Source organism: Spermophilus citellus, assembly GCF_964194105.1.
Source record: "Spermophilus citellus genome assembly, chromosome: 19".
In the NCBI taxonomy this organism is placed as follows: Eukaryota; Metazoa; Chordata; class Mammalia; order Rodentia; family Sciuridae; genus Spermophilus; species Spermophilus citellus.
The window spans coordinates 19,156,723-19,226,542 of record NC_138201.1 but is presented as its reverse complement, the minus strand read 5'-3'; the positions used below and the strand labels follow the sequence as shown (position 1 = coordinate 19,226,542).

General features: G+C 59.4%; 1 protein-coding gene across 1 annotated transcript; it reads right to left on the bottom strand.

Annotated features, from left to right (window-relative positions):
• Positions 1–20,463: 20,463 nt before the first annotated feature.
• On the bottom strand, positions 20,464–52,260 carry WNT7A (Wnt family member 7A). Its single transcript, XM_081276270.1, has 4 exons — positions 51,197–52,260; positions 48,616–48,842; positions 41,220–41,491; positions 20,464–23,038 (listed from the first exon to the last, which is right to left on the bottom strand). Exons 1-4 carry the CDS (start codon positions 51,265–51,267, stop codon positions 22,559–22,561), a joined length of 1,050 nt encoding a protein of 349 aa, XP_081132396.1. The 5' UTR covers positions 51,268–52,260; the 3' UTR covers positions 20,464–22,558.
• Between the last annotated feature and the right edge of the window lie 17,560 nt (positions 52,261–69,820).

The window sequence follows — 69,820 nt, the reverse complement described above, 5'->3', positions numbered from 1 at the left end:
ACCCAGGGGACTCAGATGGACTCACTGATTTTTCCCCAAGTGACTGGTTCCTGGGACGTGCCCAGGAGCTGACCTGGGTCGGGAGGCGGGGACCGCCGTGGTCTGCAGCCGTCCTGGGCAGGCCGCGCAGGGGCTGGGCGTTATTTATGGAGATGTCCAAGTGACAGGGGGACTCGTGGGCAGGAACTGCTGGTGGCTCCGCGTCCTTAACCCGGCTGACATCGGAACACCCCAGGGGCGTCTCTGGGAGGGCTGGGGCCGGAGCCCTGTGTCTTTTCAAAGCCATAATAAAGACATCAGGGCCACCTGTCAGGCCGGCCTGCTGGGCCAGGGGCGGGCAGGGGCGGGGAGCCTCTGGGACCAGGTGTGCTGTTTCCTGGGAAAACACACGACGCCCGGGGCTGAGGGCCATTAGGCCATCCGCTGACGTCTCACTCCCCAGCCGTCCAGCCCGGGATGGGCAGTGGCCAGGCCGTGCCCCTGCGGATGGGGAAACCCAGGCACAGAGGGGAAGGGCCGCCCTGCGGGATGGTGGGGACTCAGTTTCAGCATCCCAGGGTGTGTGTAGGGTCCCACCTGGGACAGCTGGGGGCGTCTGGTCCTTCCCATCACTCATGAGTTGGCAGAGGCTGCCCTGACCCTTCCCATTTTTCGCCCACAGAACTCGTGGTGGACCGGACTTTCTTGAAACATGTTCCATTTTTTCTTTTTTGGTCCCAGGGACTGAACTCGGGGGGCCCTCGACCCCTGAGCCCTGTCTAGTATTTTATTTAGAGACAGGGTCTCCCTGAGTTGCTCAGAGCCTCGCCGTTGCTGAGACTGGCCTCCAACTCGTGATCCTCCGCTCTCAGCCTCCCAGGCTGGGCTGACCAGCGTGGCCACCCACCTGGCGAAGCATGTTCGCTTTTTGCCACTTACACAAATGGAACTTGATCAACGATCCTAAAACAAGATAGAGCCAAACCCCCAACTCAGCCTCCCATGTCTTTGGTGAAAAGGGACAGTGAAACCGAGCTCAGCTACATCTGGTGACCACATCCATCTCATGATGCCAGGCCCGAGGTCTGTCCCCTGGGCTAGTGAGGTGGGGGCACCGGAGACAGCGGAGCCCTGACAGGGACTCTCTGTGCAGCAGTCAGGACACAGGACAAGTGGCCTGGCACTGCAGTGCTGGTGAGCGTGCGGGTCCTGTCCCTTGTCACCTGTGGGAGCTCAGGTTGGTGGGGAGCCCCGGCCTGAAGCCCAGGGAGGGACCCTGTGCAGACCCGATGCAGCAGGTTGCAGTGAGCAGGTGCCTGCGCTCTGGGCCTCGGCCTCCCTTCTTCTAGGGCGGCTGTGGGACCAGCTCAGGGAAGGTCACAGAGACACAGTGACCACAGGGCACTGGGGCCTCCTTCATGTCCAAGGAACCCAGGGGACACCAGGGGGACTGGGTCTCAGCGCCTGCTGGGTGCCAGCTCCTAGCTGAGGCTCACCTGCCGGGTCGTGTCCCCAGCACCCCGCACCTGGTCTCCCTAGGTGCTGGGGACAGCAGTAGCTGGTGGCTCCCGGCTGTTACCCGGCAGTGCTGAGGCTTGGCCTCCATTCGAGGGCCCAAGAAACAGAGGCCCAGCGAGGACAGCCTTGCCGGGGCCCAAGTGGCCTGCGGGAGGGTCCCCTGGCCGGGAGCCATGTTTCCTGGGAGGCGGGATGTGACTGTCACTGTCGGGGCGCTGGATGCTCCCGACGGAGAGGAGAGGGAGGAGGAGGCTGAGCCGTCTCAGGCTGCGGTCCTCCTCCTGCACGGAGGCCGGGCGAGCTGTAATTAGGTAATGACAGGCCCCTGCGCCTCCGCCTCCCCGGGGACGTGGATCCTCCCTCCAGTGGGTAATTGCAGGGTCGGGTCCTGCGGGGCTCCTTCCGTGCCCGGCCTCTACCCAGAGCCAGCAGGGCCTCTGAGGGAGGCCAGGGTGCCCAAGCCCGGTCTTTCCAGGAGGTGGGATGGGGCTCCCGGGCCTGCAGTTTCGGCCTGGATGGTGGCACTCGATGGCCCTGCTGGGCTCCTCGTCCTTCTTCAGCAAGAGACATTCAGGGGCACCAGGAGCCCGTCCCCCCTCTGCCCTGCACCCTCCGTGGCTCCCACCTTCCCCAGAGCCTGTCCCCCACGGCCGCCCTGCCCACTCCGCCCCAGGCTCACGCTGACTGCGGCCACCAGAGCACTTGGTGGCCTTGGCGCGGGTGCTGCACCCATGTCCTGCTTGTCCTCCTGGACTCCGTGCCTGCTGCTGTGTCACCCTTGTGATTTCCTCCGGGGTCCCCCCTTCCCCACCTGGTCACGCCCTCGCCCTCCCCTAAGGCTGTCACCTCGCCACAGCCCCGCTGGTGACAACCGTGCCTGGAACCCAGTCAGGCTCATGAGGTGACACATCTGGCTTAATTCGCAGCCCTGGTGTCCCCTGGGTCACCTCAACTTCTAGTCCTCAGCCGAAAACCCCCAGGCTCCCTCCCCAGGAGGCTGGCCTGGTCCCTTGAGGGACACTCCAGCCTGCCCAGGCCTGCTGGGGACGCTGCCCTGTCCCCACTCAGCCACAGTCTGCTCCCGACTGTCACCATGGACGCCTCGGGGCTTGTGGCCCACGAGCGGAGGGTCCTCTGGGCTGGTAGGGAAGGGGCTGTGGCCCCAGGTCCCAGGAGCAGGGAGGTGCGTGGGGCCTCAGTGACAACAGGGCGGGCAGTGAGACTATTCCAGAATGTTCCGTGGCCAGGTCTGTGATGCACACACTGCAGCACTTGAGCATGTGGTCTGCAGATGTCCCCACGGGAGGGACCGTCACAGAGGTCCTCGTAATCAGTGGACTCCAAATTCCGGTCACATGCTGCGCGTGAACGCGTTCCTGTCCCTGAGGGTTGGTCACCAGGCGGTGGGCTCCAGGAGACCAGGAGTTCGTGGGTGGGTCCTCAGAGTGGGATTGCCCTTCTGTCCCGCATCTGTGGTGGCCTTCGGGCCCTTGTGCCTCCCTCCCCACGGCCCCGTCCTCCTGGGTGCGTCTGCCAGTCTTGGTCTCCTGCCCTCCAGACCCGTGAGCTCCATGAACCTCTTGTCTTTGTAACTGACCCGGCGTCGGGTGTTCCATCACAGCAACAGCAAACAGCCCAGGACCTGGCACCTGCTCATCAGCAAACACGTTGGCAAAGGTCCCGTTTTCTGTAACCTGTTCGTGACGAACCCTGTTCACGGCACCCATTTCTAGAAATGTCTGGAAAGATGACGGGCTGGGCTCCTTTCTGCAGCAGATCCCTGCAGCATCTGTGTCTGTGGGTCCCCTTAGGAGGCCTGAATACTGGGACGAGTGAACAGGGAGAGGGACACAGGCTCTGGGGCCCGGGTGGCCTGGTGGCCTGCTTCACTTATTGGCTGTGTGTCTCTGGGCAAGCTGCTTGACCTCTCTGAGCCTCAGCTTTCTCCTTTGTAGAGCAGGGATGGTCAGGTTAGTGAACCGGGCCCTTGTCCTGGTGCCATGCGGTGTGGCCGGTCACTGGAATGACGGGTTTTGCGGAAGAGAGCTTATTTACCAGGTGGAAGCAGGGTCCCAGGAGAGCGGGGCGCAGACTGCTCCCCAAAGACAGGGTGTGGGGTATTCATGGGCTCAGGTGTGGGGATGAGGTTGGAGGCTGGGAAGTAACGGGGGAGTGTGGGGGGTCATCAAGCCGTCCCCGGGGTCACCATCTGGCCCCTCCTGAGGCATTCTGGCCTCCAGAGCTGGTGGGTCCCGTTGGTTTGGGTTTTACTGGGCAGTGGGCGGGGCTCCACAAACCTCTTGTCTTTGTAACTGATCCAGCGTCGGGTGTTCCGTCACAGCAAGAGCAGACGGGCCAGGATCCAGCCAGAGACAGGTGACAGGCGGCTTGTCCTGGGCCCCTTGGACCCCTGGGAGCTGATGTGTGTCCGAAGCTGAAGCTGCTGTCTGTCGTCATCTTGAGACAAGAGCCAGGGGACCGAGTCCTGCACCCGCCCAGGTCTCCCGGGATGGTGGGGGCAGGCGGAGTCCCTAATCGGGCCTGAGGGGGGACAGAGGACAGCAGCTTAGGACTCGGCCACCAGGAAGCAGAGAGAGCCCCCCTCCAGGGCCCAGCCACACCCACTGCCCAGTTACCACCCTGGTGATCCCCGTCAGGGGACCATGACTGAATAGGTCCCCCTCTCATGATGGGATCATGTCTCTCTGAACCTTCTTGCGAGGTCTCAGACACGAGCTTTGGGGACACCTCACACCTGAGCCATGGCAGGGAGCTGCTGATCGGGGTGCACGTGATCGGCCAGCAGGAGGGGAGGCCAGGCCTCCAGGAGCCCGGGCTCTGTCCAGGGAAGTCCCCCACAGGTCTGACCTCGTCCACCCTCTGTCCACACTGCTGTCCTCCGTTCCTGCACCCACCGGGATCCTTTCCCCTCAACGAATCTGATCAGGACTTGCCAGGACATGGAGGAAGAGTCGAACAAAACCAAAGGGGACCAAGTTCCTGCCCCAGCCTGGGCCCCCGCGGAGTCGCAGTCGCTGCGACGGATAAAAGAAAACCCAGGATCAAGACTCCAACTTGATTAAGGCATCCACTGCCTCGATAAGGTCCCTGAAGCTCACGAAATAAAGAAGAAATAAACCCAAACAAGCCGATCGATTAGTGGGCCCAAGAACCAACAGACGCACATCAAACGAAGAGACTCAAATTGTCAACAAATACACGAAAAAGTGTCTAACAGCCCCAGCCATCAGGGAAAAGCAGATCAAAACTACTCCAGTTAGAATGAGCCTTGCATCGTGATTACACACACACACACACCTGTTTTTCAGCAGCACAATTCCCAATAGCTGAGTTGTGGACCCTGTCTAGGGGTCTATCAACAGGTGAACTGAGAAAGAAAATGTGGTGTCTATTCCCAATGGAATATTACTCAGCCATAAAGAAGGATGAAGTATGTCACTTGCAGGTACCTGGATGGAGCTGGAGAGAGTGTGGTGCTAAGTACAATGAGCCAGGCCCAGAAAGCCAAGGGTTGAGGGTTTTCTGTCATGTGAACATTAGAAGGGGGATGGGAGGGAGTGTGAGAGAGAATTTTAAAAAATGGATCTTCTGAAAATAGAAGGAACACTGAGGGAGGAGAGGAATCGAGAGTAGGGCGGGAGGTGAGGGCATCAGGGAGTGCCAGGCAACAAAGTCACCAAATCGTGCTACGTCCAGTATGTCACAGTGAATCCTGCTGTTACCTAGAGTTATCATGCACTAGTTAAAAAATCATAGAAAGGCCAGTCATCCCAGCAGCTCGGGAGGCTGAGGCAGGAGGATCCCAAGTTGGAAGCCAGCCTCAGCCACTTAGCAAGGCCCTAATTAACTCGGCCAGACCCTGTCTCTAAATAAAATGCAAAATAGGGTTCAGCGGCCGAGGGCCCCTCTGCTCACACTTGGAGACAGGCTGCTCTCTGCACCCTTGGCCCATTCCAGACCTGGGGGAGGGGCCGTGCTGGGGCCCTGACAGCGTGATTGATTGCTCTGTGGGTCCCGGGATGGGACGCGCTGAAACATCCGTGGAATGTCATCGATGGCATCTTCGCGGAGGCCCAGCACGAAATGAAACTATGCTCAGCAGCCGGCTGAGAGCAGCACCCGGTGGTAACAGAAGCCTGGTGACAGAGCCTGATAGCTGATGGGCGAGCAGGGACCCTCCCCTCCAGGCACGACCTGGCTCTTCTTGACGTCCACGTGTGTGTGCATGTACACACGCACATGCACACCCATGTGCACACACACACATGCACGCACACAAGCACACACATGCAGCGCACACATGCACACATGTACATGCACACACACATGCATACCCACGAGCACATGCACACACACACATGCACACATGTACATGCACACACACATGCACACTTATGCACACACGTAGATGCCCACACATATGCACACACATGCATACCCACGTGCACACACACATGCACAATCATGCATATACAGTCATACACACACATGCACACTCATGAACACATATGCATGCACACACACATGCATACCCACGAGCACATGCACACACACACATGCACACATGTACATGCACACACACATGCACACTTATGCACACACATGGATGCCCACACATATGCACACACATGCATACCCACGTGTACACACATGTATGCACACACATGCACACTCATGCACACACATGCATACCCACGTGCACACACACATGCACAATCATGCATATACAGTCATACACACACATGCACACTCATGAACACACATGCATGCACACACACATGCATAACCACGAGCACATGCACACACACACATGCACACATGTACATGCACACACACATGCACACTTATGCACACACATGGATGCCCACACATATGCACACACATGCATACCCACGTGTACACACATCTATGCACACACATGCACACTCATGCACACACATGCATACCCACGTGCACACACACATGCACAATCATGCATATACAGTCATACACACATGCACACTCATGAACACATGCATGCACACACACATGCATACCCACGAGCACATGCACACACACACATGCACACTCATGCACACACATGCATGCACACACATGCATTCACACCCACATGCACACACATGCATGCACAGGTTACTGACTCCTTTTTCATTTTTAACAAATAAGATAGAGTGTACATGCCCTGAACCCCCCCCTCTGACTCACACAGCGTGGTCCTGGGGTTGGGTAGGCATTGAAGAAACCGGAACTTGGTCATCCCTAAGGGAAATGCTGCCATGAACAGGGCCACTCCTTGTTCCTAGCCACCATGAATCCATTTTCTGTCTTCGTGGCCTTGCCTGCCCTGAGCATTTCCTACAAATGGGAATCATACAACAGGTGGCCTCTGTGTCAGGCATTTATTAGGTTAGTGTTTACAAGGTCCCTGTCTGATAGCACGCATCCGACTTCATTCCTTCATCCATTTTCACATCTGCATAATATTCCCTTGTGCAGAGAATGGTCCATGATGCAGATAGACCTCTTTTTTTGGCCTGTGAATCGTTGATAGGCACTGGACTTGTTTCCCCGGTGGCTTTTGTGACCAGTGCTGTCACGAGCTTTTGTGTGAATGTGGGTGTTCTGTTGAATTGTTGAACAACTCGAGTGTTTGACTTTTTTTTCTTCTTTCTTTAGTACCAGGGATTGAACCCCGGGGGTGCTTAACCCCTGAGCCCCGTCCTCAGCCCTTTTTAGATTTTATTTAGAGACAGGGTCTCCTTGAGTTGCTCAGGGCCTGGCTAAGTGGCTGAGGCTGGCCTCCAACTTTCAGTCCTCCTGCCTTGGCCTCCCAAGACCCTGGGATGACAGGCGAGGGAGGGGGAGGGGGAGAGAGAGACAAAGGGAGTGGGAGAGGGAGGGGGAGGGGGAGATCCAAATCAAGAAAATTAGAGCGAGAAAGGAGCTGTCCCTGCAGACATTTCTGCAGCCAGAGGACCCTCTAACCCTGGGCCTTTCTGACACGTCACTATGAGGTTCCATGTCTGCATGGGCTCTTGGGTTCTCTTGGGCTCTTGGGCACTTGGGCTCTCCTGGGCTCTCCTGGGCTCTCCTGGGCTCTCTTGGGCTCTCCTGGGCTCTCTTGGGCTCTCCTGGGCTCTCCTGGGCTCTCTTGGGCTCTTGGGCTCTCTTGGGCTCTTGGGCTCTCTGGGGCTCTCTGGGGCTCTCTTGGGCTCTCCTGGGCTCTCCTGGGCTCTCTTGGGCTCTTGGGCTCTCTGGGGCTCTCTTGGGCTCTCTTGGGCTCTCTTGGGCACTTGGGCTCTCCTGGGCTCTCTTGGGCTCTCCTGGGCTCTCTTGGGCTCTCCTGGGCTCTCTTGGGCTCTCCTGGGCTCTCTTGGGCTCTCCTGGGCTCTCTTGGGCTCTTGGGCTCTCTTGGGCTCTCTTGGGCTCTCTTGGGCTCTCCTGGGCTCTCCTGGGCTCTCTTGGGCTCTCTTGGGCTCTCCTGGGCTCTCTTGGGCTCTCCTGGGCTCTCTTGGGCTCTCTTGGGCTCTCTTGGGCTCTCTTGGGCTCTCCTGGGCTCTCCTGGGCTCTCTTGGGCTCTCTTGGGCTCTCCTGGGCTCTCTTGGGCTCTCCTGGGCTCTCTTGGGCTCTCTTGGGCTCTCTTGGGCTCTCTTGGGCTCTCTTGGGCTCTTGGGCTCTCCTGGGCTCTCTTGGGCTCTTGGGCTCTCCTGGGCTCTCTTGGGCTCTCCTGGGCTCTCTTGGGCTCTCTTGGGTTCTCTTGGGCTCTTGGGCTCTCCTGGGCTCTCTTGGGCTCTCTTGGGCTCTCCTGGGCTCTCTTGGGCTCTTGGGCTCTCCTGGGCTCTCTTGGGCTCTCCTGGGCTCTCCTGGGCTCTCCTGGGCTCTCCTGGGCTCTCCTGGGCTCTCCTGGGCTCTCTTCAATGAGCTGTTGACACCTGACAGAGACGTGGTGCAGGAGGGTCCAGGGCAGGGTCCTCTGCGTCTCCAGACCCCAGTGCAGGGGGCTCGCGGCTGAGGCTGAGGCTGAGGCTGGGGACGGGGACGGGGCGGCCGGATCACCGAGGTGAGCCTGCTCCTGCCCACGGCTCTGCGCTGGTGTCTGAAACCCCACAGGCCCTCAGTCCTGCCAGGACCTGGTCAGCTGGTGGCTGTGATCTCCTCCCTACAGACAAGGAGCCGAGTTGAGGACTCAGTGCTGCTGAGGTCATGGCCCTCAGCGGGTGGCCTGCAGAGTGAGACACCTGGCTCCAAGGCCTGCCCTCTGGCCCTGCTCTGGGCGCCCGCCGTGCGGTGGACTGTCCCCTGCTCCTCCTCCTCACTGCAGTCCCACCCCATCCACCCCTGCCCCAAGACGAGGAGTGCAGGTTTGGTGGTGGTGGCGCTTGGGTGCCCAGTTCCCGGGGGCATTCTGAATTGACCTCGTCTTCCTGGCCTCCCGCTCCTTCGCCAGGGGCAGGTTCAGGGAGGTGACTCCATTTTGACCCATTGGATCAGAAGAAGAGGCTGCCAGGGACCCCAGGAAATGATGGTCCCAGTTTGGGGACACGCAGACAGAAAGCGCTCTGGGCTTTCCTGACTTTTTTGCCCCAAAGGAGGTTGTCTGAGGGAGTGACAGCAGCCATCTTGTGACCAGGAGGGAGATGGCGTCACGCCCACAGTGGGGGTTTAGAAAAAGTCCTCGGTGACATCCCGGAGCCCGAGCCCAGGGACCCTGCCTGGGAACTTCTTCTTCAGTCAGCACAAATGTCGTGGAGACAGCGTCCTAATCAGCTGGTGACAGACAGCTTTGTGCACTGAGTTAGGATTTCCCTCAGGCCAGGTGGAGGGGGCTGGTGGCACGGTCCCCCTCTGCCCTCGGGTCCCTTCTGGGCTTCTGCCACTTGTTCCCAGGGGCCGAGGCTCTCTCCTGCTGTGGCCCTGGCCCTTCCCAAAGCCAGATCTGGGGACCTGTTCCTAGCGCAGGGACAGAGCTCTCCGCCGGGCTGGCCGTTTGGGTTGCTGAGCCCAAGAGCGGACTGAGCTCGTGAAAGACGGAGTCAGCGGGCCTCTCAACTGGCAGATGGAGTAGAGGCCAGGAGGCCCAGGAGGCCACGTCGCCCTGCGGGGCCCCACCAGGGATGGTGCTGGGCACTCTGTGGAGGCGAGGAGGCCACTCTCCCTGCAGAGGAGGGCCCTGCGGCCTGCCGGCCTGCCGTCTCCCAGGCAGGTAGAGGCCTGCCCGCGCCCAGCCCCTCCTGCAGCTTAATCTCCGCCTGCCTCCTGGGCCGGCCCAGCCTCCTTCTCCCCCGGGCCTCTGCCAGCTGACTTATCCCTCTGCCATCTCCTTCCCTGGGGCTGAGGCGGGATGTGGGGAGGGTGGCAGGTGAGGGCCCTCGCTGCTCAGGGGAAAAATTAATTAGCCTGGGCTCCCCAAGTCCCTTTGAAGATAAAAAAAAGAGAATACACACACTTGGGGGGCGGCGGCTCCCGGGGGGCCTGGCGTGGTCCCCTCTGCTGGGCAGGGTGTGCGCCTTCTCCGCCCCACACCTGTCTTTGCAGAGAGTCTCACTTGGAAACCCAGGTGCTCTGGCACGGGGGACGGTGGGTGGGTGACTTCTCCAAAGGGCTGCTGCAGTCCCCTGGCAGCCAGGCTGGGCCTGGCCTCTCTGATCCTCAGTATCTCAGCAAAATGAGGGAGGGCAGAGCATGCTTCAGGCCGGCATGTAGTAGGTGCTCAGTAAACACGCCTCCCTCTCCCACCTTGGACCCAGCGGGTGGCACAGCCCGGGCTGGTGTCTGAGGCTGGGTTTCCAGCTGCGTCCCCAGGCGGGGACCACCCAGCCAGCCCGCTCTGGCTACAGGGCCCCAGAGACAGCTGACAGCCGTGGGCGGCGGGGCCGGCCCTCTCCACCCTTGGCAAGCCCTGCGAGAGCCAGGCCGGGCAGGCCCCGGTGCACCCAGGGCGCTCCCCGGAGAGACTGGAACCCGCCTGGCACCCCTGCCGTTCTCGAAGAAGAAACAGAGGCTCAGAGTGGTCCACACCCCCCTACACGGAGTTAGCGGATGCCCCGCCGGGCAACAGGTGAGGTTTGGCCGCCAGAAGGTCTGGAAGCTTCCAGGGGCCTTCAGACGCACTTGGCACGGTCCTTCTTGGGGACCCCGCCCCGCCCAGGCCCGGCTTACCTGCCAGGCAACAGGTGGCCTGGAACCAGCTCGTTTAGGGCTCCAGGTGAGCCATGGGCCCCCCACGGAGGGGTGGGGACAGCGCTGGGCCCGGGCTCCAGATGAAAGGGCAGCCCCCAGCCTCCCGCGCTCCCTCCCTGGCCTCTTCCTGACCCGAGCCTCGGAGGAGGGACTCCTTGCACCCAGCAGGCACCAGGCCTGTGCCCACTGCCCCCCCCCCCAGCAGGATAGGGCTGGTGGCTCGGCTGGGACAGGCCACTGTGCTGGGCCTCAGTTTTTCTCTCTGTGAAATGGGAACATGGCGGTGACCGTGGAGGGGTGGCCCTGCCTTTAGGGCCCCCTGGCATGTTGACAGTGGCCGCAGGAGGTCAAAGGAGGGCATTTGGGCAGTCGCCGAGGGCCTCGGGGTCCCTGTCCAGAGGGGACCCAGGACGGTTCGTTTCCCTCCTCCGTACCTGCCCAGAGCTGCTGGCCTCCCCCCTGGTGGCATGGCCTGAGCCACTGTGTGCCCTTCAGGAACCTGCAAAGCGACAGGGAGGATTCACTCCTGGTGGTGGCCAGCATTTATTAAGCCCTTCCTGTTTGCCGGTCCCTGTGTTAACAGGGAGGTGTGTCTCAGAGCCTGGCTTCTTGTGACCGTCCGCGGAAGGTGGGTCACAGCCGGAGACCCCAACACAGCCGGGCACCCAGACGGGGACCTGCAGCCAGGCTGGGCCTTGAGACTTGTCCACCTCTTCCTTTCCCATCTCAGGGTTTATTCTGCTCTGGGAAGTCAGGAAGTCCTACCTGAATCTAGCCTAAATCCCTCTTTGGCGGGGAGGCCCTCGCAGAGAGTGAGGTCGGTACTGGCTTCTGGTCACAGAGGCCAGGGGATCTGGAAGGGGGTCCCCGGGCAGGCGCGTCTGTCTGCCTGTCCGTTCCTGTCTGCCGGCTGCCTGGGCAGCGCTGGCCCTGGGGCAGCGGCTGGTGCATATTTGTTGAGTGACTACAAGATGCTGCGTGGAGGGAGCGGCCGGGGCCTGCGCTGCAGGATCAGAGGCCGAGGTGCCCTGGTGAAGGCCCCAGAGACCGGGATGGGCTGGGGAGCGGGCGCTTCCTGAGGGGGTCACAGGCCCCAGCCACCTGCAGGGGCAGAGGAAGTGGAGGCTACGGGAGGCGGAGGCCCGCGGGCGGCCTTCCTCAGAGCCATTCATCACTGTAGCAATTTGAGGAATGTGGAAACTCGGCCTGGAGTCGGAGCGAGGGAGGGGAGGCTGGGGCCCGGCCCCCTGTCCCAGAGCCGGGGGGACCAGCCCTTGGCACCTGGGGTGTGAGAGTCCCCCCAAGCTCAGAGCCTCCAAGCACAGCCCGGGCTGAGGCTCTGAGGAGATGAGTCCCCTGTGGTCAGTGCCTGATCCTCCAGAGGCGTGGCTGCGGCTGTCACCCACAGCAGGGTGATGGAAAAGTCGGGGTCCACACCCCAGGACCCTGTGACGTGCCTGCCGTCCTCAGAGCCAAGCCAGCCGGGGCCTGCGTCTGCCTAACACCCTGCATGGCTCCCACCTTCCCAGAGGAAGAGTCCTTGCCACAGCCTCAGGCCCGATGAGCCAGGCCGGCTGTCCCCTACCCCTGCCCAAACATGGCCACCTCGGAGGGGCCTCTCTGGTTCCTTGCTCCGGCCCACGGGGGATTGCGGCTGCTCAGAGCCCAGACCTGCTCCCAGAGTCGCCCAGGACCGAGTAGAGCCAAGCACAGCACCTCGGTGCTGCCCGGACCCTGTCACCAGGACCCCATTTGGACCCGGTTTCTCTTTGCTTCTGTCACCGTGGCTGCGAGCACCTTCCCAGGGACTGGTCCCCGTCCTCTGCTCTGCTCTGCTTTGCAGCGGCCATGTTGGCCTGGTCACCTGCTGTCCCCGCTCCGCCAGGGCAGGGGCTCCCTTCCCCCACACCCCAACCTAAGAGCCCCACTGCCCGCTGCTCCCACTTAGGGTCCCCCGTGGCGTGGGGTGAGGCCACTTGGCCTTTGGGGTCTGCGTCCTGTCTTGGGCCAGCGCCACGTGGGGACTCCTCCCCGATGCTGGTCAGCAGCAGGTGGGCCCTGGGACGCTGCGGGTGACCGGCCCCCGCACCATGTGGCCAGGCCAGGGCCACAGATGCGTTGAAGGACGTCTCCTAGTTGTCGGTGGCCTCTGTTAGTTCATTTGCCTGCGGTGCCGGGGATGGGACCAGAGCCTCAGTGCTCCCCCACAGAGTCACTGCTCCGGCCCTCGAGCGCATCGTCCACACCAGGCCCTTCCCGTTCCCAGCCCATGGGGATCTGGGGAGAAGCGTCCTTCAGGGCGGTGGTTCTGGGCCTAGCAGCTTCAGAGCACTTGAACTTGGCGTGGGTGTGGGGTCCCCAGAGCGGTGGCCGGGCCTCCCCACAGTGACCCCTGCCCCTCTGCCCTGGTGCTGAGAAGAACAGAGGGGACACAGGCCTGCCCTGAGGACAGAGGGGGCCTGTCCCCAGAATAGGCTGTGGCTGTGGGGCGTGGGCTCAGCGTCCTCCTCTGGGAAGGCCAGTGGAGGGGGCTGTCACCATGACAAGTCACAGGGTTGTCAAAGGCCGCCTCCTGGGTTGGCCTGGGGCAGGGAGCCCCGTGACAGGGACATGGCTGGGCCCCGGGTGCTTTTTTTTTGAGAGACAAGGTCTCCCTGGGTTGCATGGGATCTTGCTAAATGGCTGAGGCTGGCCTCCAACTTGCGATCCTCCTGCCTCAGCCTCCTGAGCCGCTGAGATGACAGGCCTGGGCCACCGTGCCCAGCTGGGGACACTGTCCTCCTGCGGCCACTGGTCCCCATTAACATCGGGGCTCCCTGGAGACCTGGAGCCTCGGCTGCACACCAGGCCTGTGGGCACCCGTGCCCTGCCCGACCCTGGAGCTGGGGAAACGGAGGCCCGAAGTGGGGGCTCATGGGGGCGAGGCTGCAGGGTGAGGCCGGCCAGGCCGGGCAGGGCAGGGCAGGCAGGGGCTGAGGCCACTTCCCGGGCCCCCCCACCGGGCCTCCGCCTAATCCCGTTTTCTGCCCAGCTGAGCAGCCAGGGGGAGGCCCGGTTTTCATCCCATTTTAATGCAAAGGAGGCTGCTGGGGCCTGGCTTGTTCTGAGCCTGGTGACAGTGGCCGTGAATGGGGACCCCAGTAACGGGGACAAAAATGTGACAGGGCCCTCCATCATGGTGTCGCACGACAATCGGGACATTATGGTTGGTCCTGGAACCCACTCTGGGAAGGGCTGGGCCTCCGCCCGCTATGCTAAGCAGACAAGAGGCCAGGCCTGCTGGGCCGCCCGGGGCCTGGTCAGGGGCTCCATTGTGTGGGGCGCTTGGACCTGAGGACTCAAAGGGTCCCCAGCTGCTGGTCCCTCCACCTCCTGCCACCGCGAGGGGGGGGACCCATGGGGCAGTGGGGGAGGGGCTGCAGACTCCCCTCCGACCTGCTGTGTGTGCCTGGGGCAGGTGCCTCCCTCTCTGGGCCTGGGCTGGTATTATCTCAGCGGCCTCACTTTGAAGGCCAGGGCTTCTCTTTGGGCTTCCTCAGAGGGAGCAGCTTTTCCACGCTGTCCCCTGGGATGGAGTCGGGGGCAGTGGGGTCCCAAAGAAGGTTTCCCCGTGACAAATCTTCCCACAGGGAGCCCAGTTTACAAAAGCTGTAGAAACAAAGGTCACCCTGTCCAGAGGCGCACAGGGAGGGAGTGGCTGCCGAGCAGAGGTCACCTGCGTCCTGTAGGGGTCTATCTGGGCTAGTCTCACCCACACCCTGTTTGCTCTGGGGGCTCTGGTGAAAATTCAGGGACTGGATCTCCCTTCAGGTCAGGCTGGCTCTATCCGCTGAGCCACTCAGGTAAGTCCCTTGCCCTCTCTGTGCGGTTTCCCCAGGGGCAGGTCTAAGGTCCTTGCTTCAGGGGGAGGGGGAGGTCAGAGTTGGGCAGTTCCCAGGCCAGGGCTGAAGGGTGCAGCCCCCCCCCCCCGGGTCACGGCTCCCTCCTCCCGCCTCCTTCCTCTGCCCTCCCTCCCAGACCCCATTGATCAGCGGAGGCTCCTGTCCCTGACCGCAGACTGGCCTCCCTGGCCAGGCCCGATCCTTTCCATTTGCGACTGGACAGGTTCCAGGCCGGAGCTGGGAGCGGCGGTAATGGGCCACCGGGTGAATTATGGAGCCGGGAGAGGCGACCTCAGAGGGAGGTGGCCGGGGCCTGGCCGCGGGCCCAGCCACCTCCCGGGGCTCCTCCCGCCCAGCGTCTCCCCTGCCCGTCCTGAGTGCCCTACTGCCCACCCTGGCAAATGGGACTGAGGCCAGAGGAGGAAAGGGCCAGTCGAAGGTCACAGGAGAAGCCAACTCTGTCCCCTGGTCCCTCTGCCCCCCTCCACCCACCCGCTCTGGTGCTAAAGGACTCTCACCTGGATGGAGTCCGCGTCCTTCATGCCTTCCCCCCCTTGGTGCTGTGCACAAGGGTGGCCAGGCCCCTTGTCAGATGCCCATGATTGGACAGGATAATGGAAAGAACAGAGAGGGCAGCCCATAGCCGGGGCCAACTTGACCTCGGGCCTCATTAATCAAGGTCTATGCCTTGAGATGAGGGAGTTGAATTTGGGGCTTTATGCTGCTCAGAGTTTTTTTCTGGGTCTGGTCCCCACCTTCCCGGAGGGTGGCTGAGAGGACCCAGCCAGGGCTGGGTGCAGACCACGGGTGGCCCTGTGGGACACGGGGTTGGGGTGCTGTGGACATTTAGGGAATCTAGATGACAGAAGAGTCCCCAGGGGTGGGACAGCACCCAGTGAGGAGGGGACTGGGGCAGGGCTTGCCACCGCGTCCTCGAGTGTCGGGAGGGGCTGGACTCGGGGACCCACCCAGGGACCCTCCTGCTCCGAGCTGCGCGCTCAGCCGGGGAACAATGTTCCCAGGAGCCTGGGGACGACGGCTGCTGATTACAAATTGCTCCACGATTTTCTCGGGTTGCCATGGCGACCGCAGGCGGCATCTCAAGCAGCTCAGGAGGCAGCTGGACCCTTTCAGGCCTCAGCTCTGCGGCCTCCCTGCCCTGCCCCCCTCAGCCCTCCGCCGCCTCCCGGCTCTCGAGGCTCAGCCCTGCATCCTGCTGGCCCTGAGACCCTTGCCTTCCCCCTGGGGACGTCCCCAGGCCTTGGTCTCCGGCTGGGCACAGACCCTCATTCATCCACTCACTTTTTTCGGGTGCTGAGGACGACGGAGCCCAGGGGCCAAGCCCTGTCCCCAAGCCCCTTTGGTGTGTTTTGTTTAGACACAGGGTCTCACCAGGTGGCTGAGGCTGGCCTCCAACTTGTGATCCTCCTGCCTCAGCCTCCCGAGCTGCTGGGAGGCCAGGCGTGGGCCGCTGTTCCCGGCTGTCCTTCATTCACACTTGCATGCGTCCGTCGACCTGCGATGTCACAGTCGGTCCCCACCAGCCACGTGTGGCTACTGAGCACTTGGAACGTGGCTGTGCCGCAATATGTGGAAGAAATCTCTGGGCCGTGTTGAGTCACCTGCCTCTTTTTTTTTTTTTTTTCTTTACCTTTTAGGACAATTGAAGTCACCCACGAGGCTCATATGTCACTCCTCTGGCAAACAACCCTCAGCTCACATTGGGGATGCGTGCTGGGTGGCAGGGGTGATGGCAGCCTCCTTGTCAGGGCGTGGTGCCTCATTCACCTGGACAGAAGACCCCATGGGTGTTCCTGTTGGACAGGGAGGACGTAGAGGCCCAGAGAGGCGGGTGGCCTGCCTGTGGCACACCGTCCCAGGTGGCAGCAGGTACCCTCGTCCCCCTTGGTCATATGCCCGCGGCCATGGTGTTAACAGGCCGGGACGCAGCTGTCGCCGGGCAAGCAGTGGGGTCGGTAGTGACGGCCAGTTGCTGTCCAGGTGTCAGATCGTGGTCACCCTCAAGGGTCACAGCGTGTCACCCTGAAGCTCCTGCTCAGGTACCCCAGGTGTGTGACGTCCTGGTCATTGGGCACCGTTGGTCCAAAGTCTCTGAGACCATAGTCCCTGGGAGGAAGCGGCTGGTCCCCAGGCCAGAGATGCCACCAGGCTGGCCTGGGTGGCTCCAGGGGGCTCGCTGCTGGGCGGCCGCCCGGGTCTTCTCCACACAGCCCCAGGGAGCCCGGACCCTGCGTCCACTGCCCGGACCCCCGTGCGTCTCTGTGCCCCACTCCTTCTTCGGTGCCCACTGGACGGTGCCGTCCCTTGTCACAGTCCTCCTGGTCTCCGGGCACTTTGCCCCCGGAGTTGACTTTGGTTTGGGACACGGGACAGCGAACACGACCACCTTACGGGGTGTCATGCAGGGTGTGGCAGGGTGGCTGGCTTGTCACCAGTGCTAGGCGAACAGCAGGGTCAACAGGGGGTCAGAAACACCAACCCGGGAGCCACTTGGTCCGGGCTCCGGTCGCGGCTCCTGGGCCCATTTCTGCCGGCTGTGTGACCTTGGGCAGGTTGCTTGGCCTCTCTGTGCCTGGTTTGTGTGATTGTTTGACCTCCTGTGGGGGTCCCCGTGAGGACCTGTCCCTTTGACACCCTGGACGCGCCCACAGCCAGCACTCACGGGTGGCAGACGTCATCCCTTGTCATTTCCTTGAGCCCCCACATCCCCTTGTCCTCAGGGAGGGGGTCAGAGTCCCAAGCACCATGGCCTTGGCCATCAGCTGACCTTGACCAGCGGCTGACCGGCCTCACGAAGGAGAAAGCTGGTTGAGCCCCGCGGCGTGAGGAGCCGCCTTGTCCTGTCTTCTCTGCTTCCTGCCCAGCAGAATGTCCCTCGTCCTTGTCACCTCCTTGTCCACGTGACCGCTAGTCGTGGACAGCATCCTGGTGAGGGTGGTCTCTCTTCTTCAGCTTTTGCCACCCCCCGTGGCCTCTTGCTTCTGCCGCACTCAGGCTGGTCACTCCGTGTCGCCCGCTGTGGCCGGCCAGGGGACTCGAGCTGGGCAGGAGCCCGGGCCTCCCCGGGCAGCGTCCCTGTCCCTCCACCTGTAACTGGAGCCGCAGGCCATGGAGCCGTGGCCTGGAGGCCGATCGCACAGGTATCGGCTGACGGCCACTGTCCCATTTCCCTCCCTAGGAGGGGCAGGTGACAATGGCCACCGGTCCCCCGGGAGAGGCCGCGGTGCTATCGGGCCACACGATCTCGGCCTCGGAGGCCAGCCCGCCCTGGGGACACCGGCACAAACAGGGCCTTCACTGGGTGCCAGCGCCCGGGACCCGCCGTGCCAGCTGCGTGTCCCCCCATGTGACCTGCGGCTCACACACCTGTCCCCCCGCCCGGCTTCGCCCGTGAAAGCCCTTTGTTCCTCCCGGGAGAGACGGGTCCTGGCACCGTGAGGGGCACTCGCCCGCCACCGCCCGGGGGCCACCTGCCTGGGGACCCTGTGGCTGACCCCCTCTCCGTGGGGACCAGTTCTGGGCTGCGGGTGGAGCTGGGTGGTGGCCCAGGGGACCAGGAGCTGCGGCTGCCCAGGCAAGGCTGCCCCGTCCCCCGCACCACCACCAGGTCCTTTGTTCTAGAAGCTTCTGGGCAGCGCTCGGGGGAGGCCGGGGTTTGGGCCCCGAGCTGACCCTGCCTCCCTGGTGGCCCGGGCAGCCGCTCCCCCCTCCGAGTCTTTGTCATGCTCCAGCACAGAATGGGACCACGCTCTGTCCCTCCCAGGGGACCCTGAGATGGTATTGGCCAGGGGGTGGCCGGCCACAGAACTGGGCAGATGGTGACTGTGGCCATGTGACCGTCCCTCGGCCATCAGGGGCTTTGGTCTCAGTTTTATTTTTTATTTGTCCACATTTTTCTTTTTGGTCCTGGGGATCGGACCCACCCGACCACAGAGCCCTGTCCCCAGCCCTTCTTATCTTTTATTGAGAGACAGGGTCTCGCTGAGTCGCTTAGGGCCTCGCTCAGTGGCTGAGGCTGGCCTCCAACTGGCGATCCTCCTGCCTCAGCCTCCAGAGCCGCTGGGATGCCAGGCGTGGGCCCGGTGCCCGGCTGACAATGTGACTGTCCTTTGAAAGCCACTCCGTAGCTGGCTGAGGGTGCGGTGCCCAGAGCCAGGTCATCTGGGCTGTAGAATTCCTCAGATTCCTGTAGAACGGTGGGTCCCAGGGGATGGGGTAGGGGGGGATCCGCACAGAGAGCCCTGTCTGGACCCTGGGGACTGTCACCACTGTGTCCCACACTGACCATGGATGCTCAGCCCCCAGACCACGTGGCCCGAGGAGGAGCAGGGCCGGCCCGGACACTGGCCCCTCCGCCTTGGCTGCCCCCGCCCCTCAGCTGTCCAAACATGGGGACCCCCCAGGAGCGGCCTTGGGAAAGGCTGGGGCAGCTCAGGAAGCCCCTGTCCCTCGGCTTCCGTCCCCCCGGGGTCTGCTTTGCTCTGCAGCCGCTGCCCGCGGTGCGGGGTGACCTGGCCCGGGCCCAGCTGCTTCCCTCAGGGGGACACGTACAGGCAGGTTCTCAAGGCCAGTTGGACCTGGGCACGGCCCTAGGCCTCCCTTTCCCAGAGTCCCCTGTCCCTGGGCCCTGGAGCGGTCACCTGCAAGTCCTGGTCTCCGGCCTCTGGCTCCCTCTGCCTCCCCTCAACCCTGTCACCTGCCTAAATCAGCACCTGCCTCTGAGCATCTGGGGACACTCGGTGGCCCTGATCACAGCCTTCCCTGGGGACGGTGGGGACCGGCCACCGCTGAGCTGATTATTTGGCTCCCGGAGGCTCCGGACCCCCAGCCAGGGGTCGGGAGGGACAGGGCAGCCTAGGCTGGCTCAGAACGGCCATCCTCCTGCCTCAGGGCCGCTGGGGGGCCTCGAGCAGATCCTGGCCGGGCTCAGCCCCCGGGATGTGGGGGACAGAGGACGGTTCTCCCAGGGTCTGATGGAGGAGCTGGCACTTCCTGTCCTCCTTCCCTGCTGGACAGGTGTGGCTTCTGGGGACAGTCACAGAGCGCTGCTTCTCTAAATGCACAGGATCCAGGGCGCCGTGATGATGGACCACCCCAGGGTCCCCTCCGACGTCCCCAGCTGGAGCCCGAGGGACCCCATCTGCACAGCCTCACCCGGGGAGGCTGTGTCCCTCAGAGTGAGGCCGGTGGGCTCCTGCTGGTCGAAGCTCAGGAAGCAACTTGCACAACCAGCCTGGACGCGTCTGTCCACCCCAGCCACCCCTGGCCCTTGGCGGTCAGCGAGGGGGTGGCACTTTGGAGGAGATGTTTAATTCTCACCTTTGACCTGAGCGACTTCTGCGTGTGCTACTTCCAAATACAAAGAAGGGCAGGCCCCGGGGACAGTGCCTACCCTGCCCGGTTCTCCCTGGGTCCACCCTCAGCGCCATGTAGAGATAAATAAGTGGCCGTGGGGCAGAGAGGGGACACCATCCTGGCTTCTGTTCCCTGCCCCTGTCTGGCTCTGGTGCGTTCCCGCCACTGTCCCCTGTTCCCTGGATGGGCAGCGTGCTGGACAGCCAGCCCCCAGCCGCTAGGAGGACGAGGCGGGTGGGGTCAGCCGGAGGGGCTGCGCTCAGAGGAAAGGCAAGCCACGTCCTCTCTGCCTCCTCTTTCCCTCCCCTTCTCTCCTGGTGACAAAGCCGTGATTCCTGAGCAGCCCCTAGGCCTCGGGGGAGAAATTTGATGGACCCCACAAGCGCCAGGTGGAGCATAGTTAAAATGGCCCTGGGTGTGGCTTCAGGAAGGGCTGGATCAAGCACACAGGGTTCGTCCCGGCCTCCCATCCAGCGTCCATGCTGCTGCCAGGAGCCTGGCTTCTCCTGCCTTCCCTGCGCCTCAGAACCACTCAGCAAAACACGGACAACCTGATGACCAGCCTTGACACGGGGCAGGAAGGAGGGTCCGGCTTGGGCAGGGTGGAGTGGCTCAGGTCACCGCATGCTGGGGCTCCAGGGACTCCGAGGGAGGGGACCGTCTTGAAGGGAGGGAGGATGGGGATGAGTATGGCAGCGAGACTCAGCTGGGAAGGTGTCCCCAAGGGAGCAGGGACATCCAGAATGCTGGTGGTCAGCAGGTGCCAGGCCCCGAGGACCTCTGGCCACAGCCGGGAGCTGATGGGAGACAGTGCCTGGAGTGCTGCTCTGTCCCCCATGATGTTGCACCTCGGGCTCCAGAGCAACGGGCCTCACCTGCCTGGCCAGAAGCCTCCGAGCCCTGAGCAGAGGAACCTTTCTTTCTTATAAGCCCACGGCCTCAGGTATTGTGTTACAGTCACCGGAGAGCCGACCACACGAGCTTTCCTTGCCTCGGTGTCTGAATGTGACCTCCCGTGGGGGGTGGCACTGGGTCTCCTAACTGCACGTCCCCACCCAACACACACACATTCGTGAACACAGGGAACCTGCCATGGATCAGGTGACAGAGACTGCAGGGGACAATGGAGATCCAGCTGTGGTCCCCCAGGGCTGCCCTGAGCTTTCTGCATGGATGTGACCCTGTCCTTGGGGTGGCCCATGTGCCTGGGGCTCAGCCATGACTGGGGTGTGTCTGTCCCCCTCTGTAGGTGTCCACCGTCTGCTGGCCGTAAGGGCCCTGTGGGCCTGGGCTGGGGGTCTGTGTCAGGCCAGGGTCTCTGTGTCAGGCCGGGCGCGGGGCTCCCTCCGCCACCCCAGGGCTGAGCTAGGGGTGGTGGCCAGGGCTCTTCTGGTCTCCACTGCATTCCCCCGGGGCCAGAAGCGTTGTCCTGACGTCCAGTGGCCGTCTGTCAATGGAGCGCATGGGCCTGTGACCACGTCGAGGGGGCTGGCGCTGTCCCCACACTCCCCTTCATGGACACGCCTGCCCTTGTCCCTGGCTCCTGCAGGCACACGCTGCAGCTGAAGCCCAGGCAGGTGGCCTGGGGACCGTGGGAACAGGCCCGGGGTCTCTGTTCTTTCTTATTCAACGATGCTGACCCCACTGTGTGCCAGACACAGGGGACCCAGCAGCCACCAGCAGCCACCAAGACATGGTCCTGTCCCCACAAAGCTCAGGCTTCCACCAGAGTCCCAAGGCATCTGTGGACTGTGACCAGGAATGAACGGGCCATGGAGGGGGACAGCACCCCACAGGAGGGGCGTGTCCATGTCCATGAGGGGGCGTGTCCTGCGAGAAGGGCGTGTCCATGTGCGTGGGGGCGGGTCCATATGTGTGAGAGGGGGCGTGCCCATGTGCGTGAGAGGGGCATGCGCAAGGGGGGTGTGCGCCTGTGCACGTGTGTGTGCGTGTGCGCGTGCGCAGAGCTCTGTGCACTCAGCACCCAGTGCAGGGCGGGCCCCTTGCAGGACCGACCTGGAGGAGCAGCTGCGTGTGGGACGTCCCGTGCGGCCCCCCCCTGGTCCCAGTGACAGCACCCTCCCACTCAGGGCGCCCACGGTGGCCGCAGAATACAGTCCCCACCAGGTGGAAGGATTCTTTTTAATTAAATAAATTAATATCATTTTTTTTATCAGAATAAATCGTTAAATATCGCTATGCGGAGCCCGAAGGTCCAGAGTCCTGCCGAAACACGACGTCCTTGCCACGAGGGACCCGGGGGCCGGGGGTGGAGCGGCGACAGGTGGGGGGGCAGAGCCATCCAGGGCCGGGCCGGCCTCCGCGGGATCCACAGGGAGCAGAAAAGCCCCAAGGGGGTCCCCTTGAAGCTCTCCCACTGGGAGATCCCGGTGCAGTGGCAGTCCAGTCCCCCCTGCAATCTCATTTGCAGCCGGTCCCCCCTGAGATCTGGCTGGCAGCCAGTCCCCCCTGCGGTCCCACTGGCACCTGGTCTCCCCCTGCAGTCTCATTGGCAGCGGGTCTCCCTGCAGTCCCACTGGCAGCCGGTCCCCCCTGCGGTCCCGCTGGCTGCCGGTCCCCCCGGAGATCTGGCTGGCAGCCGGTCACTTGCAGGTGTACATCTCGGTGCGCTCGCTGCAGGTGTTGCAGCGCACGAAGCAGCACCAGTGGAACTTGCAGTTGCACTGCCACACGCGCGCGTACTGGTGCGTGTTGTAGCCGCGGCCGCAGCACATGAGGTCGCAGCCGCTGGCCTGCGGCGCCGTCTTGTTGCAGGCGCGGCCCTGCGTGCCCACGCTGCCCGTCACCGGGTCCTCCTCGCAGTAGTTGGGCGACTTCTCGATGTAGACCAGGTCGGTGTCCATGGGCTTGCGGTAGGACAGGGGCTTCTTGATCTTGAGGAAGGTGGGCCTCTTGTTGCGGCTGGCGCGCACGGGCTCCACGTGCACCGCCTCGTTGTACTTGTCCTTGAGCACGTAGCCCAGCTCGCGGAAGCGCGGCAGCGTGGTCCAGCAGGTCTTGGTGGTGCACGAGCCGGACACGCCGTGGCACTTGCACTCCAGACGCATGTTCTCCTCCAGGATCTGCGGGGGACAGGCACAGGTCACTGGGCGCCCACCAGCCCCCCGGGGTCCCTCCACCCAGGTGTCACCCTGTGGGAGCCCTCTTTGGCCCAGATGTCCCCTCTGGGCCCAGGGATTTGAGGTCCATTTTGCACTGACATCTAAAAACAGGGAGGGCTCATTGGCAAACATGGGCCATCAGGCAACGGCTGGGGTGATGTCCAGACACCTAAGAGCTGGAGAGCTGGGCAGGGCACGCCCATGCCCCTCATCCCAGCCCCTCGGGAGGCTGAGGCAGGAGGATCCCAAGTTGGAAGCCAGCCTCAGCAACTGTGAGGCCCTGAGCAGCTCAGTGAGGCCCTGTCTCTAAATAAATGCAAAATAAGGTTGGGGTCGGGGCTCAGGGGTGGAGGGACCCTGAGTTCAATCCCTGGTTCCAAAAAATAAAGAACTGGGAGAGCTGGACTCTGCCCAGTGGCATAGATGCTGTCCCCAAGACCAGCCCCTCAGCCCTACCCTGCAGGGGATGCAGTGGAGACACACGGGGGAGACGTGTCCTGGCCCTGGGGAACTTGCCTGGCATCATGTGCACGGGGAACAGGTCCCAGAGTGTCCCCAGGACCACCAGCTCAGGTGCCAGGTGGACGCCCATCGAAGCTGAGGGGACAAAGGGTGCTACCCGCACTGCGTGGGCCATGGGGGAGGAGACAGTGAACCCCACTAGCCAACCCCGGGGACAGGAATGAGTCTCGGAGATGCAGGGGGACACAAGTCCCCCACTAGAGTCAGGACCTGGCTTCTTTCCATCAGGCTCAAGGGTGGGTGGGACTGGACTCTGTCCCTTAGGAGCCTGATGGGGGGGGTCTGATGAGGACCTCCGATGTGGGGGGGCTGGCCAGGGCCACCAGGGTCCACTGGGCAGTGCAGATCAGTTCCTGGACGTCCCTAGGGACACCTATATTTGAGATGGCTCTGAAGTGACCATGGACACCCTTCGTAGAGTTTTGCACACACACCGGCTGTCCCCGTGGTAGGACGCACCGTGGGTCTGACGGCCAAGAAGCAGGTGACAAGATGCCAACGTCCTTAGTCGGCAATAACATCCAGATCCAGGTCACAGAGAGACCCCCACCTCCCACTTGCTGGGGTGGCCGGGATGAGGACACGCGGTGGGTGACGATGTGCAGAAATGGGGACCCTCCCGCCCTACTGTGGGGACGTAAAATGTCACTTGAGGGACGCCTGGAAACACGGACCCCAAGACCCGGTGCCTGCAGACACCAAGGGACACGGAGACACGTCCACGTGGAAACCTGTGCCACAGACGCCCGCAGCACCCACCAAGGAGACATGGGCACCCAAGGCTCCCAGCTGACGGACGGGCACGTGGGGTGTGGCAGAGCCCTGTGTGGGTGCCTGTCCCTGTCACCCAGGGAGGGACCTGGGAGCCTTGCTCAGGAAGCTCCAGACCCGGGTAGCAGGTCCGAGGGCTCGTCTGTGTGTCCAGACAGGGTGACAGAGACGAGGGGTGCTGGCGGGGACACAGGGTGCGGCCACAGGTTTCTTCTTGAGGTGACAAGATCCTATACAACTGAGTGTGACGTCACCTCAGTAAGGACAGCTGCTACCAACACGAGAGGCCATAGCTGGGGCAGGCAAGGGTGTGGACAGAGGGGTCTCTAGTGCATGGAGATCACGACGTTCAACTGGAAGAGCTTGTTGAGAGTCGGATGATGGCAGCCGGGGGCCGGGGAGAGGCGGGGCCGGGGAGAGGCGGGGCCGGGGAGAGGCGGGGCCGGGGAGAGGCGGGGCCGGGGAGAGGCGGGGCCGGGGAGAGGCGGGGCCGGGGAGAGGCGGGGCCGGGGAGAGGCGGGGCCGGGGAGAGGCGGGGCCGGGGAGAGGCGGGGCCGGGGAGAGGCGGGGCCGGGGAGAGGCGGGGCCGGGGAGAGGCGGGGCCGGGGAGAGGCGGGGCCGGGGAGAGGCGGGGCCGGGGAGAGGCGGGGCCGGGGAGAGGCGGGGCCGGGGAGAGGCGGGGCCGGGGAGAGGCGGGGCCGGGGAGAGGCGGGGCCGGGGAGAGGCGGGGCCGGGGAGAGGCGGGGCCGGGGAGAGGCGGGGCCGGGGAGAGGCGGGGCCGGGGCTGGCCAGCAGGTCCTGCGTTAGACAGGAGCAAGGTGGTCCATGGGCTGTTGCACAGTGGGGTGACTGTTCCAGAAGCCCTGCCAGGCCACCATGGGTAGCAGCGGGCTGTACATTTTTACAAGCCAAGGGGACGAGCCTCTGAGTGTCTTCCCTAAGAGCTTAAGTGGCTGCCTTTTGGGGTCTGTGAGTTACGCCTGAGAAGGTGGCTTTGTTGAAAAAGGCAATGAGAACATCCAGGGGCGGTGGCCCACGCCTGTCGTCGCAGCAGTTGGGGAAGCTGAGGCAGGAGGATCTCAAGTTGGAGGCCGGCCTCAGCCACGTAGTGAGACCCTGTCTCAAAACATTTTAAAAAAATCTAAAAAGATAAAAATTTGAAAAAGCTGGGGCTGTGGGTCAGTGGTCAAATGGCTCTGGATTCGATCCCCAATACCTACCCACTCCCCAAAATGGGAGGGCCCTGGCAGGTCGGCCACAGGGAGTGTGATTGCTTTGGTGACCTGGGCACGATCCCCAGATCCCAGGGCTGGCCGCAGGGTCCTGGGTCCCTGGCGCTCCACTCCTGACCGGGTGGCCTGCCCCCGGAATGTCCTCTGTGGCCCTGATAGCCTGAGGCCCTGGCAGCGCTGAATGGGCCCAGGATCAGGTGACACCAACCCGACCTGCAAGCACTGCACTTCGGGAGCCTCGGTGACCACATTGTGTCCCCACTAAGCCGGGCACAATCACGGCTGCCCCAGCCAGGGCTGGTCACCCAGCGGGCACCCGCCCCTCCCCGAGGTCAGGGACAAGAGGGTGCACGGGAGGCACAGAGCGGCTCTCTCCCTCCCCCAGGCCCAGGGGGCGTCCAGTGCCTGGGCTGTCCCCAGGGGACACGGTCCTCCCCGTCTCCTCCCGTGGGACCATCTGGCTCCCGCCCCTCGAGGCGTTGCTGGAGACCCCAAGGTGACAGCCCTGGGCGCACCTCCCCAGAGACGGCCCCACGACCTTGCCTAGCAAATGCCCCAACTCAGCCTTTGGCCTGCGCAGTCGCCCGTGGAATGTTCCGGAAGCCCTGCCAGGCCACCAGGGTCAGACCCGTGAGGCTGGAGGGAGGTGAAGTCTGGCCCCCAGAGGGACCAAGCCGAGGGGTCAGCTGAGGGCTTGAAGCCACTGGCCCGAAGGACCTCACTATGGAGGTCTGCACGGTGCCGCGGGGTCCTGGGTTCGGGCCCCAGCTGCGTAAGAACGTGGGGGCTGCACCATGTTTCCTCCGGCCACTGCGTTCCCCTGACCCACCTGCTGTTTTCATAGGTCACCCCCTGTAGCCTCCGCATCAGGGCAGTCAGACCCCACGGGAGCTTTGCTGGGTCTCACGTCCCTTGTTAGGCAAAGTTTCCAAGTTCATCTGTGGGGGTCGCATGTGTCAGCTTCCTTTTTCCTGGCTGAATAGTATTCCACGACACAGATGGACACACCTGGTCCACCCATCCCTCAGTGGCTCAGCCGTCCCTCCGTAAACTCTCTTTCACTTCTCAGTCCAAAAATGCCCAGTCACCTGGCCACCTGTGCGGGGACATGTATTGCATGGCTTCTCCGTGGCAGGGCGGAGCCGACCCTCAACCCCTTGACTCTGGGCCTTCCCATGGGGCTGCCTGTTCCTGAAGGCCCGACTTTGTCACCACTCCAGAGACCCAACACAGCAGGTGGCCCAGCAGGGACGTAGCCCACAAGCTGTTCCCGTGGCTGGCCACGGGCTCTGGGGACCACCCTGGAGCAGGGTGGGCTGAAGGGGTGGTGCCTGCAGAGGCAGAGCGTGGCCCCGGCTGGAGGGGCAGAGCCCGGACCTGCTGGGGACGGGAAGGACATTCTGCATGGCCGGTCGGGGAATCCGTCTTCCTCTGACAGGTCCCCCCGGGAAGTGCCACCAGAGCCCAGGACGACTCGGGTGCAGGGCCCACACCCCGGAGAGGAACTCTCCAGAAAAGTCCTGCTTCCAAGGGCTGCCCGTGGGAACAGGGGGACTCGCCCAAGGGACTTGGATGGTGACCACAGGGTGGTGGCCCTGATGTGCGCACTGCAGAGTGCAGTCCCCTCCTCTCGGCCAGGGACCCCATGCCGGTCCCCTCCCCTCAAGATGCCCATTACCCAGGACCCCAACGGCTTCTCTGCCTTCTTACCCAACCTGAGTTGAGCCAAGACCCCCGTAGCACCCTGACGGGGACAGAGGTCCTTCCACACGCGTGGTGGACACGGCCACACCCCAGGTGGCGGGTTTCAGCCGACAAGTGACTTGGAGCAGGCAGGAGTCGGGAGGCCAGGCGCTCAAGGTGGACAGGGAGCCAGCTGCAGCAGCAGGGATAGGTTGCCATGGTATAAATTGTGATTCCTGGAGCTTAGGCAGCCATCTTGTGACCAACGGGCCAGAAACCCAGAGGCTAGCTGGGCAACCCTGGCAGAGGAGAAGGTCACCACGAAACCATCTCACAGAGTGACCGGGGGGCCTCTAAAAGAAATTACATCCAGGCCTTTCTTTTGCAAGAAAAAGGGAGGCCAAACCCACGTCATCCAAGCCACGTCCAGTTCAGTGATTTTACTTGCAGCCAAATGCACCTCAGGTCACTTGTTCCCCTCTGTCATGTGGCCGCACCGCCGCAGTGGGGCATCGGGTCTAAGGAAGGGCTGGTTCTACCTCCAGTGCTGTGTGGCTCTAGGCAAGTTTCTTTCCCTCTCTGGGCCTTGGTTTTCCCCATGCATAGGATGCAGTTAGAAGGAGACAGTAGAGAGAGGTGACAGGGACATCAGAGGACAGGGTCAGGTGGGGAACAGAAGCATGTTGGCACAAGAATCAGGTCGTCCCCAATGTCCCCGGAGTTCTGAGGGGCAGGAGCTACAGAGACGCAGGAACTGGCCTCTCCTCAGGGGCCTCCCTCCTCTGCTTCCTGCCTCCCGTCCCCTCCTGGCCTCCCCACCGCCAGCTGCCGGGCTTCCCTCAGCCACAGCTGTGCCCCTCTGGGAAACTCTGGGAAACTCAGGTCACAGTGGAAATGGCTTTTTTTTTTTTCTCTGTAAACATCTGCAGTCTTTCCCTTTGGTCACATTCCTTAAGTCGCCCGGATGCCCTGACGCTCCCGCCTGGCTCAGGTGGGGACTGCAGGGAAAGCCACACTCTTCTGGGACGCGGCTGTGTGGCCCGGACGGCACAAGGAGGCAGGGAGGCTGGCCCGGCCTCAACCAAACCTGACCAGAGGTCCCTGGTCCAGCCGGTTCTGAAGGGAGTATCTGCACGTCACAGCTTCTCCGGTGCCACCCGTGGCCCCTGTTGTCCTGGGGTCAAGGCCCAGATCTGCTGCCTGGCCCTGGGTCTGCTAGGTCCCTTTCTTGGCTCAGTGGTCTGCCTGGCCGTCACTGCCCCACACACCTGGCCTTGCACACGCAGGCTCACACACACTCACACACACCCTCAGGCAGGAAGGGGGCCCAGGCCCGGCCTCTGCTCTGCTCACCTGCAAACTCGGGCAAACGGCAGCCCCATCCAGGGCGCCCTTCCCAGTCCCGTCTCAGACGCGGAACAGCGGAGGCCCAGGAGGCCACTCCCAGTGCAGCCTCCTGACCTGGCCTCTTTTTCCTGAGCGGTCGTACCTGGACACAGCTGGGTTGACCCAGGAGTAGAGGTGGCCTCTGATGTGCCCTGAAGTGGAGGGTGGGCAGGAACCGTGGCCTGTGGCCCAGAGTGAGGCAGCCGGGTGACCCTGCTGTGTCAGGGAGGGACACGGACCCGCCACACCCACACTTCCCTCCCCATCCCCGGTTCCTTCACCTGCTACCACCGGGCAGTTTCGTCCCTGCCCTGGGTGGGGGCCTTGAGGCGGGGAGGCCGGGGGTGGAGGCTGAGCCTCACCCATGGAGGCTCTGAAGGGAGGCAGCCCCCCACCTGCCTGGCAACGTTTTCAACAGAACCGGGCCAAGCACAGAGATGGGGTATCGGTCAGCGGTGGGCACTGTCCCTCCTGCTCAGGGTGACGCCAGAGCAGGAGGTGACTCGGGGTCCACCTTCAAAGCCTTGTGGGTGGCACGACGGGACGCCTGGGGTGGCTTCACGGGGCCCTGGCTCTCTCCCCATCCACTCCCTCTGCGGCCTCCTGGGTCCCTCCAGGCCTCTTGCTGTCCCCACGTGGGCCTGTGCTTGCCTGTGACCCTGCAGTTCCCTGTCCCCACGGCTCCCTCTCCTTCCGCTGCCTGGTGACACGTCTGTGGTCTCCCCGTCCCCTCTGAGCCACAGGGTCTGACACCCTGTGCTCTCCTGCTGGTCACCACACGTCTGGAGTCCAGGGGCAGGGACATGGGCTCTCTATCCCCTGCTGTGTCCCCAGCCCCTAGGACAGTGCCAGGACACACTGGTAAATGACCGAGGGCAGTGACAGAGGAACCCGGTGGCTGGGACTCGGTTCCTGTCTGCCCCGTGGGTGACGGCGGAGCCAGTGTCCACACCGCCTGCTGGCCTGTGCCCTGCCCCACCTAGCACCTCGGGGACACGCCACCTGCTCCGTCCCTCCTCCCTCGGTGGCCAGAGAGCTGGGCTCCTGGAGGGACCGATGGCGATGGTGGACTCTGGTCACACCAGGGATGTGCAGCCGCGTGGACACGGTCCACAGGGGTTCTCGGAGGCCATGTCACCAGAGCCAAAAGGCGAGACACTCAGTGTCCCTCAGGGGACGGACAGACCCTGAGAATTAATGGAGCCAGGTGGAGCCTCTGTGTTTCTCTTTGACCCCATGAACTCAGTTAAGGAAAAAAAAAAAAAAGCTGAGCCAGGCCTGGTGGCACTCGCCTGTCATCCCAGCAACTTGGGAGGCCAAGGCAGGAGGTTCACCAGCGGGAGGCCAGCCTCAGCCACTCAGCGAGGCTCTGTCTCTAATAGAATGTAGAAAGGGCTGGGGTGGGGCTCAGTGGCTGAGCACCCCTGGGTCAGTCCCTGGTACAAGAAGAAAAAGAAAGGCCTGAGACGCTGTCACTCAGCATCCCTGGGAACTGGGGACCACAGCGTCCCGCCAGGGTCTGGGCCTCAGCCGCTGCCCCAGATGCACGCAGCCCACTGGGCTCTCCTCCTGTCTGCTCCCCAGGCCGCCGCCCTTAGAGGCCCCGCCCACCAGGAGCCACGCCCACTAGGGCCCCACCCACAATGCCCCCTGCCCACCACCAGCCACGCCTACGCCATGCACCGCTCACCTGGGCCTCACCACAGGCCCCGCCCACCACAGGCCCCGCCCATCGGGCTCCATCATAGGTCCCACCCACAGTGGGTCACACCCACCCAGAGCCCCGCCCACCACCATGCCACGCCCATCTGGGATCCCGCCCACAGGCTCATCATAGGCCATGCCGACCACAGGTCCCGCCCAGTGTGGGCCACGCCCACCCAGGGCTCCACCCACTGGGTGTTTTCATAAGTTCCTCTGCCCCGTCTGTCCTTCTAGAACCATCCAGTGGACTGTCCCCCACAGCCAGGGGGAGAGGGCCCCCGTCTGCCCTAGAACCATCCAGTGGACTGTCCCCACGTCCAGGGCTCGTGCTGGCTGGGTGCCTGTGAGATGCACATCCCACAGGGCTTCTGTCCTCCAGAATTGGCCTGTGTGGTCGGGTGACCACGAGGCCAGGCAGCGTCTTGCCACAGGAGACGTGGCCCAAACAGGCCTGTGTGTCCTGCAGAGGGACTGGCGACCCGCTCCCTGAGGCCCGGGACCTAGCCCCAGGCCTGCGCCACTCTGCCACCCCATCACATTGTGCCCGTTTGGGTGACTTGCTTGTGACTTCCCTGTCTGGCTCCTGAGTCGTGCAGAGGTCACCTGCCACTCCGGAGGTGCTCAGCCCACTCTCTGGGGAGGGGACATTGTGTACATGGGGGGCCAGTGAATGAACGAGAGCCCTCGTCGGGAGGCCGCGGGGCCACCCTGGTGTGGGATCTGGGGGGAGAGGCCGGGCTCCCTCCACAGAGGATCAAGGCTGAGCTGCCCGGGGAGGACGCAGGTGGGGCCTGGCTGAACCACACTGGGCCTCTGACCACCCCCTGAGCTGCCCAGACCCTGGCAGGACGTGGCCTGGGTGGCCCCCGCCCTGGAACGGGGATGAGGTGAGGGGGACAGAGCTGTCCTTTCCTCATTTTGTGTGGGGCTCGGGGGGTCCCCAAAGCTGGTATTCAGGACAGGGAGCTGGAGTCCATCAGCTCTGTGACCAGCTGGGGACATGGGTGCAGACAGGCCTCCTCCGAGAGATGGGCCATTCCCTGGTCAAGTCCCATTCTGGGGCTGGGCAACTGGGAACCACAGTCATCTCATCCCTTGTCAGACTCCAGCTGAGGCTGAGCCTCTCCCCCTGGGTGGAGGTGGTGGAGGATGCTTGGGGAGTAACCGATTCCTCGGTGCTTTCGATTCTGAGTTTGTTTTTTGGTCCCAGGGATTGACCCCAGGAGCGTTTAACCCCTGAGCACCACCCCCAGCCCTTTTTATACTTATTTAGAGACAGGGTCTCACCGAGTTGCTCAGGGCCTCACTAAGTGGTTGAGGCTGGCCTCCAACTTTTGATCCTCCTGCCTCAGCCTCCCGAGCTGCTGGGATGACAGGCGTGGGCCACCACAACCGGCTCCTAAGTGCTTTGAACTCTTAAGAAGCACTGCTGAATCTGAGACCTGGGTTCAGAGGGACTCGGACTTTTGTCTCAGCCCTGCCACCGAGAGTTCCGTGACTTCAGGGGCCCACCCTCAACCACTGAGGCTCACTGGCTAGCCCCAATGTGTCCACAGGAGGGTGAGGGGACACAGAAGGCCCTGGACCTGCGCCTGGCCACAGCCCAATCCCACAGCCCGAGTGACCCATAAGGGACAGGGCTTTATGTGGCTCCTGGTCTGGAGGCCGGCAGAGTCCCATGGCATGGTGTGGCACCTGGTGACGGCCTTGTCCCTGGAGGGGGCTCTGTCTCAGGGGAGACAGAGCAAGCCAGCAGCTGGGGGTCTCACTTGCTGGTCTTATAAAGCCAGTGACGCCATCCTGGTGGGGGGAACCCCTCATGGCCTCCCCTCGTCCTAATCCCAGCAGCTTGGGAGGCTGAGGCAGGAGGATCGCAAGTTGGAGGCCAGCCTCAGCCACTTAGCCAGTTCCTAAGCCACTCAGGGAGACCCCTGTCTCTAAATAAAATGTAAAAAGGGGCTTAGTCGTTGAGCACCCCGCCCTGGGGTGCCCAAAACGACCCTGCCAAACTTTACCCCCCTCGAATTCCTCTCTCTTTCTCTCTCTCTCTCTCTCTGAAAACTGGGCCGACAAGCATTCAGGGTCACTAAATATAGCAAGTAAATCACTCAGAGGTGCCACATGTGCCCAGGGCCTGTTTTACGCTTGAGTTGCGAACCATTGAGAGCCGGAGCGGTCATTCAAATGCTGTCAGCCTCCCAACTGGGAACCCGTCCAGGGGGCCGGGGGACCTCGCCCTGAGCACACCAGCCGAGGTCAGTGGCCTCCACCGGCTTCCAGGGCACAGCCAGAGCCAGACTCCTCCGGCGGGGTCCAGGGATGACGGCCCACCTCCCCGGGCCCTCCGCCCCCTCCCTCCTGCGCTGGCCTTGGGGCTCTGTCCAGTGGGAGTCCCCGGGTGCCTCCCTTCCTGTTGGACACTCACCTCTCACGGGGTGTGTGGGGGTGTCTCTCTGGCCACCCAAATAGTGTCCCATCAGCCCATGCCCTCTCCTCCTGATGACTAGCGTTTGTCACTCTCTGACAATAGAGTCTCTGCCCGTTGGACTGTTTGTTTGTGTCCTGGCTGGTCCCTGGAATGTCACCTCCCTAAAGGCCAGTGCCGCGTCTAATCCCAGAGCCCCAAAGAGCACCAGACCCATAAATAGGTGCTTAATAAATATCTTTGCTGAATGAATGGACGCGCGGATTTCAGGCCTTTCTCTCGGCGGGTCGGGTGATCTCACTGGGAAGATGGCCAACTCCCCAGCAGTGAGATCACCTTTTCACCCCTCGGTGCGGCCAGCCAGCCTTCCACGGGACTGTCCACTCATGCCTCTGTCCACCCAGCCAACCGTCCTCAGGTCCAGCCAGCCAGATGTGATATTCACCCCATCCACCCACCCACCCATTCATCCACCATCCACCCCCATCCACCATCCACCCACCCACCCATCCATCTAGCATCCATCCACCATCCAATCATCCACCCATCCATCTGTCCACCATCCATCCACCCATTTATTATCCACCCATCCACCCACCTATCCATCCATCCATCCATCACACACCCATCCATCCATCCATCCATCCACCCACCCATCCATCCATCCATCCATCCATCCATCCATCCATCCATCCGCCCATCCATCCATCCATCCATCCACCCATCCATCCGCCCATCCATCCACCCATCCACCCATCCACCCATCCACCCATCCATCCGCCCATCCATCCATCCATCCATCCACCCATCCACCCATCCGCCCACCCACCCATCCATCCATCCATCCATCCATCCATCCATCCATCCATCCGCCCATCCATCCATCCATCCATCCACCCATCCATCCACCCATCCATCCACCCATCCACCCATCCACCCATCCACCCATCCATCCGCCCATCCATCCATCCATCCATCCACCCATCCACCCATCCGCCCACCCACCCATCCATCCATCCACCCATCCATCCGCCCATCCATCCATCCATCCATCCATCCACCCATCCACCCATCCATCCATCCACCCATCCACCCATCCACCCATCCACCCATCCATCCATCCATCCATCCACCCATCCATCCACCCATCTGCCCACCCACCCATCCATCCACCCATCCATCCACCCATCCATCCACCCATCCATCCACCCATCCATCTGCCCACCATCCATCTATCCACCCACCATCCATCCATCCATCCATCCACCCATCCATCCATCCATCCACCCATCCATCCATCCATCACACACCCATCCACCCATCTATCCATCTACCTATCCATCATCTGTCCATCTGTCCATCCACACACCCACACATCCATTCATCCCTCTATCATCCATCGGTCTGTCCATCCGTCCGCCCGTCCGCCAACCCACATACCCACCCCCACCCTCCCATCTCGCCATCCACGCATTTAAGCCGGGCCCCAAGCAGATGCCATCATCCTGGGTCCCTGTGCCCTCCGCCCCCTCCAGGTCCCTGCCTCGGGCGGCAAGTCCCCTTCTCCCTCTCTGGGACGCCAGCCCTCGGGAAGCAGGAACGCTCTCTTTGTCCCTGAGTCCCTGTGCCTAAAACCGAGCTGCGCACAGTAGGTCTCAGGAGAAGGTGGTTGAAGGGACACGCTCTCCCTGTTGTGGCCACAGCCTCGTAGCTACCACACCGACGGCCTCTGGAGGCCCTTGGTGACCGCGTGAGTGGACAAAGGAGCCAGGCAGCGGGCCCCAGGCCCCCACTTTGGCCATCAGCCCCGATCTGGAGTCAGGGACCCTGTGGGCCTCGGTCCCCTCGTCTGTCAGAGGGAGCCCCTTCCCGGGTCCCCTTGGGCACAGGCCCCCCGAGTCCACAGAGAGGGAGGACCCAGGGCAGCCTGGGGCTGGGGGCGTCTGGAATAAGACCTCTGCACCGCGGGTCCCCGGAGCCAGTCCTGAAGGTAGAGGCTGGGGCCGAACACGGGTGGTCCTGGCTCGGCTGTCCCCAGCCACGCAGGGATTCCCTGGCAAACCTCCAATGTTATGTCAGGTGGCCACAGCACTCTATCCACAAACAACTTGAGGAGACAGGAAGTGGACGGCAGAGGGGAGGCCGGTCCAAATAGGGTGGTGGGAAGGGCCTCCTTGAGAGGTGACATTTGAGCAGAGACCGGAGGTGAGGGGGGGTGGACGTGGGGGGATAGCCGTCCAGGCAGGGGAGATGGCAAGTGCAAAGGTCCTGGGGTAGGGAGGGACCCAGTGTGTTTGAGGAGTCACAAGGAGGCGAGTGTCAATGGGAACAGAAGGGGCCAGGCAGGGATGGCAGAAGGGCAGGGGACCCTGGTGACGACTTTGACATCTATTCAGAATGACGGGCGCCATTGTGAGGCTGTGGGCAACAGAGAGGGTCGAACTTCCATTTGAAGACCACAGGAGGCCAAGCAGGGGCTTGGAAAGTGACATCGGTGGCTTTGGCCGGTGGCTGGGGGGTGTAGGTAGTTATTGGGGTGCAGAGGGGCCTCAAGCAGGGAGTGCGGAATTTGGAAAGACGCTGTGGGTGGCACTGGGCTGCGGTTCTTGGGGGGTCAGGAAAAGTCTGGGGTCAAGTTCAAGTTGTTATTTTTTTTGGTCCCAGGGATGGAACTCAGGGTCCCTCGACCCCTGAGCCCCAGCCCCAGCCCCTTTTTCTATTTTATTTAGAGACAGGGTCTCCCTGAGCTGCTCGGGGCCTCGCTCAGTGGCTGAGGCTGGCGGCCTCCGACCTGCCATCCTCCTGCCTCAGCCTCCCGAGCTGCTGGGATGACAGGCCCAGCTGCCCCCGGCCCTCTGTGGGCACTTACTCAGTCTGCACCAGATCTGAGGAGGACGTGGGCTCCTCCTGGCCTTTCCCCCCCAGGGCCCAGCTGAGGTGGCACAGTGACAGGCTGCCCAGTCGGGGCTGTGATGGAAACTCCCGGCCTCCCTGCCCAGAACAGAGGCCCAACCCAGTCCTCCCCGAGCCAGAGCAGGGTGTGACCCGCCGGCCCCCACGGCCTCTGGCCAGGACTCTCCACGCCCAGGGGACAGGAGCTCACTGCCAGCCTCCGCCTGCAGAGTGGACCCAGGACCCTGTCACCCCAGTGTCCACGATGCTGCCCTAAGACCCTCCCTGGACGGCACCCTGGACTGTCCCCCGCCAGGCCGAGGTCCTTCTCAGGGACATCACCACACAGGGATTCTCCTCCAGAGTCACCAAAGTGACCAGGATTGGGGACAGTGGCAGCTGCCGGCTCGGGGAGCCAGGTCCTCCGGATCCCCTGGCCCTGGCTCCAGGACACCCCCGCCCCTCCCGCCCGGTCCCCTCCCGCCCCTCCCCCCTGCAGATTTGATAACACCCAGGAGTCTCGGTCCCCTCCCGAGGACAAAGGAGGCGATTGTCCCCTTGGACGCCTTTTGACTTGCTCTCACCGAGGTGTAACTGAGCCCGACTCTCCCTGGGCCTCACCCTGTCCCCTCCCTCCCCGTCCCCGGTTTCAAAGGAGCCCCTGGCTGCGGGGCCAGAAGCCACCCTGGGAATGGCCCCGGGGGACATCAAGTGGCTGGCACTGAGACCCCTGGGCTGGCGCGATCCCGGTTCCAGCCTCGGAGCAGAGCGCCGACTGTATACCCACGAGCACCCCCACGCCACAGCCGTGCCCTGCCACTCCCCGCCACCAAGGGCCACATCGAGGGCCACACGTCACGGGGACCAAGGACCCGGACTTCCAGTCCAACCCATTCCAATGGACATCAGCTTGAACAGCCACTTGGACTGTGGTCACCGCCCCGGACGACGGCGCTCCAGACCCCTCAGACACGTCCCCTCGGTCAGCCACCGCGACACCCTGTGGTGACGGCCCTGTCTCAGGTGGGAAGGCCGAGGCACAGAGAGGCCAAGGGACTTACCCAAGGACACACAGGAAGCAGCAGAGAGCAAGGACGCACCCCACGAGGAGGGTCCCATCCTGAGTGACCTGAACTATAGTCCCCACGCGTCCCCAAGTCAGGGGGCCTGAGGATGTCAAGGCCACCAGGGAACCTAGGGTGTCAGGACCTGGAGAAGATGGGGGGAGGCTGACCCGGGTCCAAGACCCCTGCGGCCTGTAGGTGGCTAAGGACTGAGTTGGGATCCCAGGGTAGCACCTGTCCGCTGTGCAGCCCCAGGCAACTTGCTTGACCTCTCTGTGCTTCCACTGTCCCATCTGCAGGACGGAGAGGACAGAGACCGCTCCTCACAGGGGTCCTCGGGGCTCTTGGGGCTCACATGAGCCCCCTGCCACGAGCGCTACCCTTCAAGTGACCTGCATCCTCACGGCCACTAACGAACGAGGCCACTTCCTGGTGTGAGTTCTGTCCCCCTCTCCCCCAGTCCGTAGGGACTAGGGGACAGGGAGAGCTTGCTCACCTTGCTGTCCCCCAGGCTGGGCTGTCCACCGCCCGCCCCCCCCGCCCCAGGCTGCCTGTGTCCATGCCAGATTGGGGATGCCGGGGTCTCAGATTGGGGACGCTGGGACCCACGGATGTTTCCCTTCTCCTCGGGAAGGGCTGGCCTCCCTTTATCTTGTCCCCTCCCTTCCTGGGCACTGACCACGGCTATCGCCTGTGGCATCAATGACGGGGACCTCATGGGCCTCACCCTGGCTGCGTGACTCGAGATGACTAGAAAACCTCCGGCCTCAGGAGCATCCTCCGCCCCGGGCCTCCCTGCCCCTGATCTCCGTGGCTTCTGCCCCGGGCACCTGTCCTGGCTCTTTTCTGTGGGTCTGGCCACCGCCAGGTCCCCCGCCGGCCCACAGGAGAGCTCCTAGTGCCACCTCAGCCCTTTAGGCACACCAGCACGTCACAGGAGCAGGAGGGAGGCTGAGCCGGGGCGGTCCTGGGTGCGAATCCTGCCGCTCCTCGCTCTCTCTCTGAGCCTGGCCCAGTCTCCCGTGCGTGGACTCAGGAGTCCCCAGGGGGGGAAGCGCCTCTAGCTGCACAACAAAGTGGCAGCTCTTGGAATGTTCCAGAAAAGGGTGTCTTCATGGGGCAGCAGAGGCTGGGCGGGGAGGCCGGAGTTAGCCCTTCCAAATAGGCCAGACCTGAGACTGACACCTGCTGAAGCCCCTTTAAGATGAGTCACAAGAAAGGTCCCCAAGAGGGACTGGAATAGTGGGAGCTGGGACAGGGGGTCCGTGCTACCTGGGGACAGAGTCGGAGCTGGTGACGCGAACTTTTGAGGGGAAAAGCGCCTCCCGGGGGCAGACGTGGCATGTGCCAAGGTCCTGAGGTAGAAATAGCCCGGCTCACCCCAGCTGGGAGCAGGGAGGGCAACTGGGCAGGACCTTGGGGTCTGGTGGTCCTCAGGACCCCAGGTCCTCCCCAGCCTCCTGTCACCCTTGACGGCCTTTCTGAGGACACAGGAAGGAACCTTTATGGAGGTGGGGGGGAATCTAAGGTCCCCGAGGCAGGAGATCTGCCCACTTCTGTGCCCGGGTGCAGGTGGCCCGGGGAGGTGGGGCTCGGCCGCTCAGGCCCTTGACGTGCCCTGAGTCACCATCTGGTCCCTCTTAGCTGACCACTCTTTCTGGTCAAATATGCAAGTGGCCCTCAGGACGCTGCCCGGAGCATAGCTCAGCCGGCCTTATCTGGGCCCCGCCCCAGGGGCCAGGGGCCGGTCCCTGCTGTCACCCCTGGCCCACGGGCTGCCCGGATCCGGGGTGCACTGGGACTCCAGGGCCCAGGAGCACCCAGACCAGACCGGGAGGACAGGAAGGGACAAGACCGACCCGCAGCCCTCCATGCGCAAGAGCCTGGGCAGGGCCGGGAGGGGACTCCGCAGCCCGGTGGCATTCCAACCCCCTGAGCTCACCTGCCCCGGGGCAGTGGCGCATTCCAGCAGGACCAGCCCCGTCCAGCCCCGCCATCCCGGCTGCTCTGCCGTCCCAGGCCCTGGAAGGGGCTGCCCAGGCCCCCAGAGCCGGCCTGGCATCTTGGGGACTTGTCCACCCCTGTCCCCGGGGCAGAAGTTGCAGAAATAGCAGAGGCCGGCTCAGGGCCACCCCAGGGGACGTTTTCTAGACTCTCAAGCGCATCCCGATCCCATCTCCCAGGCCACAGGGGGGCTGGACCTGGGAGCGGTCCACGCATCAAGGCCACCTCCCCTGGGGGCTGCCAGCCAGGAGCCTCTGCAGCGCGAGGGTCCCAGCACCTGCAGCCTGAGACAGCCAGACCTGCAGCTGGCTCCACGTCCCGCACCTGCACCCGGGGGCACCCATTTCTCTTCCTTATCCAGTGCTCATGGCCTCAGCTCAGCTCCTGACCCCGGCCAAGGCACCCTCGGCCACCCCAGGGGCCTTCCTGCAGGTCAGGCTTCCCAAGTGACCTCCTCTCCGCCCTGTCCCCGGGGCCCTGCCACAGGAAGTCCCCACGAGTCCTGTGTGACAGGATCTGACTCCCTGAGCCGACCTCCAAGGCTCCGAGTGCCTCCAGCCTCCTCGGCCTCACCACCCCTCACCCCTACTGCTTGTCCCCTGGCGCGCAGCCCCGAGTCACCATCTGGTTCCTATTAGCTGACTGGACTAGAGTGAGCCCCCCGGAGGGCACGGGCCATGGGCAGTTCCCTTCCCCGCTGCCCAAAGTGCGGTGGCCTGCGCCTGTCATCCCAGCGGCTCGGGAGGCTGAGGAAGGAGGATAGAGAGTTGGAGGCCGGCCTCAGCAGCTGAGTGACCTGTGTCCACACAGAAGGTGAAACGTGCTGGAGGGACGTGGTCGGACCTGGGGACCCGCCCTGAGGGTCCTACACCAGCCTCCGCGGCCTCCGGGCCTCCAGTCTCAGACCTGCCTCCCCAAGGCCACCTGCCGGGAAATGGGGGGGAGTCTAGTGACCCAAGCCCAAGCCCCGGGCCATCAGCCGGAACTGCTCGGGCCTTAAAGTGCCAGCAGCCACACTGGGATCCCAAGGGGGCGCCCCTCCCCACACGTGTCCCAAGTCCCCAAGGCCTGGCCACCCTGTGGGCCATGGGCGATGTCATGGGGCAGCCACTGTGGCTGGCCTCGTCCCTCCAGCTCGGTGGTGGGGGCTGGGCTGTGGGCCAAAGCGCAGATCCTGAGGCAGCAGGGACCTCGGTGACCTTTATTCTCCCTCCTCTGCCAGGTGGCACCCGGCTCCCGCACAGCCCTGGGGACATCTGGGACAGGCCTCAGGAGGCCCAGGGTCTGGTGGACTTCCTGCCCCACCCCTCCTCTCTGGTCCCTCCCCTGTGGAGTCCCTGATGCCACCCACTCCTGCTCCAGAACCATCTGTGGCTCCCCAGCACCCACTGGTGCCCACCCCCTTGCAGCGGGGTCTGGAATATGGCTTTGTCATAGAACCCGGGAGGCTGGGACCCCAGACAGCTTACAGACTGAGGAGGGGACGCCGCCAGACAGGTGACGTCCTCTTCCTCCGGTCCCTCCTCCTGTCCCCTCGCTGTATCTACTGCTTTAATGGTCGGCTCGGCCCTAACAGGTAGACAGATAAGGTCAGTGCCGCGGGGGCTGGAGGTCACTGCTTTCCTCTGTCCCCTCCAGGGACCGAGCCCTGCTGCTGTGACCTGTGACCCATGACCTGAGGGGACCTAGCCCCAGAGAGAAGGAGGAAGAAATAGCCGAGGACCCGCTGGGGGGGGGCAGGTCCCACCCTGGACAGGGGCCCCGAGGCATGGACCTGCAGGGCCTCAAGGTGACCCCAGGAGGTCACCCTGGGGCAGCTCAGGGGAGCGGCCTCCCTGAGTGACTCAGCAGGGGACAGGAGGGGGTTGGAGGCCCCAGAGGGGGCCGGGAGACGGACAGGACAGGGCTCCCTTTCCACCTGCCACAGGTGGCTCCTCAGAGGGACTCTGAGGAGACTCAGCCATCACAACGTCCGGGTCCAGCCAGGCTCCATGGCCCACGCCTGCCATCCCAGCAGCTCGGGAGGCTGAGGCAGGAGGATCACAAGTTGGAGGCCAGCCTCCCCAGCCACCAGGATTAGAGGTGTGGTCACTGCGCCCTGCTGATGGTGGCCTTACATGACCTTTTACAGCCATGGTCTGTCCCCAGCCCCACAGGCGCCGAGCCCTCCCTCTCTGGCTCACAGACCCTCTCTAGAGCTCAGAATCATCACCAGGGGACGTTCACCTTCTCTGTTTTGCGCTGCAGACCTTGGTTAAGATGACCGAGGACAGGTTGGCTGCTCTGGCAGGTGACCCCGTGGACCCTCCCTTCCAGTTCTGCGCAGCGAGAGCCCCCCCGCACCCCTCCATGGGGCCGAGTGACCCCAGAGCGGCCCTCATGGACCCCGAGCGAGACCCCTCCGGTGCCCAGGCGGTGCCTCGGGGCGCCCCGAGGCTGCCAGACGTCGCGCGGCCCACCTTCCTGCCGGCCTCGTTGTTGTGCAGGTTCATGAGCGTGCGGGCGTTCTGCTTGATCTCCCGGGCGTCCACGAAGACCTTGGCGAAGCCGATGCCGTAGCGGATGTCGGCCGAACAGCCGCCCCACTTCCAGCCCTCCTCGTGGTGGTACTGGCCTTGCTTCTCCTTGTCGCAGCCACAGTCGCTCAGGTTGCCCTGGGTGCAGGCCGCCGTGATGGCGTGGGCCACGCCCGCCGCGATGATGGCGTAGGTGAAGGCCGCCTCCCGGCTCCCTGGGGGGGACAGAGGGACGGGCTGTGGAGCCGGCTGCGTGGAAGGACCCCAGGTCCTGGGGAGGAGGCCCGGCGGCGAGGCCACGGCCTCCCCCAAAGACCTGTCCTCCATTCCTGGCCTCCTGGATGAGGCCAGGGACCACCTGATCGGTGTCCCCAAGGAGGCTAAAGACAGGGCTCAGCCTAGTGCCTGGCTCAGCAAATGTCCCCAAAGTAGGCACTCTGGGCCTCGTCCACCCCCTCAGCTGCCCCTCCACCTCTGAGACTTGCAACGGGCATTATCTGAGCACCGACTGAGTGCATGCACACAGGAAACCCTGGGGACCGTCAAGGTCAAGGTCAGACCCTCAGAAGGCCCAGGGGGAGGGGTGGCTCTTCCTGGACTTTCCTGCTGTGTGACCTTGGGTGAGTCACCTAACCTCTCTGTGCCCGTTTGCTCCACTATAAAACGGGGTGATAACAGGACCCGGGTTATTAGGGTGGTCGCGAGGAGTAGGGAAAAAAAGCCACTGAGGTCACAGCACGGGGCAGAAGGAAGTGACCTCGACGTGGGCTATCGCACAGCTGCCCACCCGGCCCGCAGACACCCCGACCAGACCACGGACTGTCCCCACTACCTCGAGGGACAGCAGCTGCAGGGAGACTGTGTCTCTGTCACCAGACCGAGAGTGCAGTGTGGCAGCGGGGGACATTCTGAAGGTACCGGCCTCCCCTCCTGCTGCCCTCCAGCTGGTGGCCCGGCCGGGTCCTCAGAGCAGTGGACAGCACTGCAGGTCACAAGGAAATGGCCTGGGCTTCGGCTTCTGTCCCCCCAGCTGGCCCATGCTGTCCCCGGAGGTGGCCAAGGGCCCCCTGGGCACACTCGACGCCCCTGGGTTCAAGGTGGACCCCAGACCAGACCAGAGGCCCGTCGGGGGCCGTGGCCTCCCCTCCAGGCTGGGCCTCCCTCTGCGCCCACTGCTGTGCGGGTCCAGGAAGCCACGGGGGACGGTCATGCCGGCCGGGTCTCAGAGCTCCCAGGGACCCGGGAAGGGGCCGGCGTCACCTGGACATCCGCTTTGTCCACCAGCGTTAGCCCCGGGAACCTGGTGGCTCGGGAGGCTGAGGCAGGAGGATCGCAAGGTGGAGGCCAGCCTCGGCCACTTAGCCAGGCCCTGAGCAGCTCAGTGGAGGCCTGGAGGGTCATGGGGAGTCGGGGTGGGGGTGGAGGGGAGGTCCCAGGTGTTGGGCATCCATTAGGCACCAGATGCATGCGCAGCTCTCTGCAGGGTTCCGTGACAGTCCCCGAGGCAGGTTCCGCTGTCTGGGACCCTATAGTCACAGGCTCCGAGGAGAAACCCATGTGCTGTGGTCCCCTGTCTAGAAGGTGGATGGGACTGGGGTTCAGGCCCCCAGTCGGGCAGTGTCCCCCTCAGGCCCCGCCCTCCTGGCCCCCAAGGCCCACATCCTGGGAGGTCCCTTGCAGAAGTCACGTCGCTGGGAGGTGACCTCCCTGGAGGTCACCTGCTGTCCCCACCCACTCCAGAGGACTCCCGGGACCTGACGGTATTGCACAGCTCTTGGGGCCACCTGGGTCATTTCCTGAGTGCCATCTTCTTGGCCTCTTAGGAGAGTGGCCCCAAGATGTCCTGATTCATCGCCGACAGGCCTGGTGACGGGGAGATGGCATGAAGCAGGGCCACCTCTTGTTGAAGTATTTACTTTGGTGCCAGGGATGGAACCCCAGGGGTCTTCACCCCCTGAGCCCCGTCCCCAGCCTTTGCTATATTTTATTTAGAGACAGGGTCTCGCTGAGTGGCTGAGGCTGGCCTCCAACTTGCGATCCTCCGGCCTCAGCCTCCCGAGCTGCTGGGATGACAGGCGGGTGCCACCGTGCCCAGCCCCGTCCCTCATTCTCAACCCATCAACAGGGGGACGTCAGCTCAGGCCTGGGATGAGAAGGAGCTCGCTGTCTATTCTCCTGTCCCCGGTGGGTGACCCCGAGCAAGGCCACAGCCTCCCTGAGTCTCAGCTGCCCATGTGTGACCTCAGAGTTCCCAGCAGGACACGGCCAGCCGGCTTGTGGGGACACTCTGGGCGTGTCCACGGGGTCTGGCTGGGAACCCTGGACACCCCCAGGTCCTTCTCTTCGTCTCTCTGCTGTTCCCAGCTGAGGGTCAGGGCGGGAGTCCTCTGGGTCACAGTGGCTGGCCTCCGTGACAGTCCGGAAAACAGATGGAAAAATGTCCTTCTTTCCAACCCCGTGCCCTGGCCACTCACCGCCCCTCTGGGCCAGCAGCCACGTGGGGCTGTTCCTGTGCAGGGGGACCAGGGAGTCCCCGGCCGGAAAATGAGGGGGTGTCTGGGCTGCAGCAGGGGAGGGGCGTGGGCGGGTCCCCACCCTGTTCCCGCCCACCTCTGTCCCCGGTCTCTCCCGGGTGGCCTGTCCACCCATGGGCAGCGCCCGCCCCAGCCTGCCCTTCCCTTCCGCATGCGGCTGGGTGCACCTGGGAATGTCCTTCCTGTCCCTCCACCTGGGGAGGGTCAGGGAGCCTCAGTCGGCCACACGCAGGCCCTGGAGGCAGGTAACTGGGGTTCACATCTGGCCCCCCCAGCACAGCTGGACCCTGGCTACGTGAACTCCTTCCAAGCCTCGGTGGACCTGATGGCCGTCCATGGTGGGGAGGACCCGTCCACAGGGGACAGTTACGGACCAGGGATCCCGGAGGCTGAGGAGGCTGAGGCAGGAGGATCGCGAGTGCAAAGCCAGCCTTGGCAATGGCGAGGTGCTAAGATAACGAGACCAGGTTCCATCCATCAGGTCTCAGAGCACCGGGGACACAGTGGGGACAGGAACTGGCCTGCCTGGCCAAGCACTCATCAGTGTTCTGTAAGTACCTACTGTGTGCCGGGAAGAGACCAGGAGCACCCACTGTGTGCCAGGAAGAGACCAGGAGCACCTACTGTGTGCCAGGAAGAGACCAGGAGCACCTACTGTGTGCCAGGAAGAGACCAGGAGCATCTACTGTGTGCCAAGGAGAGGCCAGGAGCACCTACTGTGTGCCAGGAAGAGACCAGGAGCACCCACTGTGTGCCAGGAAGAGACCAGGAGCACCTACTGTGTGCCAGGAAGAGGCCAGGAGCACCTACTGTGTGCCAAGGAGAGGCCAGGAGCACCTACTGTGTGCCAGGAAGAGACCAGGAGCACCCACTGTGTGCCAGGAAGAGACCAGGAGCACCTACTGTGTGCCAAGGAGAGGCCAGGAGCACCTACTGTGTGCCAGGAAGAGACCAGGAGCACCTACTCTGTGCCAGGAAGAGACCAGGAGCACCTACTGTGTGCCAAGGAGAGGCCAGGAGCACCTACTGTGTGCCAGGAAGAGATCAGGAGCACCTACTGCATGCCAGGAAGCGATCAGGAGCCTTGGGGTGGGCAGAAGCCTCCCGTTGGACACGTTGTGACAAAGGTAAGTCAGGTCCCCAGTGTAAGTGGTGAGGACTGAGGAGAGGGCAGCAGGGGTGCCCTGTGGGGCTCGTGGGGCACTGTCTCGGGAAGGATGGTCCAGGATGCCTTCCTGGAGGAGGAGGCCCCTGAGTAGAGATCTGCATGATGTGGGCAGGGACAGGGACCCACCACCACTGGGGTGCCTCTCCCAGGTGCCCCTTGTCCCCACCCTGCTCCAGATAGGAGCTGGAGGAGGGGCCGGCTTCAGCACCACGGGGGGGTGGGGGGGCAATGTCCATGAAGCCCACTGTCCTCACTGACCCCTCCACATCCCAGGCACTGTGTCAGAGGCCTCTGCTCCCTGGGGACCTTCCTTCTGGCCAGAGAGATGGACAATATTCCCAAGGGCACAACCAAGACAGCACAGAGCCTGGCACAAGGGCCCACGCCTGTCATCCCAGCGGCTCCGGAGGCCGAGGCAGGAGGATCACCAATTGGAGGCCAGCCTCAGGCACTTAGCAAGGCCCTAAGCAGCAAAACCCTGTCTCTAAGTAAAATACAAAATAGGGCTGGGGAGGGGGCTCAGTGGCCGAGTGGCCCTGGGTTAAGTCCCCAGTATCCAAGACCCTGGTAGCTTGCCTACCATGTCAGCCGAGCCCCGCCTCCTGCCATGGCCCCGCCTCCTTCCGTGGCCCCACCCCCTGTCATGGCCCCTCCTTCCGCAGAGCCCCGCCTCCTGCCATAGCCACGCCTTCTGCCATAGCCCCGCCTCCTGCAGAGCCCCCGAACACCTCTCTGTTCTCTCTGCCTGGGGTCCCACTGATTGGTCACCAAGTTTCTTTCCACCTTTCAAGACCCACTGGCCAGACCACGGTCAATCTTGGCTGTGTCACCTCTGAGAACACCCCCCCCCCACAGTGCTGGACCCTGCCGCCGTCTGGTCACTTGTGGCCATGGACTGAGTTACACGCACCCCCCTAATTCACATGTTGAAGTCTGGAACACCCCCCGCCCCCCGCTCTGGGATCCCCAAATGCGACTGCAATTGGAGAGAAGGTCTTTGAAGTCTCGGTTAAGTTAAAATGGGGCCATTAGGGTGGCACCTGAGGCCATCGATTGTTCTTAAGCCAAAGGGGATGAGGACACGAGAGATCCAGGGCACTCTGTGAGGACACCGAGGACATAGCAGCCTTATCCCAGCAGCAGGAAACCAGCCCTGCCGCACCGTGACCTTGAACTTGCAGCCTCGGGGGGGGGGCCCTGAGGGACCAGTGGCCCCCCCTTGATGCCCCAGGCTGAGGGGCTTGGGCACAGCCAGCCAGTCTGTCCCCAAGAGACCATCAGGATGCCGCCAACAGGCGTGGCCAACACCAGCACGCAGCCTGTGGCCTCGGTGGCTGACTTGGGATGGACGCACGGGCCCTGCTGGCCACCGGAGCGAGTCTCCGGACCTCTGCATCTGCTGCTGGCCCCTGGGCTGGTGAAGGTCACCCTGCTGTCCCAAGACGTGGCTCTGGGGGGCTGAAGGCCATGCTCCCTCTGGCCCAGGCCATCCTGAAGACCAGCCCCCACCCCCTGGTTTTCCAGTTCTTGGGCATTCATAAAGTCCCCCTTTTGGGGGAGGTGGCCTGAGTGGGGCTTGGGGACCAGCATCCAAGGGGGAGCGGACCTGCTGTTGCTGGGGGCCTTGATCTAGGCAGGAGACCCCAGAAGGAAGATGAACCAAGGAGCCGGCCCAAACTGAGGGCCAGGGTGGAGGGTCGGGTGGGGAGGAGGGCAGGGAGAAGAACCTGAGGGCCAGCTGCCCACCCCACGTCCCTCTCCCCTTCCCCCTGGCTCTGAGAGCCCAAGCCCTTCTCAAGGTGGCTCTACAAAGAAAACTACATTTCCCAGCAGCCCTTGTAGCTAGGCATGGCCATGTGACTGGTTCTGGCCAATGAGATGTAGGCAGGTGGTATAGGGGTGGAGCTTCTGGGAAGGCTTTTCAAAGACAAGCCAATGCCCTGTGGTTCAGAGAGTGCCCAGGCTCCAGAAGTCCAACGCCACCACCCTTGGTCCCTGCCGTCAGAGAGCGGCCCTGGGTGGCTGTGTATCTCCAAGAGGCCACCCTGGTGAGGACAAGAGTCCCGATGTAGCAAGCCCCCATCCCCTCCTGCTTGGGAGGGCTCACCAGGGGCCTTCCGTGCCCAGCCCAGCCGGCCTCATTGTTTTCCTGGGCACACCCTTGCTGAGGGCTGGTGGCCTCCAGTCACGGTGGCCGCTCCGTAGACATTTGGTAAATGCGTGACCAAATGAATGGATTCTGTACCAATGCACCTTCCAGAATTAGACTGGATCCTAGGAAGCTGCCGATTGGGTAAGTCAGTAATCATTGAAGAGCGGCAATTTCATATGGTTCAGGCCAAACTTTGGCATCCGAACCCACAGGCAAAATCCTCCAACCCTTCCCGCCAAACACCTGGGATAGACCCCACGTGCCTGCTGGCTCCAGTCCCCACTCCCTTCCAGGTTGTCAGAGCATCGCTTTCTCATGGGTTTACCGGGGCTCTTCTTTTGGTCTGAATTCTCCTCCATCACCTCTACCTGCCTAGCCTGCTAGAGCACCTCTTTTTTTTTTGTGGGGGGAGTACTGGGGATTGAACTCAGGGGCCCTCCACCCCTGAGCCCCGTCTCCAGCCCTATTTTCTATTTTATTTGGAGACAGGGTCTCACTGAGTTGCTGAGCGCCTCGCTTTTGCTGAGGCTGGCCTCCCAACTTGCGATCCTCCTGCCTCAGCCTCCTGAGCCACAGGGATGACAGGCGTGTGACTTTGCCTCTCCCTGGGGTCTAGTTTTCCACTTGTAAAGGTGAGCCCTCAGGTCAGGAAGAGGGAGAGGAAGGGCAGGGGATTTGGGGCTCAAATTTCTGGACCAGCAAGATCTCAGAAAGGTGCGTGGATGGGCTCAAGGCTGGACCCCAAACCCCCAAATCTGACCTGCCCTGACTCTCAGCGAGGGTCCCCAGGGCAGAGAAGGGTTTACTGCACTCTTGGTGCCCAAGTGCCCACGGGTGGAAAGATACTCTGGTGGCCATTCCCCACGGGCCAGGGCCTCCTGGAGACCAGTATTATTCTCCACCACCTTCCTTCTAGAATCTTCTCATGATTGCCTCAGATGTCAAACGTGTGGCTCAACCAACACTCTGGGCCTGCGTCTGCCGGCACGCCTGTGTGTGGCGGGCGCACGTCACCGCACACACCCGGTCCCCAGAACACAGGGCTTGCAAAGTCCGGATCGTAAGGCACCAGGTGGATCCGTCGCAGGCACAACAGGGAGTGGCGGGGATTGCGGCAACAAAGGGGCTGCCCGGGGTCCATCTGCTGCAAGCTGCAGTCTCAGCTCCATCACAACCCGGTGGGACCATGGGCCAATTATTCAGAGAAGCAGGAAATCCCTATTTTGAGGTGCAATCGCTCATTTCAAATGTTGGGGCCTCCAGTTTCTAACAGCACGAACACTTTTTTTTTACTAACCCCCGGACATTTGCACCGACCGATTGGGTGGTTTGCAATTGAGCCTGCCATCCTGACACCGGGGTTCCAGTGATGTCCCCCCGATTGAGGGGCATTCTTGCATGGCATTCTCGAAGTCTCCCAAGAGCATGCCTGTGTCCCTCAGAGCCCGTAAGACCCCCGCCTGGGGTGCTGGGGTGAGCACCTACCCACTTTGAGCTCCTTCCCGAAGACGGTGCGCTCCCCCAGCGCTGAGCAGTTCCAGCGGCCATTGCGGAACTGAAACTGACACTCGTCTAGGCCCATTTGGGAGCCTTCTCCGATGACGATGATGGCGTCGGGCCGGCTCTGGCAGATCGCCCGCTGTCTGGGGGCCAGGCCTGGGATCTTGTTACAGATGATGCTGGCGCCCAGAGCGACCACAGAGGAGAAGCCACTGGAGAGGGGACACAGAGAGACAGAGGTTGAGACCCACGGGAGCTAGCAGGTGCTGCAGGTGGCTGGAGGGACCCGGGGGAACCCGTGGCTCAGGCCTGTCATCCCAGTGGCTCAGGAGGCTGAGGCAGGAGGATCGCAGCCTCAGCAATTTAGGGAGGCCCTAAGCACCTCAGTGAGACCCAGTCTCTAAATAAAACACAAAATAGGGCTGAGGATGTGGCTCGGTGGTCTAGTGCCCTTGAGTTCAATTCCCGGGTACCACCCGTCTGCAAAAGGAAACCTTCAGAGGCACCACACACAGGGAGGGCCCCTGACCTGGCTTGGTTTGCCATCTGGGCTTCTTTGGCTCTCTGACTGTGTGACCCTGAGCTAGTTACCCACCCTCTCTGTACTTCAGTTTTTCCATGGCTAAATAAAGGGTGTTGGCAACTAGTCCTAATCTGATAGGGTTGCTGTCACCATCAAATGTGCTAAAACAGAAAGGGCTTAGAAGGTGCAGAGGGAGAGGTGGGGGCTGGTGCCATAATCACTAAATGTGGCCTCTGTTTATTATTTTGGGGACCTGCTTGCTGTTCCAAGAGGCTGGCGCAGCTGGGATCTCCTGAATGAGGCCCATCAATGAATCCCACCCATGCACCAGTCTCCTCCCCGGGAACAGGGTTGAAACCTCCTTTCACGGGGGCACTGGGATGTTGTCACTTTGACCCTTGGGGTCCCTTTTACAGATGGAAAAAGGAGACCCAGGGAGCATCAGAGCCCGGTCCAAAGCCACCCGACCCCTCCCACCTCTTAACCTGGGCCTCTCCCGCGCTGCAGAGGCCAGCCTCCGGGCGGAAGGCCGGCGGCGCCCTGCCTGGCTCGCTCCCCAGGTCCCTCGGGGGGACGGCTGGGTCCCCGCAGGGCCGATGGGCCACAGGCGCCAGGGACGGGGTGTGGGGGGGTGTCGCCGGGCGGGGCTGCCGGGAGGTTATTTTCTGCTATTTTCCCTTTCTGTGTCCCCTCCCGGGTGTCTCCGCCCCGATTCTAATTAAAAAGGAGATAATGTCGCACGCGGGCGGCCAGGGGGGCCCAGCAGCCCGGCTGGGCTTCCCGGATGCTGGAGGAGCGCGCGGGGCTGCGGGTCGCCCAGCCAAGATGCAGATGGGAGCTGGGAGAGCCACCCAGACGCGGGCCAATCAATAGCACTTACAGCTCAGCGCGCGCGCTCGGCCCCCGCGGTCGCCTCTCCGCCCGCGGTCGGGGCTGGTGGCCGGCGGGTCCACTCTGCGCGGCGCACCTGCTGGCAGCCGCGGCTGTCCACTCGCCAACCCCCACCCCACTCCAGGGACGCGGGGGATGGGGAGGTGGCTGCACCCGGGGGTGGCAGTGTCAAAAACACAAAGGACCTGCCACACACACACACACCCCTCGCCAAGGCCCCATCGCTGCCCTCCTCCCCCCCCAAAAAAGAGGCGGATGGGAGTTCACAGCCAGGGGACAGAGGGGCCTGGTGGCCCTTCAGCGCCCGCCCTTAGGGCCATGGCCACCCACCCCCCTTGGGGCCTCGCGTGCATTATCTCCCAAGTACAAAGGGCCTTGCAAATGCAGCCCGAGGAGCGACCCCCGCCGCCTCCTGCGCTTCCAGACCGAGGGACGCGCGCACCCCACTTCGCAGACAATTTGGGGGTGCAGCCCGAGGGCGGCAGAGGCGCACAGTCCCGGGGGGCGGGGTGTCCCGCCTCTCTTTGGGGCTGTCCCTGCGACTGCTCTCTGCCCTCTCTCCTACCTTTGTGTGTGTGTGTGTGTGTGTGTCTCGGGGGGCGGAGGCGCTGTCCCCAGACTTGGGGGGAACTCTGGGCACCTGAGGGTCCCTAGGCATTGGGTGGTGCCAGGGCTCTGAGCGTCGGTCGGTTTATGTTTTGGCCAGCGAAGATCCCTCTCTCCCTCCGGGTACCTGTCCCCTGTTTGCAGGGACCGGCCCCTCTGCCACTTGGGGACTGCCCTGTCTCTGGGAGCAGCGGTGCCCGCGCCTCCTTTGCGGAGTTGGGGCTCCCACGCCACCGGAGCGGCTGCGATCTCGGTTCAGCGTTCCTGCAGGACCTGCTGTCCCCATGGCCTGGAGGGTCCCAGCCGGCGCTCTCTGTGTCTGGGGGCTTCCAGATGGGCTCGGGATGCCCAGTCCCCTGGCCCGCGCGTGTGGAGCGAGGTGCGCCCCCCGCGGGGGGCGTCCGCCTGCGGGGAGCCTTTGTGCGCGCCCGGGCTCCGGACCCCCAGCGCCCACCCGGCTCCCGCGGGGGGACCCAGGAAGTTGGTGTCCTTGGCCTCGCCAACTTTGCCGGGACGCGCGCGCGGAGGGGACGCGAGGGCCCTTACCCGATCCGGAGGTAGACCATGCCCAGGCTGAGAAAGAGGTGGCCCAGGCAGCGCCGCGCTTTCCGGTTCATAGTCCCCGCTGGTGGCCGGGGCCGCGGGCCGGGCAGTGCAGATCCCCGCGGGCCGGCCCCGGCGGGGCAATCAGCATAGCCCGCCCGCCCGGGAGGCGCGGGCCGAGGCGTCCCCGGGGCCGTCGGTCTGGGCTCCCGTCCGCGCGCTCGGGGCCGAGAGTCGCCGGGAGCGCGGGAGCCGCGCGGCTCAGGAGGGAGGAGGAGCGAGCGCCGCGCAGGGCTGCGCCGGGCTGCGCGCGAGCGAGCGGTGCAAGTGCAGCCCGCGCGGGGGGTGCGGGGGGGGGACGCTGCTGTCGCCCGCCCGGTCCCTCCCTCCTCCCCCCTCCGTCCCTCCCGGCCCCTCCCCTGCCCGCCTCCCCGGAGCGCCCGCCTCGAGTCTGAGCGCCCGACGGACAGCGCCCCCTGCCCCAAGCGCGCTCCTTCTCGGCTCTGGGCACGGGTGGGCAGCTGCGGGACCCCAATCGCCCCCCACCTGTCGCCCGATCGCAGGTGTCCTCCGGTGGAGGGGACCAGGACTCAGCCGGTGGGGAACTCTGGAGCCTCGTCCAGCTGCCCCGTCGCCTGGGAGCTGGAGGTGTGTCGGGGCGCACCTCGGTTCCCCCGGCCCAGGATGCAGGGGCCCGACTTCGGGGGAGCGGGGGTGACCAACGGGACCTAGTCCCTCCTCCCTTCTGCTACCCCGAGAGGGGCGGCAGGTGGGAGCCTGGGTGGGACAGTCCCCCCCTTGGGGTCCCGCTACCGGAATGGGGTGGCCGCGCACCCAATCCAGTCGTGGGGCGCGGGAGCTGCCTGAGAGCTGGGGCGCCCCTTGGTGGCTCAGCGCGCTCTCGCGGCGACACCTGGCGGGTGCGGCGGGCGGTGCATCCCGGACTCGTTCAAGGGGACAGAACTGGAGAGGTGCTGACCCCTGCCTTTGATATGCACCCGATCAGGGGAGCTGCGGGTATTGGACCCAATTTCAGCCTAAGGAACCCAAGACCCACGGAGGCGAAGGTGTTTCCCCAAAGTCACCAGCCAGGGTGGGGCAGAGCCGGTTTGCAAGGAAGGTGTCCCCGACTCTGGTAGACCCCCCCTTTCCCCCACCCTGTGGCATGACCTCCCTACATGGCTGTCACCACTGTCTGCATGAACCTCTCTCCCTCTCTGACACTGCATGTCCCTTCTCCCCTGGAAGCCACCACATCCTTCCACCACATTGTTTCCTGCACAGCCGTGGGCATCGCAGATCCAAGGAACAGAAAAGGCAGGTGTCCCTAGGGGTCAGAGGGCCAGTGAGCAAGGCCACTCTTCCAGACGGCTGAGCCTCAAGTGATGATAACAGGACGAGTTGGCGGGAAAGAGAGCTCTGGGCACCACAGGGTTATTTCAGATCCTAAGAGATGGCATTGGACCAGAGCCCTGAAGGACACCGGATCTGGGGCTTGGCATTCCAGGAAGGGGACCGGCTAGTGTCAAAGCTCCGAGGTGGGTGTGAGCCCAGGAGGGGATGCTGGGGCCATGCTGGACAGAAAGAAGTCCAGGGGGGGTGAGAGGAGCCATGCAGAGCCCAGAACTGTGCGCAGGTTGCGAGCGCAGGAGTTCAGTGGGAAGACGCTGATGATGAAGGAGGGGTGAGTCACTGGGTTGGTGGGTCCAAGTCTCCCTTTGCTGCTCTAAAAGAGACTCCACCAGGGGGTGGGGAGAGCCAGGCAGGCCACAGAGACCCCACTGTGGGTCCAGGCACCAAGCACCGTGGTCCACACCTGTCATCCTAGAGGCTCCGGAGGCTGAGGCAGGAGGATCGAAAGGTGGAGGCCAGCCTCAGCTACTTAGCAAGGCCGTAAGCAACTTGGTGAGACCCTGTCTCTAAATAAAACATAAAAAGGGCTGGGGACGGGGCTCAGGGGTCCAGTGCCCCTGAGTTCAGTCCTGGGAGAGAGAGAGAGAGAGAGAGAGAGAGAGAGAGTGAGTTTACGTAAAAGAAAGACACACTGCTTGTGTGGTGGGCTGGGACATTTCTGCTGGAGCTCAGAGCCACTATGGAAGGTGGCTGGAGGTTGCCTGGTGAGGGAGCCAGGGATATGCAGGGCCACTCCAGTCTGGGGTCTCGATTGACTGTGTGACTGTAGTTACCCACCCCAGTTGCCCAGGTGTGTGAAGGTCTCCAGAGGGTCCCAGCCCCCGGCCATCTAGTTATTCTGGCCACCAAGTCTGCCCAGCCAAGGCATCGTGCACACTGGCTAGTGCGTCATCCTGAACGTCCCCTGTCCAAGCGATCGATAAGTCCAGATTCTGCCCTCCTGGGGCCAGAGCCTGAGGACTGATTTAATACCACACAGAGGTGGCACCTGTATGTGCCAGGTGGTGGGTGTCACTCAGAGATCTGGCCCCTGATAGTGCTATCATGCCGATGTTGTTATTATCGTCACATGCATCATTATTTTATAGAACAGGAAATGTCAGTCATGGAGGGATAAAGAAAAGCCCCAAATGTCCCACAGCCAGCACCTGGCGGAATTGAGATTTAACCCTAGAGAGTGTTGAGAGAGCTATGTAAGTCAGCTTTCGGTTACTGTGACAAAACGCCCGAGATAAATCAAGTTGTAAGCGGGAAAAAAGGTTTATTCTGGCTCCTAGTTTCAGAAGTTTCAATTCAAGGTGGCTTGGCCCTGACAGACACGGGTCTGTCCCGTGTCCTCTACTGTGAGCACATAGTGGAGGTGACTGTCCCTTCGTGGCAGTCAGGAAGCAGGGAGAGAGAGACAGAGGGAGAAGATCAGATCCAGACTGTAATAGAAGACATCGCACACCATGAGGTTCCAATGGAGGAGTGTGTTTGGGACTTTCTGTGTGTGGGAGGTGGGAGGTGAGTGTAAGGTCCTTTGCCCATAGTTGTGAAGCCACTCCTCCACCCTGATGTCCCTGTGCAGACACCTGGGGTGCCTTTAGCCCTCCCTTCCACCCAGCCCACTCCTGGATCATCCTCCACTCAGGGAAACAGCTGCCTTCATCGGCCTGGCCTCTACCCCAGGCTGAAGGAGGACGGCCACCTGTGTCCCCAGCCCTGGTATTAAAAGGTGACACTGTGGGGTCAGCTCTGCCCGGGCGGGGGTGGTGGTGGTGGTGGTCAGATCCCAGCTCTGCCACCTTTGAGCGTCGTGATCCAGGCGGGTGGCACTTGCTGGGGTTCTAGGGGCTCGTCATTCAGTCCTTGGTGGGCTGGGGGGTCCCTCGGGAAAGCTCTGCTTTGTCCCAGGACCCCAGACCCAGGGGAAGACCTGTTTTGTGATTCAGTGGGACTCGCTGCAGAAAACTGACCCCAGATCTCTCTGCCCAGTGGGTTCCCTCTGCTGGGACCCAGGAAAGCAGAGGATGCCTCTCAGCAGCTGCGGCTCAGGTTGAGCCCAACCCCGCGACTCTGGGGCAGGTGACAATTGGCCGCGTGTTTTGGCGCCACCTGCTGGACACAGCAGGGAAGGCCGCTGGGGTTCCCCGGGCACAATAAGGCTCATCACTGTCGCGCAGGGAGCCCCCGGGGGTGCCCAGGGTTTTCATTTTCCTTTCTTGTGCTCTTTGAGAAAATTCAGCATAGAAAAAGCTTTTACTGATAAACTACTTAGTGCCACTCTGGTCCAATCAATCAATCAATCAATCATCTATCTGTATCAATATGTTGGTCCTGGGGATGGAACCCAGGGGCCCTCGACCCCTGAGCCCTGTCCCCAGCCCTTTTTTGTATTTTATTTAGAGACAGGGTCCCAGCTGAGAAAGCTCTTGCTCCTCCCCCCTGGGTTGAAGCTGTCACCTCTAGGCTCTGTCTCCCAGAGGAGCACAGGTGGGACAAGATGGGGCCTGGGAATCCCTGCCCACAAAAGCTGGGCAGCCGCAGGAACCCAGTACCTCCTGTGCCTATCAGACTGCTTTCCCAGACTGTGACAAAATGCCTGAGGTAATCCAGCAAAAATCAGGGAAGGTCGATTCTGGGTTAGGGTTCCAGAGGTTTCAGTCTATTATCTGGTGACCCCTGGGCTGGAGGCCACGGCAGAGGGGACCTGTTCACCTATGGTAGGGGGAAGCCGAAGGGGGGCGGGGAGGAGTAAGGGCTGGGGGCAAAGACATGCTCTGAGTGACCTAACTTTGTCCTACGAGGCTCCACCTCCTAAATATTTGACCACCTCTCAGGAGTGTCACAGCCTGGGGACCAAGCCTTGACCACGTCGGCCTGTGGGGACACTTAAGATCCAAACTGTCCACCTTCCACCTGGTCTAATAAGGACCCAGCCCCTCGCTCTGAACTGTGGCTGCACAAATCGTTTATTGAGCATCTACTACGAGGCGCCCTCTCTACCCGGTGACCTGGAGCAAGGGACTCATGTCCAAGGTCACTCTGGTGTGACAGTGTCTCTTTCCACAAAGCATCTGGTGTGTGGCTGTTCTTGGGTGCCTCCGGGTTCTGCGGGCTGCATTGTACCTCACTGGTCACTGGCCTGCTGACCGCGGGCTCCTGGTCACCTTGGGAAGAGGAGCTTATCTCCGTCCCACCCTGAGCCCTTCCTGAGGATGCTCCCTGGCCGGGACAGCTCATCCCGTGGGCTGGGCCCTTCCTCTGGGCCTGGAATCTGTCCCTCCCTTCAGATCTCCCGGGTCAGGCCGGTGACCCTGGGCCATGTGACTTCTTCCGGGACCTGGCCCTGGGTCCCTGCCTGCCTCCCAGCCCTCTCTGCCTGGTTAGTGACTCATCCTGGGCCTGACGTACTGGGCAGGGCTCAGCTGGGGACAAGGACGCCCACAGCTTGTCATGTTGGGGAGAAAGTGCATCCTGGGGTCCAGTCCTGACCCTGGCCCAACAGCACTTGTGCCTCCAGGGAGAGTCCCTCCGCATGTCCCCTGCTCCTGTGTGCACACACTCCCCGAGAGGCCTCTGTCCCCAGTGTCCTGGAGTCTCCTCTTTGGAGGACACGGAGAGCTCTGAGGGCACGTCCCAGTGCCACTCTGCCTTTGCTGTGTGACTTTCGGAAAGTGAATCCACTTCTCTGGGTCTTAGTTTCCCTGTTTTTTTTTTTTGTCAATTAAAAGAAAAAAAGCCTCCATCTTTAGAATGTGTGATGGTTAAATAAAATGACACACGTGTCCTGGTACCTGGGCCCCAGCGCCAAAGGATAAAATGGGGATCTCTGGGGAGCAGATCTTGGAAATTGGATTCTATTAAAACTTTCAGGGAGGCTGGGGCCGGGGCTCAGGGGCAGAGCACTTGTCTAGCACATGCGAGGCCCTGGGTTCGATCCTCAGCTCCACATAAAAACAAATAAATAAAGGTTTTGTGTCAACTATAACTAAAAATATATTTTTTTAGGGGGTGCCAGGGATTGAACTCAGAGGCACCCGACCCCTGAGCCCCCTCCTCAGCCCTATTTTGTATTTTATTTAGAGACAGAGTCTCACTGAGTTGCTCAGGGCCTTGCTTTTGCTGAGGCTGGCCTCCAACTCGCGATCCTCCTGCCTCAGCCTCCCCAGCCCCTGGGAAGACAGGTGTGCACCACCGCGCCCCGCTCTTTACTCTTGATGCCAACACTCGAGTCCTAAACCTTAGGGCCCCTGTGTCTCCCCTGAGCAAAATTTTTTTGTACCTGGGACAGAATCAGGGGTGTGTGACCACCGAGCCCCGTCCCCAGCCCCCCCTTTTAAAAAATGCATTTTGAGACAGAAATTTTTAATGACCACGTGGACGTGATCTTCTATCAAATACGGGTTTTGGTCACCAAAGAAATAGGTCACGTTGGCAATGGCTTCTCTTTCACCGGAATTTGTTTTTTTCTTTTCTTTTCTTAGATTCAAGTTAAAATGAATAAAATGAATAAATAAAAAACCATCAACCTAACCCACCTGGTGCGCCCTGGGCTTAGTGTGATCTCCCCGTTGGACGTGCTGAGCCGCGCATGGGACACCAGGTGGCGCTAGAGATGCACCTGCTGGACGTGCTGAGCCGCGCATTGGACACCAGGTGGCGCCAGAGCTGCGCGTAAACTCTCCCTGAAGCCGCAGCCTTGGGCTCTGTGCTCATGAGCCTGGTTCCTGGGAAACCTTCAGGATTCCTCTTAAGAGCAGCAACTAGTTTTAGTGTAACTCAGTGAAGTTGATGCATGGAATAAATTTTCCCGCCAGGAAAGGGAGGATTATTACACTCTGCCCAGAGTGTTTTGGGTCCATCTTCTTGCAAAGCAAAATACACAATGAGATCCCCCAGTGAGATGAGGGTCTGAACTCAGCCTTGAACTCAAACCCATCTTGAAATGTGAGTCTCCTGGGAGTCCAGGTTTCCTTCCATCTTCCAAGAAACCAGTGGCATTTCTCCCAACTCCAGAGGTCCACGTAGAAAAATCGATCCTCAAGATTTTGTTTTGCAATTCTGGATCTCAAGCCCAGGACCCCATAGGTGCTAGGTAATTGTTAGACTCCAAATTTTAATAAAAGGGTTGAGGACGTAGCTCAATCACAGAGTGCTCCCCGGGGTTCAATCCCAGGTACCCAAAAGAAAAAAAATTGCTAAGGAAATGTGACATGTGAAAGATTGGAGAACAGAGGGTGACTTTTAAGAATTCAGAACTCAAGTAGATATTTGCTTAAAAGTTTAAGTGGCCTCCAACTCGCGATCCTCCTGCCTCAGCCTCCCGAGCCGCTGGGAGGACAGGTGAATTTTTTTTTTTTTTAAAATTTCAACCTTTAATTGACATAATGTCTTGACTTGTATCTGCAGTACACTATTATAAATCTATAGATGTTTAAATTGTTTTGTGATCACATTATGGTAATTAACCACAATTTATTTTCTCAAATTGTATCATTTCTAAGTATAAGGAGACTCAGAACTCTTCTGAGTCGTTTTTAATACATAAAAATGTCATGCGTCCTTTCGCACAAACTTGTTTGAATTACTAATTCCAATGATGCTTGAAAGAATGATATTATGTCTAACTATTTAGAGTCAACATATAAATGTTTATTTATGACATTTTAACGTGAAAATGTACAGTGATTGTTGTGAAATTGCTTTCTCTCATGCCATATTTGGAAAATGGGGGGTTTGCTTTCATTGCATTTAACTCATTTTAAAAGTTGAGGTACCCAAATACAGTACAACTCTTATAGCACATGCTACAATCACCTGTAAATTGGTGCATCAGATGGAATTATATTCTGCATCACTTCAAATAATGTAGTTATGGAAATATAAAAATTTTGGATAGAGCAGGGATGAGACGAAGACATGGATTTTCAACACTATTCAGAAATTAAGACCTCAGTTCATCGTTGCTTTAAAATGGCTGGAAAGCCCTATTTTTCTGAAGGTTCCACAATAGCAGCAAGAAAAATGGATCTCCTTTCTCCAGAGCGTAAAGAAGAGTGAGAGGACATTTCTAACTACAAAACCTAACCGTGTAGAATGGGTGAGGTCACACACATCTGGAGTTTTGCAGCTGGGTCCAACATTTTTTGGCAGAGGATGTGTACCCAGGGGTGTGTGCCCACGGAACCACATTCTAAGTCACCGTCACCTCTTTTTTTTTTAATTAAGAGACAGGATCGTGCTAAGTTGCACAGGGCCCTGCTGCATGGCTGAGGCTGGCTTTGAAATTGTGATCCTCCTGCCTCAGCCTCTCATGCTGCTGGGATATCAGGTATGCACCACCATGACCAGCTTCTCTCCAAAATCCCTATCACACACTAATGTATCCGTACAACGGAGCCATCAAATACATGCAACTTAGTGAAATATTACATGTAAGTACTTTAAAGATAGGTATGTAACTATGTCTGGGTTAATATCTCATTTTTATTAGAAAGCATTCTGGGGAATAGGATAAAATCAAGCTAAAAGAAATCCTCAGACATGTCACCTCCCAGCCATGAGTCTGCCACTCACATTGTCTACCAAATAGGAGTCTAGAGCCTCAGGGACAAGATGAAATCTCCCTTCTCTTGTTGCAGGGTGATCAAAGGGGCTCCTTAATTATGGCTCTTAGCCCTGCAATGGTACTTGGAAAACGTACAGCTCCAAAAGCAAAAACGATCACATTTTATAAAGTAGAGAAAGCAAACATTCTCAGAAATACTGGACCTTCCACAGAGAGTGACATCAATCATAGGAAAACTAACCTGTGCCGGGCATGGGGGGTGCGTGCTTGTGATTCCAGCATTTGGGAGGCTGAGGCTAGAGGATCGTAGCTGCAAGGCCAGCCTCAGCCACTGAGCGAGGCCCTAAAAATCTTAGCCAAACCTTCTCTCTAAGTAAGATTTTAAAAAAAGGGCTGAGGATGTGGTTCAGGGGTTAAGCACCCAGGGTTCAATCCCTGGTACCAAAATAATAAGAATTTGCTGGGTCCTTGTCATGTGGTTAAAATAAAAAGAGACCAGATGAACGGACACCTAGGTTCCTCCAGCCCAGCTGTTGGAACTCGTATTCCCAGGTCTTTGGCGGCAAACCACCAGGCTCACTTGTCCCTTGGTGTGAAGGTGACCCAGGACCCCTGCCCTGTCACTTGGGATCTGCTGGCGGGCAGACTACGGATGTCACATTATGGATGGCACCGTGCATTTGGAACCTGTGAGATTCAATGTGGGACAAGAAAGATTTCATGAGAAGTTCGACAGAGGCTTGGGGTGTGGGGAGGTGACCCCCTTTATCCATTGGTGTGTTGGTGGGCACCTGGGCTTAGGGACTCTCAGCTGTTTTCAATGGTGGCATGAAAAACGCAGCCGTGCAGAATCACTCTGATGTGGATTTTATTTCCTCTGGATGTGGGCTATCTGGATCCTTCGGTGGCTCTATTTATGTTTCTTGAGAAGCCTCCACTCGGATCTTTATTATTATTGCACTGATTTACCTTCCCACAATAAATGAGCTTTTTCCCTCCACATCCTCATCAGCATTTAATTTTGCCTTTTTTGTGACTAACTCACTATTCAACTGGGGACCAGGGAGCAGGCCACGGTCACAATGATTTGCATTTCCCCGATGAATAATGACATTTTGAACATTTAAAAACTACCCGCTGGTTCTCCTGATCCTGCACCCCTGGGTCCATCGATTGGAAGAATTCCTATTGCTAAGAATCCAACTCGATGCAAAGTCATCAACCATAAATAAAAATCCAGATATACTGTGTCCACCTAAAACTAAAAAAATAAATATTTTAAAAAAAATTAAAAAAAAATAAAATGAAATAAAAAACCCCACTTCCTGTACTCCTTCAAAACAGAGAGCACACCCACCAACCACTCCATGGTTCACTGGGACAAAGCTGGGCAGTGGCTCAGGCAGGGGACTGAACAATCATGCAACGATTAAGCATTGACGATGCTTCTGCCACAAGCCTTTCAGAAGGGTGACACTTTGTTTTTCGGTGCAGATGAACACCAAAGGACTGACGGTGGCATAGCCGTTGGCCACCATCATCTGGATACAGCCACAAACAGGGTCGTTTCTCCACATGGTTCTTAAGGAGGAGATAACGCAGTCCAAACAGTACATGAGCACGAAGAAACCCATGAGGAGCAGGATGGTCCTAGTGGCCCTCTGTTCTGGGGAGGATTTTGGAGACGGGTTGGTGCCGTGAAGGTGCTGGCACTGCCTCTTATGCCTGCACAGGAGGGTCACCATGTACCCACTGGAGAGGGCCATGAGCCCTATAAGGACGACGTCCCGAAATGCACCCAGGACAGTAAATAGATGCCTGAGGAAGTGGCTCCTGTGGATCATAGTGCAGGAGTCACTGAGGAACATTAGATTGGGTGACGTCCCGTTGGAGTCATCGACCACAGGGACGGAGAAGTGGGCGCTGAAGGACATATAGAAGACCCACAGGAAGAGCAGGGACCTCATGCTGTCCTGTGGGGACTTAGGCTTGAACTTTGCCAAGGGGGAGCTTCTGGGGCTGAGGGTGGTGGCCTGCAGGACACTCAGCAGGCAGGTGGCAGAAATGGACAGGCCCCTCATCAACCTGTACCAGTTGGCGACTGATTTGCATCTGATGTCACCCCAAAGTCCCTGTTGAGGTGACAAAGTGTCCGCGGCTAGGAACCCCATGGTGAGCAGCATCAGTAGGTGGGTCAGGGCCAAGAGACCCAGGATCCAGTCCGTGCTCTTGAGTCTCTTGTCACAGAGGAACTTGATGATGCGGAACAGAAAGAGGAGGGCGTTGGCCACGATCCCAATTCCCACTTCAGAGTAAAAGGTGCTTCTTAGGTTAACAACACCATTTAGTTTGGGGTGTTTTCTCATCTTTGGGGGCCAGGCTCATGGAGTACATGCCTTAGGATAAAAGGAAGAAATTCATTATCATAAGTGTTAAAATTCATCCATCTCAGCCAACACTGTTGCTACGAGGAAACTATTTGGACTCCCAATGTCCCTTTCTCCCTCCAATATGCAAATTTCCATGGCAGCCTCTGGAAGCCACGCCTCCTCCTCTCTTTTCCCTTCATGGCCCAGCCACCCCTGGATTCTATTTGATGCAAATTACCAAACTTTCCTTTAGACATTTAAAAAAATGACCATATGTCCTAGAAATCGTTCCCTGGGATGACCTGGAGTTTTTCATGGGGATATCTTACTGCAAGGGAGATTTCTTGTGCTGTTTCCATCCATCCTCATCCAGGAATATGGCAACACAATAAACTGTACAATATTTAGTAAATTAAAGTCATATATGTTGCATTGGAAAGAAGACCCTCCAAAGCAAAGAGAGTCAGTCTCTTGGACGACCCAGATTCACGTTAGCTTTCTGTTGCCTTCATTCTGGTTGGTTTAGGAACAAGGTGATTTCCTTAGCACATCCTCCCAGAAAATACTAAGAATTGCACACTCTGAAGTCAGATGGCTTGAAAGGGGTCAATAAGATCTGCCCTTGAAAGGGTGAGTATCCGACCTTGAGAAGCCCAGGAGCCTGAGCTCCCGTCACCTGTAAACGGCAGCCAGACTCATCGTGTGAGTCCTGGAGACCGATCGGCTGCAACAGGGTGAAGCACGAGTGCAAATCCGGGAGGGCTTCCTGCCACCAGTGGTCCCTGTGGAATGGCCCTGTTTTTCACAATGGACCCTCATCCGTGTCACGTGGTAGACTTCACAGAGTTCTCTTAATATCGGGTCCCCTCCATCACCCACTCAGAGAGGCTGAAAAATTACCAGAATATCCGAGTCTGTTGGCCATCTCGGTCCAGAGACAGGTGATGGAATTTTAGGTCTATTTGAATCCCCCTCTACAGCTGCATAATTTTAAAATTTTTCTCATCAGAAGTTGGCCCATGGGAGCCAAGTCCAGTTATTAAATATTAAGCAAGAACACACTTGGATATTTTTCCTAGTTCAATAGGTGGAATCTCTGTGGTCCACAGAACCATAATTCACACAGTTTCAGGTTCCCTGAATTTTAAGGTATTCATTAAGGATAAGGATCCAACCTAACCTGGAAGTCTGAGTCTTCTCAGGGTCCAGGTTTTCCTCCTTACTTCCAGAGAGCACGGGCATTTCTCCGGACTCAAGAGGCCCAGGTATAAAATGGGTACTGGATTTTTTTTTTCTTGCAATGCTGAGGATCAAGCTTGGGACCCCACACAATGGCAGGTAAGTTCTCCACCCCACCCCGTATTCTAGAACATTCTTTATTGACTTACTGGCAGAGTATTTTCCTGGACAACACACGTATTTCCTTTTATCCAAGCTTCTCCCATATGTAATGACTAAGATCTAATGTGTTTTCACGTTTGGAACCACAATATCCCCTGAAAAGCAAAGTCTTAAGGTTAAAGCAGCTCATGAGCTTATACCTGTGAACGGCGGATACTAAGGAATCCCCACCAGCTCACGAGGCTCGGACAGAAGGGTCCCAAGTTCAAGGCCAGCCTCAGCAACCGAGTGAGTCCCTATGTAACTGAGCGAGAACCTGCCTGTCAATAAAATATAAGAAGGGCTGAGAATGTGGATCAGAGTGTAAGCATCTCCAGGCTCAATCCCTGATACTAAAATAATAACAGGTCAGAGTTCCCAATGGCGGTAAGACCCTAACCGTATTTTTCAAGTCTGTCTTGAGCAACCTAAGAAGAAAAAATTACTTTTCTAACATCAACCAGGAACTCCAAAGGAGTCCAAATGAACCATCATTACTGAGAGACCCACATGTACCTGCAGGAGAAGGTCTCCATGATGAACCGATTCATGACATGAGTCGAGTCCAAGATGCTTAAGGAAGAAGAAAAGGAGATAAATTCACATTTTCTCTGTAAATGCATTTGCATGAAAAGATGTACTTAAAAAAAAAATCAAAAGATGAGCTTTCAGACCTGCACAGGATGAGCTCCAACACGTCTTCTTTCTAATAATATTTATTAGATTCTCTTCAAATACATTCAATATCAGGGAATTGGGAAGGAGAACAATGTAAGTGAATCATGAAAAGAGAAAATACGAATATGGCCCTAAATATTCTTCCAACCAAAGTATTGCATAATATCAGGATCAAAGCTGCGCATCCCATGAAAGTGCACACGGAACAAAACAGAAAAACAGAGGCAGATCTGGAGGCTGGGGTTGAGGTCGGACCGCAGGGAGGCCGAACGGACGGGAGGCTCAGGCAGAGTCTGAGCCCGACTCCACCCTGCTGGGAACCTGAATGATCAACCCCCAAGATGTTGATATGTGGTGTCAATATTCTCATGTACCCCTAAGGATTTTTTAATTCATTTCTGATTTCTTCTGATATCCATTGATCATTCCATAGTATGTTATTTAGTCTTTATGAGTGAGAGTAATTTCAATTTTTATTTTATTGTTGATTTCTTTTTTTAAAAAAAATATTTAGTTTTTAGTAGTGGCTGGACACAATACATTTATTTATTTATATGTGGTGCTGAGGATCAAACCCAGGGCCTCACACATGCTAGGCCAGTGCTCTATAGCTGAGCTCCAACCCCAGCCCTTTATTGTTGATTTCTAAATTTATTCCACTAGGATCTGATAGGATGCAAGGTATTATCCCTACGGTTTGGTGTTTACTAAGAGTTGCTTTGTGGCCTGAGATATGGTCTCTTTTAGAGAAGTGTTTGTGTGCTGCTGAGAAGAAAGGGCACTCCATCATCAATGCATGAAATGCTCTGTTATGTCTGTTATGTCCAAGTGACTGATTGGATCATGTAGTTCTATAGTTCTTTGCTGAGTAGCTGTTTGGCGGATCTGAGCATCAGGAGACTGGTGTGTGAAAGGGACCCAGTATTATTCTGTTGTGACGGATATCATTGTTGAAGTGGAGAAGGGTTTGTTTGATGTAGGCAGATGCTCCATTTTTGGGGGCATAAATGTTCAATTTTTATGTTTTGTTGATGTCTAATTTTTCTCAGGCATCTGAAATGTCCTTCTGTGTCCTTTTGGAGGTTTTATTTTTCGGGGTATATAGTATTCTTGGCTGGAATTCATTTTCTTTCAGAGCTCAGTATGTATTATTCCAAGAAATCCTAGTTTTCAGATTCTTGGTTGAAAAAAAAATCAGCAGAGATCCAGATTGGTTTCCCTCTAAGTGTGTTCCATTATTTTCTCTGAAAAGCCTTTAAAATTCTATCTTTATTTTTTATATTAGGCATTTTCATAATAAGGCACCTTGGTGTGGGTCTCTTGTAATTTTGTATATTTGGGGTTCTGCACGTCTCTTGTATTTGATTTTCCTCTTTATTTGTTTTGTTTATTCATTTTTATATGGTGCTGAGGATTGAACCCAGTGCCTCACAGGTGCAACGCAAGCGCTCCATCCCTGAGCCACGACCCCAGTCCCTCTTGTATTTGATTTTCCATTTTATTCTTTCAGTTGGGGAAATTTTCTGATATTATTTCATTGAAAAACCATGGATTGTTTGGGTTTGTATCTCCAGGGCTTCATCTATCCCAATCCATCTTGATTTGGGTCTTTTCATGTTATCCCTTATTTCTTGGGAATTCTGTTCATGTCCTTAACGTCTTTTCTCCTTCAATTTCTTTCTGTTTTTTAAATATTTATTCTTAAGTTGTAGGTGGACACAATATCTTTATTTTACATTTATGTGGTGCTGAGGATCGAATCCAGTGCCTCGTGCATGCTAGGTGAGCACTCTACCACTGAGTCACCACCCCAGCCCCCTCCTTCAAATTTCAAGATTATACATTTTTGTCTTCTTTTCCTGAAACTCTGTCTTCCACGAGATCCATTCTGCTGGTGGTGCTTTCCCATGAATTTTCAAGTTGGCTCATTGATCCCTTCATCTTGAGGATTTTGGACTGATTCTTCTTCAGGATGTCTACCTCCTTATTAAAGGGATCGTTCACTTTTTTTGTATTTTCTCTGATTTTATTTCTTACATCCCATTTCATCTTGCAGACCGACGTTTCCATGAACCTTTCTGAGTTCCATCTCTGACCCTTTGTCCACGTGGTATCCATGGAGTCTCTGGATATATCAGAAGCCATCGGATTCCTACCTAATGAGCTCACAGTGCCTCTGTGTTCCAGTACCTCACAGACTCGGGGAGGGGAGCCCCACCGTGGCACCAACGTATACAGACAATATACCACAGAGGGCTAGGTCCACAGCTCCTAGGAGATGTCTACAGTGTCAGTTGCTGCAATGTTCAGGAAGGAGGTTGAACCATCTCCATCAGTTAAAAAAAGTAAAATAATCCTGAATTAGGTCTGGCCTAGATAAAGACTAGAAATGAGGAGAGAGAAACAGGGTGTATATGTATAGGACTTCTTGAGTCACTTAGTACACAAATAATCTACAAAAAAAAAAAAAAAGAAAAGCAAAATCAAAAATCCAAACAAAATAACAACAGCAAAACAAAAGTGAGAAATTCTTGGTGAAATGTTCATGAATGAAGGATAAGATGATCCGTGAGCATGGGATTGTCCCTTCTTGGGTGATGGGCATGGATGGGCTGGGGCTGTGGCTGGGTGGTGACGCAGCTGGCTATGTCCAGTGGGCCTGGCTACCCTGGAATTGTGGATCAGTGCTGGTCGATGGGCCTTGCTGGCCACTGGACTCACAGGACTGGGTTTCCAGTCCCCCATTGGTTCCTCCACAGTCAGACTCAATATGGCTGTTAGGTTGGCTGACCATGGGTGATTGATAAACTCAGGCGACCTCTTTTTAGATCCATTTATTGAGTCGATGAGTCTTTGATTCTCCAGGGCAAACTGACCAGGTGTGTGTGTGGGGGTTTCATGAGTTTTCTCTCTAAGCCTTGGGGAGAAGCTGTATCTGGCTGCTCCAGTTCTGGGTCGCTGAGCTCGGGGACAGGCTGCCTCACTTGAATCTGCAATCTTGTCCTCCCATCAACCTGATTTATTTTTTCAAAGTACCAACATTTCCTTGGGTCGATTTCTTCTTATTTTGATGCAGCACCTGGAGCACCCCGGGTCATCCTGCATGCTAGGCACGGGCTGGGCCACAGAGTCCATCCCTGGCCCCTGATGCTCAAGACTTGCCTGGCAGGTCCTAAACCTGCATCTTGTTGACATAATTTGGTGACATTAAAACCTTGGTATCCCATGGTTGGTTGAGGAAAAACCACCATTCGCTGGCTGCTGTGTTGGACAGATTTGCCTCTGGGGTCCTGTCATGGACAGAAGTTTCCGGATCCTTTTTTGTGGGCACCACTAAATGCATCTTCCTGTTTGTTGCTCAGTCTGTCCTATTAGCAACCACCCCCCCCCAAAACATGTGCCACCTCCCTGGTTAAAGAACGTAAGGAAAGTCCTGGGTGGCGGACCCACTATGTCACGGCCTGGGTGACACACCTGGGTTCTGGATGTCATTCTTCATGAAGGTCATAAACTCAATATTCTGTATTTAGTTTTGCTAGATATTTCAATTTTCTTGAGCATATAATTTTCCTTTTTCAAAAGCTTCTTTGAATAGTCAGGACTATGTGTCACTTTACGGTTCTTTCCTAATCCACGTACTAAAATAGAGAACATCGAGAGTTGTTCATCCTGTTTCATGTCACTGCTTTCAAAGAATGTCCAGAGAGCCCCCTGGTCCCATCTGAGTGGCCCATGAAGGTTCATTTCTCTTTCTTCTTGCCCTGGATGGAGAGTTGCCTTCCTCACTCACAGAATGAGAAGGTTTCTGATTCCACTGTCCCCAGAGTAGAAGCATTGCAATATATGAAGTGTGTTTGCACTAATTTGAACAGAGGTTAAAAAAAGGAGAGGATGGGTATGGTCTGTGTGATTGGGAACCTTCAGAGCCTCACACAGGTGTGTCCAGGGAACTGAGAGAAAACTTTTGAAGTCAACCGTCCCCAGGTTGCTACTGTACATCAGAGACTAAAGTAAGAGTCAGGTGACATGTTCCCCTGGGGGAAGCCACGGTTCTGTGATCTCCAGTGGCATCTTGTCACCTTCTTGCAGAAGCTAAAATTAAAGCCCCACAGAGAGGTGAGTTAAAGATGTCTTTTCCTTAAAAAGGGTGCAGGATCCGCTCAGGTCCCCTGATTCCCCATGCGACCTGCCCAGGTAAGTGCCTTGCGCTTCTGTGATTGTGATGAGGGATAAATATAACCAAATTGTATGTTAGGTTCTTTGGTAGCTCTGAATTATGTATCTACACTCAAGAGCTCAGAGGATCCTTCTTCTAGATTTGCAAAGGGAAATGTTATTGTAAAACTGTCTTGTTTTTTTCTGGGTGGTGCTGGGGATTGAACCCAGGACCTTGTGCAATGCCAGGCAAGCACTCTACCAAGTGAGCTACGTCCCCATCTCCTCTTTGTGATAGATTTAGCCCTTTAATTTGGTGACTCGTGAACATTTATTAATTTTTAAATTAAAAAAAAACTTATTTCCAGTAAACCATCTTAAGTTCCCATCTGTTTCTATAGTGAGTTTAATTGATGGCTCTCCCAGTTCTCAGAGTGCGTATTATTGAGTTGTCTTGTTATTTTCTGCTTCGGCCTCACGAGTTCCTATTAATCTTCACCAAGGAAGAGATAAGTGCTAACCCAAGAATTTTATTTCACATCCTTGATTTTCCTTCTCTTGTCTCCATAAATCAAGTCAAACTATTTTTTTTTCAATGTTCACTTCTCTGACCTGAGATCATGAGGAAGAATCATATACACAATAAAAAAATAAGTTACAGGTACTATCTGTGCACGCACATTTTACATATATATTCACCATGAATGACCATAGTCATGTTGAGAGGACAGGGTCTCGCTGAGTTGCTTCGGGCCTTGCTAAGAGGCTGAGGCTGGCTTTGAACCCATGATCCTCCTGCCTCAGCCTCTCATGCTGCTGGAATTACGGGTGTTGGCCACCACGCCCACCAATGACCTTTAATTTAAGTGGCACACAGGAGTCACAGCAAAGGCTACAGAGAACCCGGAGCTAAAATGCCAACCCCAGTCCTGCCCCCTTCCATCTCTAAAGCACAGCGGATGGCAGGTTTTAACCTGTGGTGACATGGCCTTAACTCAAGAAGTCCGGCTGCTGGATTGAACCCAAGGTCAATATGAAAGTGGTTCAGTGGCTGCATTTGTCACCCCCTGGAGGACAGCCCAAGACACCACTTTCCCTCTAACTAGCATTTGAAGACTCCAGCTGCATTTCTGGGGGTGCTGTGGGGGCCTCCCATGGTCACTGGTCCCCAAGAATCAAGGAGGCTGCCATTCCACCTGACTCTCGAAATGTCCACTCTAACCAGAGGAAGAATGTCCGACATGGGGGGCCTCCATCTTGCAAGTTACCAACCCTGTGCCAGAAGATACTCAGATATTGTTTTCTGCTTCTCAGGAGGAAATCTTGCTCTGTTGCAGAGGCCGCTCTTGAACCCCTGAGCTCCAGGGATCCTCCTGCCTCAGCCTCCTGAGTAGCAGGACCCACAGCTGGACCTGCTGGGCCCAGCTCAAACATTGCAGCAGATTCAAAGTCATGCTGAGCCTACGGTATTGCCTGCCCCATCCAGCCGTGTCTTCCGACCTCACACCACGGGCTGTGCCCCTGCACTCATGGGGCAATGGTGAGTTCTTTCCTGGGCTGGGGATCTAGCTCCGTTGGTAGGGTGCTTGCTTTGCATGCACAAGGCCCTGGGTTCAATCCCCAGCAACACACACACACACAGCTCTTTCCTTTTTAGCAATTGGGATAGCCATTCTGGTGATTAGGGGCACTTGGTAAGGTCCTTCCATCTCAGTTGAAGCTTGTCTTCATTACAGGTCTTGATTAAATCCACGATGCCATGCTGCACGGGATGGATCGTGAACTCAGGGAGGCGTCTGAGCCCGAGTTCATAATGAACCCAAGAGCAAACAGACAGACAATCTCGAAACATTCACAGATCAAGTCTGCTCACGCAGGAGGTTAAAAAGTTTATAGGTGTCAAATGGACTCAGAATAGATGGTGACGCTGAGGGAACTTGTTGTGGTGTCCATCAGGCAGGCCCATAGGAAATCCCTTCCTTCACCTTCTCCCAGAGCCACTTACTATTGGGTGGACTGACACAAATGTACATCTCAAGTCACAGAAATGAACTATCATCTGATCCCGTGAATGCCCAC

Coding starts and splice junctions, on each gene's coding strand:
- WNT7A (XM_081276270.1), bottom strand. CDS start 51,267: ATGAACCGGAAAGCGCGGCGCTGCCTGGGCCACCTCTTTCTCAGCCTG. Junction 41,492..48,615: donor CGGGAAGGAGCTCAAAGTGG/GTAGGTGCTCAC, acceptor TGTCCCCCCCAG/GGAGCCGGGAGGCGGCCTTC. Junction 23,039..41,219: donor ACAACGAGGCCGGCAGGAAG/GTGGGCCGCGCG, acceptor TGTCCCCCGCAG/ATCCTGGAGGAGAACATGCG.